Source organism: Geospiza fortis, unplaced genomic scaffold, assembly GCF_000277835.1.
Source record: "Geospiza fortis unplaced genomic scaffold, GeoFor_1.0 scaffold112, whole genome shotgun sequence".
Taxonomy (NCBI): Eukaryota; Metazoa; Chordata; class Aves; order Passeriformes; family Thraupidae; genus Geospiza; species Geospiza fortis.
Window position 1 is genome coordinate 17,030,831 of NW_005054298.1, and position 69,059 is coordinate 17,099,889.

The following is a 69,059-nucleotide window of genomic DNA, read 5'->3' on the forward strand; positions in this document are numbered from 1 at the left end:
GAAACCCCAGAACCCAGGATGCACTTCACTGCTTGAGACAGAAAGAAGGATTATTCTTCTGCCTTAATTTCCTCCATTCAGGAATGGAGGAAATACAAGAATTATACACTTAGCACAGACCTAAAACAATACTATAAACACAGCAATTAAAGCCATACTTTATTCACTGAAATGTTAATCATTGAGCCACATCAGCTTTAGCATCCTCAGCATCTCAATGCAAAATTTATCACATTTGGAAAAGGATGGGGAGGAGGGAGAGAGGAAAAGGAGGAAGATAAAAAAAATTAAACACCCATATAATAATTAATAATAATTCCATTTTTACTTAATGTTAGATCTCATATACAATATTCTATCAATTTCTTCTTATCCCTGGACAGTTCTTTCTACCATTGCAGTATACCTCCAACTGATACAGATAATTTTACTCCTTCAGATAAATTGTGCCCACGCAACTTTTTGACAAATTCTCTATAGTTGTTAATAATGGACACATTAGTTCATAAGGGATGGAAATAAGACAATTTGATGTCAACATTAAGATAAACAGGACTGTTCAAAGTAACTGCACAGCTTTTTTGGCTACAGTTTAGTGGTATTCATGGAGAAAATACACATTGTGTTAAACAAGACATCGCAGAAAATGACCATCATGGTCTCTCCTTAAAATCTCCAACATTAAGAATAGTTCACTGAAGATGAATAAAAACCAACTAGAATAAGTCAATCAGGGCTAACTGCTAACAGTGTATTCTGTTTACTTAAACATTTAAAGGCAGGGAAAGGGAGAGTTGATATCCCAATTACCTGATCCCATCAAAGCATAACATGCTTTAAATAGAACTATGTAAGTTTTTTTCATCCCAGTCTTCCTGTGGTGTGAATGATTTTTTACATCATCATCCAGAAGTCCTTCCTCTGAATCCTCATTCAGTTGCAGCTCTAGGAGGAGACTAAGTCTGGATAGTCTTTAATTGTACATATGCAATCTTTCCCATAATAAAGTAATGGATTCCTAGTTTTAGTGTTCTTGAAAAGTTATCACTCAGTGTAACCCCAAGAACACTGTAAGTATTGCAGAGCAGGTTAAGTTGCAAAGTGTGATTCTGCTTTATGACCTTCACAATTATTTAGTCATTCAACCTAAGGTAGCTCACAAAACCAGTACTAAGTTAGACTTAATACATATGAAAAGGAAATCAAGGTTATTACTGTCTACAGAAAGGAAGCAGTCCTCGCAAACAAAACACATGAAGTAAAGTATTAAATAATTCATGTAGTTGAGCACTTTGCAAAAAGTGCTCACTGTGAATTGCATATGGATATCTGGTTTTATGACTGGAAAACTGATCTTGAAACTCCAGGAAAAAACCTCATGTCATTAATTTTAAATTCAAAGCGATATTGAAAAGAATTGTATGAAGATCAACAAATAACTACAATTATTGTGGAAAATTATGAATAAAACATTAAATTGCAGGCTGTAAGCCCCTTGGCACTTTGCGCCATTAAATGCATTTCTATTTTTATATCTCAACTCTCTCTGAAAAAGAGAAGAAAATGAAAACCTTAAAAAGAAAATTATGGTTCTCTTACATTCAGCAAGAGAACCTTGAACACTTTCTTTGCTATGAATAAAAATTACATAGAAATGAAACTCAGCTTCTAATATAATATTGTTTAAGTACAAAAGAACAGGAACTTCTTCAACAAGAAAAAAATTGGAGGGCAGAAAATTTCCAATATAGCATGTACATCTTTGGGTACAATACAATACATATATTCTGATGCACCAATTTTTCTGAAATTGGCACTGTATATACAAAAGTACACCTCAAGAAGATATAAGTAATCTTTAGAGATTCAACAGAAGCAGCAATTACAACCATTACTTTCTTTTCTTGTCAGGATCTCATGGTCCCCTGAAAATTTAGTTTGAAGATCTCTCTGATTTCTAGATTAATTAGATGGGAAAACTGTATGATGCTTTGATGCATTCTATTTTATGTCTGCTGTTTAGACCAGATAAATTAAGTGTTTTTTTCCATAGGTGTACATGTTGTCTATGGTCTAAAACAGACTGTAACTCAATTTTATTCCTTTGGGGCATAAACATTTTTTTGGTGCCATTTTATGTAATTTCTTTCTGTAACAACTATTGTTTCAATGAGTACGATGTCAGTGGTCAGTGTTACAAAGGTCCTTGCTGTAAAATGCATTACTCACAGAACTATTTCTGCTTCATCATCTAAACAATGTTCCATTTCTTTATAATGGTTGAGTTTAAACATTTATACTTATCTCTATCACTACAGTGCAGTGTTTCTACTTTCTGATTCTTGTTAAAGCTGATAACATTTTCTTTGTTTTAAATCTCTGAACTCAATTGTTGTGGACTTACCAAGTGGCCATTTCCTTCTGTTCAGTATGCCTTTTTCAAACAATTGTTTTTCAAGCATTTAGTATGAATCATTGCAAATTTCTGTCAAGTGGCCTGATTGCTAACATCCAAGCCAACCTTGGCCAAAAACGTTGGTCTTCTAAAACCGGCTCAGCTGCACATGCTCTAGTATAAACAAGGTCCTGTGCAGCGCTCAGTTCTCTTCCCAGCAGGCAGAGACAAGATAAAATAATTGTGCACCTGTTTTTTAAATCTAAAAGTAGTTCTATAGATGAATTAACCACGAATTCAAAATCAAGTACAAGGCAGATAACTCAATCACATACACAGCACATTAGTAAATTTACTATTATTTATTGCAAGATCCATGTGTGGTTTGATTTTCAGCTTCTCTCCTAAACCAAATCTATTTCATTTTAGCAAGCTCTGTCCTGATGCAAGACATTGAAGTCTCTTCACCCTCTTAGCCTATTTCACAACATTCATAAACCCTCTTCTGATTTATTTCCCAAATTTATTACTGACCAATAAATACAAAAAAATAACACATCAAGGTCTAATTCCATATTGGTCAAAGTTAATGACACCCCTATACAGAATCCAGGAGGCTCCTAACTTACAAAGGAAATTACAGGTTTTGTTTAACAAATGAGAAACTCTTCTACATTTATTTACTGATAGAAAGTTGACTACATTGTTACTGAACCAAAAATACTGACTGGATCTTATAAATACAAAACCAACTATACCTTCAAAGGCCAATTACTTGCTGTTTACTTGTAACTTGTGAGGGTCTTCAGAACAAGCTGGAGCTGTTTTAAGATCAGCTCTTGAAATAGAAAATGGGTATTAAAATGTTGGGCAATACGATCATTGAACACCTCCTCACTTCATGCACAACATGCTTTACAGGCATTCCCAACATTCAATGAGTAAAGTAATGCTGAAAAAGCAGCAAAAAACCTACAATTTGTCAAAGACAGCAGAAAGATCCAGAGCACAGGCAAATCTTAGAGCTGTCCTGGATAAATGAAAAGTCTGTCAAGCCTACTTTTTTGCCCTGCATAGTGGCCAAAAGACAACTAAGGAAGATTGGAGAGAAAGAATAAAACAGTCTTTAAAGGTACCGAAAAAAATAATCTCAGCAATAATTGAATCCATTTAACATAAAAAATTTATTCAGCTGCTTAGCTATAGTTTGAAATAATTTTCTGAGTCATATGTGGGTCAAAATTTAAGACTGGAATCTGAAGAGCCAGTGTCAAAATTTAGCCTGAAGCTTTAGATAGAACATTTGCTTTGTGCAGTTACTAGCAACAGCTAAAAATATATGTGATAAAGATGGAAAAACAGTAAATTTTGCTAACCACTTTTTTAATTGCACCTTCATGTAGGGAACTAATATTCCATTGGTATGGCTAAATAACTCCAAATAACAAAACACCTGGTTGGACTGTGTTGTAATAGAGAAGTGCTTCTAAAGACACATAAGTGATAGGTTTATCACTGAGCCAATGCCAAACATTGGATAGTACTAAAAGAAAAGTGATGTCTACTTTAAGACACCATAAGGCTTTAAGAACTGATCTTAAAATGCAAGAGAAACAACATATATAATCCATGTTATGCTGAACATGCTTCTGTGTAACTGACATTAAAAAATTTCACAGTAATTTATTATTTTACTATTTTAATACCAAAAGTAATTATATTTTTACTACTATATATTTGATCAGAATAAAAAAGAACATATTTAAGAAATTTAATGAATCCTTGCAGAGAAAAGTTACTGTCACTAAGACAACACCATAGCAGAAACCAAACCAGTATTTTGAACAGTTACTAACTGAGGGTGACTGAAATCGTTTGAGTAAGGGTATCTATAATGCACTGTAGGCAAGAACATTGACACTAGAGAAATGATCACTATTTCAGAATGCATATGCTAACTACTGCAAGAAATGTCTAAAAAGTAAAAAAGCAGCACTTGGGCCTTATAAGTAGCACCATGAAGCAGGGCATTGGGAGCGAATTCTCCATAGACAAAATCACTGCAGTGTGCTGTGTGCTTATAAAAGTGTCCCAACCAGAAAGTGTCAAAATTTCTGATGAATTAGAGACAAGTGCCTCTTGATCTTGCTTTAAAAATGCACATTTATTTCCTGTTTCCTTTAAAATAATAATTGATTGAAGAACTACTTTGTGATGATTACTATTTAAGAGGGAGAAAATAAAGATGAAAAAGCAAAAAAGGAGATGACATGTAGGAGCTGATTCACAGACAGATCATGTTCAGTGTTTCTTGTTCACTATAGTTCCCCTGACAGCAGCAATACTTTGTATACCAACTTCTGATTAGCATGAGTAGAAAAACAGCTTTAATTCCCAGAGGGATGTAAGACATTCAAGGAGAGCAGATGACTGATCATATAAACAGCAGCAGACAATATATTAATAAATCAGCAGTATTTCCAAGAGTGCTAAGTGACACTTGGCAAGTGACATAGTATCTAACTTCACAATACACGTTACTGATGTTCTTGAATTGCCAAAAGGAAGCAATAGTTCACTCATATTAATAGTATTTTCTTCTTTAGTAGTTTCCAAGAGTACCTCTACTGTAACCAGCTCAAGTCACCTTCTATCTCAAATATGACTCAGCTGTCCAAGATCATTCCCATCTAATCTTGTAATAATACCTTTAATTTTCATTATCATCCTTTTGATATTCAAGTAGTACCTGCCTACAATAAATCAGCATTGGAGCTCAAAACATCCTTATACAGAATCCTAGGCTATGTGCACATTTTCTGAGATGACATGAAGGCACTAGGCACTGACTTTACAGAACATCATAACTGATGGAAAAGCTGTTGCTGCTCACAGAATCATAAAATTAAAGCCTTTCCCAGACAGCTGGAGAACAGGTTCACTCAGGCCATTCATATCAGATAGCACAAGGGTCTCAAATTATGCAAAAATGATTCTTGGTAGCTACCATACAGATGGTGTCCTCCTTCCTTTGGGGTCCAATAGGCTAGGGAAAAGTAATACAATTTGCAGTAGGCCTCAAGTGTTCACAAAACAGAGGGGAGAGAAGAGGGAGGATAAAAGTCAAGCCACAGAACAAGTGCAAGTTCTTAATCGCTCCCATTTTCACTTACAGTCTGAGTGTCAGAAAGGGTAGGGACCAAGAAGAAAAGCTATGGTGTAGAAGTCTTTGATCCTCTTTTCCTACTAGGAATCTCAATTGACAGTCAGAACACTAATGCTGCTAAGTTGGAGCAACTACAGAGGCATCACATCAGACAGTCAAAATAAATCCACTATGTTTTGACACACTGCATAAATTATGTCCTCTTATGTACTACCACAGAAATAGGATAAAGAAAAACAAGCCAAACCTGATGCCAAGTGTTATTTCTCTGGAGTATAACACAACATTGTCCCACTTGCCATATTCACTAGGGAGATGAGGGAAATCTCCACAGCGCCCTAGTACAGCTGTTCACTTGACACTTTCCAGGTAAATTGCTGAACTTTGGTTCAATTCAGGTGTTTGTCACTGCCAGCCTGGAGGCTCCACCAGAAAATAGTGTTTTCTGAGATAACTGACCTTGAAGTTCAGCTAACTGATACTACCTTAATCAATCAAAAAACTGACCCAGCAAATAAACTGGTAGGTTTGTCTATAGCCAACCATATGGTCAGCCCGACAAGCCTGCCCGTGAATTTGTCGGTAACTCATAAAATATTGCACAGTATTAAGAAAGCTGCTGGAGCTCTGGCAATAAAGTAATGTTGAACAGCTCCTTTCTGTACATGCCTGGATTTATTTCCAAATAAGACAGCACAAAATGTATCAAATATACATAAGAAACTGAAAATCTCAGTCCCTCAAGTGAGTCACAATCCCTTTGTGTTGCTCTAGCCACATAGAGATCAGAAACAAACTCAATTTCCCCAGCCAAAAAACTTCCCTGTGGTTGCAGAACTCATACACAGTCCCTCTGGCAGACACAATGCTGGCACTTCTATTCCAGCTTCCAGCCTCAGAACAGAAGCACAAGGGGCACTGCTGGACTTTCTGTCTTCTCTGTTGGCAGGCTGTTATTTAGAGGACAGTTGAAAGACTTTAGATTATCTCCAAGGCTGCTCTAAACTGCACTGAGTTGGCATAAATCTAGTCTGGAAATCAAATGGGACTGCAAAATTCAAATACTCCAATTTTTTTTTCTCAGTTTTCACCCATTAGTTACCAGGTATTCTACTTCTTGCTCACTCAACCTCTCTTCCTGTTGCAATTTCCAAGTTCTTCCCAGCCCTCTGAATATGAAAATTTAACAATGGCATTAATAAAGGAGGTCTTAATTACTGTGAATTCTCGAGTTATCTTAATTCAAAGCAAAAATATTAATAGGGAAAAGAGATTAGGTGCCCCCCGAAATCATCACATTCGAGATTTAATCTCAAACAAACCAGGCAGACTTAGAAAATACTTTCTTTAGCTAGTTTTAATAACCCCTATGTATTTTCCCAGATTCTGTCTCTACATACTGAACTGTTCCCTTTCTTTCTGCTGGAACACTGCTTGGCTCACAGAGTGGCAGTTATGTATAATGATTATGGGATGCACTACACCCCTCAAATAGATGCTTACCTTTACTTGTAATTCCTTAACAGCTAGGCTGGTTTCTAACTTGCAATTTTTGTTGTGTGTGGCAGGCAACATGATATGAGCCTTTTGCACCAGGCTTCTTTTTCCTCAATGCTCTCAATTTTCCTAAAAAGCTGTTTATAAAATGCCATGCAAATTAGAAGAGACTGAGAAACTTCTGTGGGTGGAGAACATGTTAAAATAATATATTAATCCCTAATGGCAATGTGGGAATAACAACTGTGCTTTGCCCTTAGTCATGGATTGGAATCACACCTATCAACCAGCAACATTATGCACAAATGTTTTTCCCCGCAATATCAGAGGATTGTAGAAATATTAACTGGTTAACTGAGGGGCAGCTGCTGTGCAAGGGGAGGTGAGCTGCCACAAGCCCAGCGGCCTGAAACCCTTACAAGAGGGTTACATTAAATAGGGCTAATATAAACCAAATCAGGTTTTCAGAATATTTTTTTGCTAACGTGAAAGACAAATAGAAAGGATAATGGGCATAAAAGAGACAGTGTTTGAAATACCTACTCATGCAGTATTCTTAGTATACAGATGATCTGATATCAAAGAACAGCAAGAAAGGAAAAAAGACCCTATAAGACATTATTAATGTTATCTAATCACACTGGTTCATATTAGACTGGAAAATCCATTAGAAATACTTAATAAGGAAAGATAAAATTAGTTTCTTCTATACTTAATTCCATACACACATTTATGCCTGCCCTAAGCCCTTCATGAAACTTAATGTCATCTTCAAGCCCTTTCCCACTTTTTATTAAAACTCAGAGATCTTACATGTGGAAATCTGTATTAATGATACATTAAGACCACAGAGTTATGAGAGATAGATCAGAAATACTTACTTCTCACATATACACTCCAACGACCTTGACATGACATTACTTTTTGCTGTGTGATCAACTCTACCTTTACATATGTAATAACATTACTATCCTAAGAATCACACACATTGAACTCTCTGGCTCTCAAGGGAAATCTGAGTCCTTACCAGTGCATTGATAGAGACTTCAGACTCCATTAATTTTTATCTTCTTTAGACCAGAATGAAGGAAATATTGTCAACTACATTTGAAGAGACAAAAACCATGTTTTCTGTTTTTTAAAGATAGTTAAAATACATTCAGAGTAGACTCAGAAGAGTCTTTCCTATAGAATCAAAGGCTAGAGAAGAACTACTCAGCTTGTTGTCCGCAAAAGCAAAATGCAACCAGAGCTGGAGAGGAGGATTTTAAGATGAGCATGGAGGTAGATAGGAACATCTGAAAGGTGAAGAGACTACACAAAAACCAAATCGACTGACACACAGTATTTTCCCTAGGCAATGAGTACCATAGGTAAAAGTCTGAATTGCAAGAGGAGCACAACCTGTCTGCAGAAGGCTTGACTCCTAGAATGCTGACAGGAAAATTCTGCTAGAGGCATTTCTGTAATTTATTGTTTGTTTTGCCTTGGGGGAAGTGGGGAGACAAAATAAATGGATATTTTATCACTGTATTGAAAATTTATTCAGTTTCCTAAATAGGCATATACTTTAGCTCTACCATTTTTTTCTGTTCACAAGAAAGCTAGTCTATGAGAGAAGTCATGGAATTCCATAGCAAGGACACCTGCCAGTCTCTTAACTCATTAATTGACTTCCTCTTCTTGGTTCCTGTTCTCCATATTTAAAATTCCTCCTGTCTTTTTCACTGTTATTTTTTAACCTGCTATTTTCTTTTTTTTTCCCTATTTGTTAAAGTGTATTCTCCTAACTTACTGATACTTCATTTTGCCAGACAAGATAATTTGGCATCACTTTCTCATAGAATCATAGAATCATTAAGGTTGGAAAAGACCCTCAAGGTCACAGAAGCAAAGACTGGTCCGAGCTGGAAGGGATTCACAAGGATCATCAAGCCCAACTCTTAAGTGAATGGCCCATACAGGGACTATACCCACAACCTTGGTGCTTCTACTGCCACATCAATATTAAGATCATCAAGTCCAAATTTATAATCACCAAGTTACTTTGCAATACTTTGCATTTGTATTATACTTTTTACTTTGTATTATTTTGGAGCAAACAATAATTTTTTGTATTTTTGTTGGCAACCCCAGAGCTAATTACTCTCTTGGTGAAGTGGGGAGAATTCACTCCAACCAGCACAGAGAAGGGCACAGAGAATGCTTTCTTCTCTCCCATCTGAAGATGCAACCAGTTCTATGTGTATAAACAGATAATTCATAGTTCCATAGGAAAACATCAACATAATTTCTAAATTCAGATGGCTTTTAAGTATTAACTACAAGCAAGGTGAACTTTGTCCTTTTTTTGAGTTCTTCATAAAGCAAGGACACAATCTAAAAACTTTCCTGAACGACAAGTTTTTCCATAATGTAATACTAGATACAGTGTAGGGTTCAAGTTTATTATCCACATGAGATCCATAACCTATGAATACAGTACCGTTAAAAAATGTCATTCCTCTCATAAAGTATATACTTTCCAGATGGGTGCAAGTTAAAATAGTTTGATATTTATGTTCTTGTGAAACTAAAGTGCAGATGGACGTAAGACTTGTCATGGAGCCCAGAAAAAAAGACATCTCCAGGGTATTTTTTTCTACTACAGCAGCCACATACAATTCAATATGTGCTCCAGAGCATTTAGTTCTTCTAAAAACAGTGTCAGCAAAATTTCTGGGTCTCTTTCATGAATATTTTAAAAATGTTAATCAGGCTGAAACGTGAATGTTCTTTAGCAAGAAGGCTGCACCTCATCACTGAAGGTTTAGCAAGAGGAAAGCAGTGAAGAGTTGCAGCTAAGTAGATTCCAGCAACACTTTTATTGCACACATAACTGGATCAACATTTTACTAATAGAGTTAAATTTCAGGCATTCAAGAAGCTCAAAGTCCTGACATCCTGGAGTCTCACACAGAATACATACATATTGCTGACACGGCATGCAATTTGCTCATGGTACAGCTCAAAGACACCCAGAAATCTGTACTGCAATATTGTTGCCTGAAGGGTGTCTCTCACTTTCAACAACTCCAGAAGCTGTATCAGAGAATTTGTCTGATTTAGAAAAAACAATTTTATAAATTTTACTTTAAAAAGCATCCATTACAGCTCACATCTTTAACATAAACCTGCAGCTAGGAACATCAACAAGTCCAGCAAAATAACACACCAATATTATTTTATATATTAATATATTTTATATAATAACACACCACAGAGAAAGCTACCTGACATGCAAAACTCTACAGACCATACCACTGTATTTCTATCACTGCACAGCAGTTACTAATTTCAGTAACAGCAGCATTACTGAAAAATGTTGCTTTGGCACACTGAATCCTACAACATCTACTTCTTGACTAAAAGCTGCACTCTTCATCAGTGTCTTTTCCCCTTAGGCATATTAAACTCAAATTTTGAATTTATGCTATGATGTCTCCCTCTCCCTATAAATTATCTAAATATAGGAGTTTAAATTGAGATTTTTTTTTTCCGAAAGACTGTGCACATAACCAGCTTTCAGTTTTTTCTTTTACATATCAATTTCCTAATGCAGCAAAAAAGAAGAAAAACATTACCTATCCATTGATAAAATGGAAAACAGACACCCTAGGCAGTTTTTTTTATGTTTCTGCATCTCTCTCATATGAAGCCAACCAGAATTTTTTCACAGTCTCATGCTAATGACATGTTTACTTTATGAATACTAAGTTAAATCACAATGCCTGTAAAAGACTGGTCCCCAGGTTACATGCCATCGGTCTCATTTTATGGCTTCATTTTTTTTACAAAAGCATCAGCAAATCAGAGGAGCTCCAAGGAGGCTCATGGCAGTTTTACACCAGGCTCTTTACAAACATTAGGGACACAGTCTCCAGGGCAGGGAGCTTACAAAAGGACACTCTGCTCCTAGAGGATCTGGGCACACACACTCTGAGTGGCCCGACTGCTGTCAAGCGTTGCAAAGTACTTATTCACATAGATATAAATGCTTCTGATTACAGTTCTACTGAACTAATTTTAAACCACTTAAACACTCTGCATTTAAAAGCACAGAACTTCTGGGCTGACAACAGTCCCAACTTCCCAATAGCTCTGCAGATGTGGCTATTTCGGGAGTCACTTGTGACAGAATGGCCTTAGCATGAGGTGCTGGGACCTGCACAGATTGGGGGGGGATGAGGGGCCTTCTTACAGTGCAGGATATGTCATTTATATCAAAGTCCTTAGCCAAACACCAAATCACCCTCCATCCTAGTCTGGATAATGTACACTAAAAACAAAAAATCCTTACAGAAAAAGGTTTCCGGTTTCCCATGAGGGAATGACGTAGTCAGAAGTGTCAGCCTCCCCGTTTGCTGGGATGGGGGCTCCCCTCCTGATGTGCTGCTGCCTTTGTGGGTGGGGGTGGCCAGTCGTGCCCCTCACGCTGGAATCTGCACACAACAGCAGCACTGCCACACAAAGACAGCCTCATATGTGTGAGGAGGGGAAGGGCCTTTCACATCCAGCAACCTCTGGGCAAGTTGGTAGGGGTTTTTTCACTTGAAAAAGCTGCACATCCTCGATTGTTGCTAGATACTATGTCCATGCCCTTGTGCTGGTTTCAGATGGGGCAGAGTTAATTTTTGTCGCAACAGCTGGTAGGGAGCTGTATTTTGGTTTGTGCTGAACGTGGGGTTGATAATTAGAGATGTTTTGTTATTGCTGAGCAGGGCTTGCACAGAGACAAGGCCTTCTCTGCTTTTCATAGGGCGTGCTGGAGAGGAAGTTGAGGGCTCATGGGAGGCTGGGAGGGGACACAGCCAGGACTGGGCTGACCACAGGGACATCCCACACCATAGGGTGTCATGCTCAGCATACAAACCTGGGGAAGAAGGGAGATGTTTGGACTGACAGTGTTTGTTTCCCAAGTCCTGTTATGTGTGGTGCAGCCCTGGCTGTCCTGGAGGTGGCCAAGCGCCAGCCTGCCCATGGGAGCTGCTGGATGGATGCCTTGTTTGGCTTTGTTTGTGTGCACAGCTTTTCTGGTACACATTAAACTGCCTGTACTTCAACCCCTGAGTTCTGTATCTTTTATCCTTCAGTTCTTTCCCTGATCCTGCTGGTGGGCAGTGAGCAAGTGACTGTCAGGGGCTTGGCTGCTGGCTGGGGTCAAAGCACAACAGCCCCTAATAGGACAAATGGGTGTCACACAAATACAGGACTAGATATATATGATAAAAATTACAAAATTCACTTGAAAATATTAAAAATTAATGCCTTAGGTATCTTTCACTTTTAAAAGCTTTATTGTATTATGCAAGCCAGACTATTATTTTTTAATTCTTAAGATAAATGCTCTGGTGTATTCTCCCTGCCACAATTCTCAGGTAGCTGCTTACCCCAGCCTGTGAACAACTTGAGCTGAAAGGAAAGCCATACTCACAGAATTATTACTTTTTCCTTATTTAGTATTCTCCCTATTACTCTCCTTGTTGAAAAACCACTCTCAACTTAAACCTTATTAGAGAAAACAAGGAAATCTGTAATAGGTTTTTGTGAATCCAAACATTTTGTTTTTCTAATTAAAGAAAGAGAGAGTGCAGCAATAAATAAATAAAATAGGCACTGTGGTGGGGACTGCCTGCCACAGCTGACAAGGATTAGGAGACACACTCAAAGCACAGCTGCCTCAGAACAGCATTGCTGCCAATCTGCATGGTTTGGGAAAGCAAGGAAGAGCAAGAAGGGAGGCCTTGATGCATGCTGAAAATCCCAATCCTGATATCAAACTCTTCTTGGATTACTTTTAAGGTTTCCTTTTAATACCAAAAGTAATGCTAATGTCTGAAATGACGTCCCCATGCACTCTAAATAACAGCCCTCACATTTTAAAAAAATCCTGAATCCCAGCAGGACCACTGGCTGCACTGGGGTTATTAACACAATGCAGAAAACTCATCACATTCTTGTAAAAATCCTATTCCTCCAATACAGAAGGGGAGTTGAAAGCAAAAATACCATGGACTGGCAGTAAAAATGACAAAGTAGAAAAATTGTGAGGCCTTACAAATGAGTTCACTCATCCAATCAATTTTAACTCAAGCCTATACAGTCACCACACTGACTCTATGAGGTGGGAGGTCTTACAGAAAATTAATGAGACTGTGGATATTATTTCATGACCTGCTTAAAAGAGTATAACTAAATGCTGCTAAAAAGTAAGGCTCAGTATTCCCTCTACCTCCAGCTCTAAAAGAAATATTCATTCTGTATAAGCAGAGACCAGAGAGCACTTTCATGTCTTCTGCAGCAGGCCCTAAACACATTTAATGCCCAAGGACTACCACCTCGAGTTAACACTGTCTTTGTCTAAGGAGGCTTTTCTTTAAGAGCTCACAGATCTCCTTCTCCCTTCCTAGCACCTTAATTGTCTTGTGGTTATACAGAATTAATATTTCATTGGTGAGCTAACCAAAATCAATTAGCCATAACTTTGATTAGTAATCACAAAATAATTTGCTTTCTTAAGAAGAAAGAACTAACTGTCCCTATAAATTAAATTACAAAAAATTATAAATTAGAAATATAAATTAAGATTATGAATTAGATTACAAAAATTATGACTGCCTTTCTTGACAATAAGGACATACCAGGCTTAATTGACAGGAGTAAAGCAGCCTCTGAAGTTGTAAATTAATCTTATTCAGAAAAAACGTTGTACATCATTGCATATACTGGAAAACAGGTCCTCTGTTAGAGCATCGCCAGCATACAAATATACTGTGACTTATGATGAAATTATTCAATGAGGAAGAAGGTGAAAGGAGGCAAATTACCTCAGAGGCAGGAAAGCGAATTCAGTGACATTTCAATCCAAATATCTTTACAAAAGTTTAATGGAAAGACCCCATGAGCAAATATGCTCCCCACCATGACCATCTAGAAGGTGCACAAACCCTGTCCCTTCCATTGAAAGATTTTCAGTAATGAAGCAAATTAAACTAGATGCCTTATGCCATTTTTTGACTTTGTTTTCTTTCTTGACTTTGTCTTTAAGGTCTGTCTTGATACTAATACCTCATTCAGATCACAATTTTATTGCACAGATGTTACCCAATGCGCTCGGACTAGCCTGTCTTAGTCTTTGTACTGAGCTTTGGTGAACTGCTTAGGCCAGCTCAAGGCTTGTCCACATTGATTTCTGCTTCCCTCAAAAAAGTGGGATCTTTTTAATCTTTTTCATACACAGTATCAATTTTAAATCATCCACCCATTTTCAAATTGTTTAATATTGTCAAAACTGACAACCAAGGCTACACTTGTGTTGACTGATCCCAGCATACCAGACTATAACACACTGAAGCTCCCATCTGCTGAACTACAGGAAGATTAAATACAAAATGCATTTACCTCCAGGAGATAGTCACATGCTCATCATAATAATTATTTGATGCAATAATAATAAATATTAATATATTCAAAAGAGTAATAACTGCTCCTTTGTTTTCCCTTTTGAAGGCACATGGCAATAACTATTAAAAGAACAGTAATAATGTAAACAATAAATACTAGTAATACTGTCTTTCATGTGGAAAACTTAACCAGAAATCCTTCTCATGACAGTCTCAGAAAGATGGTTGAGATAACTACAGTATACTTGTTTCAAGATCCCTCAGTATGGAACTCCCTTCTAACTTAGATGCAGCAGTATAATGGATAAAATCCCTCATGCTGAAAAAAATGTCATACATCATTTCACCAGCCATTCCTGAGAGATGTAAAAGGCAAAATTAAGGCATCCTAAATCTTTTTCTCTATAATGGAGGGTAAGTGAGCAAGAACAGTGAGCTCTGGCCTCTAGAGTTTGAGGGGTGGTCATCCACTGTCACCAGCTGTGCTTTTAATAACTGACCAATTAAAGAGTTATCCCATTTGAGTGAATCACACCATAATACTGGGAATCCCACCCAGATATGTAACACATGTTGCCAAGGCTTGCTCTGCTCACAAGTTCACAAAATGATACTGCTTTGTGTGCTGATTCATATATCCCTGCCAAGCTGAAGCTGTAACAGTTATATGTGGCTGCAAATCAGAGCTCCCAAAACACTGCCTACAGTAATGAGATTTTCATGTAACTCAAAACTTCTTATTTAAACTCAAGTTTAAGGGATTTTTTGTTAAAACTCAACATTAAAACTTTTTTTTGGCGCACCCTCCTCCTGCAATATATTCCCAAGGACATTTATGAACTGTCAGCCAAATACAAATGGAGAACATATGGTACCCTAAAGTAGACAGGTAATGTGCATCTCTGGGTCACCTTTTATCATAACCATGAGGAACAAGTTGCTGTAATCCAGGTTATGTCGTTATAGATTTCTGTTCCTTGTTCTCTATAAAAGCAAAGAGATCTGTGTAGGATTTCTTTCCACTTTCACTTTTGCTAAGAACAGGTTAACAAAGAAAGCCACTTTCAGAGGACTGAAATGCACATAAAATAGCCTCACAATGACTGTGCTAGAAGACTTATCAGGAATGACAGAAAGCTGATATCAATCAAGAAAATACTTATTTTAAAACATAATCCTATTGTTAAAAAATTTAAGATATTAAATAGATTTTCTTAAGCAAAAGCTAAATGCAATAAATTGCTTAAGTTCCTCAGTAGCTCCAGTTAGGCTGCTCAGTTACAGGAGCTTTAAAAGTATATAGAAGCATTCTACCAGCTCACAAGGACAGACCTGGTGGACTGTGTGGAAATTATGGAGGTGCAGCAATGAGATGGATGATCCTCAGAGCAGGGATTTCACGCTCAGCAATATTTGCCATGAGCTTTCTGAACTTTCTGTTTAAGACACATCATGAAACAACAATTCCCTGTTGCCTTGTAGTCATTTAGCCATGATCAAACTTGAGAGACGGAAAAAACCTGCACAGTGATTTGGCAAGTCTGTGTACTAACTACAAAGAAGTAAATATAACTGCAAGGGCAGGATAGAAGAGATTCTGTGCAGAGATTTTTACCCACTTCTCATTAAACACTAGACTGAAGCATAAGTCACATATAATCAACTTGTAGCATAGTAGGTTTTATCACTATTTCAAAGGTATGGGGGAAAACTGAGAGTTCTAAAATATTTTAGATAAATTTGTTACTTTGTACATTCTATGGTCTTCTGTTTTTAAAGTAAGATTTCTTATCATTTTTATGAATTACAAAAAATGTGGCACAAGAGTGGAATGAGAGGGTACCTTAGTGTACCCTTTACTTCACTGAAGAGTCCTTTAAACTTCTATTGGACAAGGAGCTTTAGCCTGAAAGTCAAAAAAGGTTCAACTACACTAAAGAAAGAAAAACTAGTGTAAATCAAAGAAAACCAAACATGGCACACCACAGCTGACTGAACTCTTATTCCTGCCCAGCTGGCTATGCAAGAAAATCTCAAGTTAGCCAAGTAATTGAGTGTAACAATGAAAAACAGGTGCTGCCTATGTGTGGGTATTTTTATTATCTACAGCATAGACCTCCCCCCCAAAAACATGTCCCTAATGACACCAAGTAATTTGGGGAGAGGTTGCAGAACATGTTCTATCCCTCCTGGCTGCAGTCCCTGGAAAAGGAGTTCTGAAGGCTAGGCTGGCTGTCCTGAGGAGCAAATGCCTGCCCAAGGGGTCTGCAGCTCAGAAAACCCAGAATTCAGCTGTGCTTTATCCACAGTGCTGAGGTGGGTAAATGTCAAAAGGCAGCATCTGCTGACCACAGTCTTCACTTGCTAACATGCAATTGTGACAGATGTGGACTGGGACAGGAGGGGAAAGAAAAGACAGAATAACAGCCTTGGAACATAGCAGATGAAAACAGAGTGAAAGGGAGTGGAAGATCTTAAAAAATCCTTCTAACGTTTTTCCTGTATGACTTACACTCTGTACTTTTGGTTCACAATGAAACTTTTTAAAAGCAATTTGTTTGTTATTAAGAAAGCCAGCTGCATTGGAACATGTCTCTTTATACAAATTGACAGTACTTTTTATCCATTTGACTTACCACTTGCCAATTGTACTTTTTCTCCAAACCCTTCCTAGGTACTTAAGAATCAACAATTTTTTACTGGAGGGTGCTTTGTTTCCTGCCAAAGAGGACTGAAACAAAAGCTGTTGGCTGCAGCCTTTGGCAGTGCTAAGCAGTGTAAGGTGAGCACACACAGCCCAGCCAGAGGCACGGCAGAAAGCATACCTTACCTCCATGCCTCACTAAATAATACATTGGCAACGCAAGCACGCAAGAGATTTGGTGTCTCGTAACTACTACCAGACGTGTGTCTATCAAGCCTCATGCCCGTTAGTCAAATGAGACCAATGAATTAGAGAATGTTCAAAATTGCCTTTCTTTAAATATGCTCAAAATGAGTGCAGCAGAGCCCCAACTGGAAAACTTGACTGAAAAGAACACAGTGGTAAGAACCTCACTGCAAATATGCAATTTGTGCTCTTTTTGTTTATTTTTTTTGTTTTGTTTTTGTAAATAGGCTGTCTAGTGGGGGGCCTGATACTGCTCATGTAATAGATGAGAATGATGGGATAAAAGGAAAAATAATAAGCATGTCTTTCCTCAATCCCATGAATATGAATTCTGCACTTTCTAGTTCTCTGTTATGATAAAATATGTTGATTTTGCTGGTGAGGTATGAGAAATTACTGTTTCAGTGTTATTTGCCTTAAAATACCGGAACCTTGTTACACTAGCTAGAACAGCATCTGCCATAATTCAAAGTTGAAACAACATTTAAAGTTTTATTATTTTCCTATGCATATTTGTATCAGGATAAAGGTTGGCACGTTAAATGATAGCCCCAGATAATGTACTTTCTCAAAATATGACTAGGAATTTATAGTAATGAGGAACTGTTTTAGCTCTTCATAAACTTGTCTGAGTTGCTTTTGTTAAGAAGTGTCTGAAATGTAAATGAAGAAATGTTACAGATACTGGAGGCTCTGCTTACCTGCAGAAGAAACTGCAAGCTTTTCAAGCAACAGCATCAGAAATGTGCCCAGCTATTGTGTGCACAAATAAAGAGTCCTAAGCAGAAGACAGATTATTTAGTAATGTGGTCAGTGAATATTGCAGTTGTAATCCAGGCCTGCTGTTAATCCCTTCTGACTGAACAATTTTATTCTGTTCTTGACTAGATTTAGTGGAGATCTTGGGCAGATACTGATCTGCTCCTCTTTCACCACTCTGTGCCTCTTCCCAGAATTGCCACAAAGTAAGGGGTCAGCTGCTTGTTGATTGTAGCTTCCTCTGGATCCTGGGGCTTGTTCTTCAGTGCTTTGGGAAAAACATTGGGTTGAATGATATACAGTCCTCATTTGCAATGCACTGTTTTTTCATAATTTATCCCAAGATCTCCTATGCAGCCTCATGCCAGGGATTCCTGAGAGTGCAGATTAATTAGAATCAGGGTGAAACCAAAAGGGAGGTCTCAGATGCAAGAGCTAGATGAAGTAGCATGGCAGATCATGAAAAGGACTTGTCACATCCTGTCCTCAAAAGATTTTTGGGGTTTTTGGTGTGAAGGTCTTCTTTGTGTTGTGGTTCGTTTTGTTAGGGTTTTTTGTTGTTTTGTTGGGGTTTTTTTTCAATTGAGAAGGAAATCCAGCTCAATATGCAGTGGCAATTGCCACTTATTTGACTACAGACTGTTTTCTCAAGTTAGCAGAGAACCTAACAGCACAATATGCATGATGGTATCATCCCATGGGGTACAAGCAACACCATTCACAAATAGTTCTACAAGTAAACTGTATCAGTTTCTCCTTCACTAGTGAACAAATGAAAGAGTTTACATGTAAGAAACATTTAAGATAGTAAGAATATGATGAAAATGCAGGTAAGGCATTTTGCCAAAGGAACACAGAGCAGAACCTATAATAGGTTTCCTCAACAGCTTTCCTTGAATGCATATGATTATCTACTAATGGAACACAGAGTCTGTGAACAGTAGAGGGGGGCATGTCTCATTGACAGTGCAAGAAAAACAACACTGTTTCAATACCATACTGTGAAGACAGATTTATCAACAACTTTTGATTTAAAAAAAATCCTGACATTTACCAGATCCCTGCAGTTCATGAGTCCACAAAATCCTTCCCATTGCTGTTTGTTCAATTTTTCAGATTTATAACATGAAATGAAGAATTACTGTAGGCCTCTTATTAAATTGATAGGAGAGAGATATAAAAGATCCCAGAGAAGAAACACGAAAAAAGAAAACCTACAATTTGACTGCAGTGTTTAAATTCTATATCATCACTGGTCTCATAAAACAAATGCAAAGGTTTATAGGTAGCCTTCACAAAGACCTACTTGTGAAGCTTATATAGCATTTTAGATACTCTCTTCACAAAAATTCCATCATCCATTTCTGCCAGAATGACTGCTCACTAACTAATTTTTTCATACTGTAATATTCACTTTTCTACTTTCTGCCATGGAAGCACACTTGAATCTCCAAACCAAGGAAAATGAGAGGACAATGCTCCCTGCAAACTTTTAACCTGACTGAAACCTTTATCCTATCGCACTAACAATAAATATGTTGCTCATTTTAATGGGCTCTTAGTTACCTGTTATAAGCCGGTGTGATAGGACTGAAAACATAACTGTAACAGACTGTAACTTCTGCCTTGCCACCAGTCCCATTCATGAGTGGGCTCCTATTATGCACCACGTGGGAAGAGGAAAGTCACGGACCCACAGATCCAAATTTGCCTTCTTTCCAGTGAATTGGATATATGAGATAGTAACTCAAGATATGTTTGGGGGAGAAATAAATAGGCCAGAGGACAAATATAGATACTGAGAGCCAAAAATAGCACACAAAAGAAAAAAGCTCTGATACCTGATAAAAGCAGCAGTATCTGTTCTCTGTGCCACTTAAATAAGAGAATTTTACAGGATGGGCAGTAAAAGTTTAAAACTACAACCAGCAGAACCAGTATGAAATTATAATAATGACTTAGGTCAAAGTAAAAATCTGTGCTTTTCTCATTTCCTATATTTTCTTCCTACATTTTCAGAAAGGCACCACATTTCAGAAAGACACTATAAAGCTCAGATAACAATGAAAAGAAATTAAAATACTAGATATCAAATATTCCTTAAATATTTTACTCAACATAAATTACTGTTGGTATTCTACAGTGGTTGAAACTACTATGAACAAGTAGAGAAAGAAATTAGAAAATCAGAGACACCAGTAATAAAAATTGTGAAAACCTCAAATGACCTCTAGAACACACCCAAACCTGGTTTGGGTTTTTTGTTTTGGTTCTCCCCTCCTTCCCAAAGTTTCAGAAGTACACTTACATTAAAATACATTTTTAGAAAGTGGCTGAAAGTAAAGGTTGGGCCTACATTCAAAATTATTCCAGACATAAATGCAGATATTACAGTGAAATCTCTTTTGGGGTGGGAATCCAATTATTACAAATTACTGGATTTCCACACAATTTCCCTTCATCCAACGCTTGCACATGAACAAGGCAGATACTTTATCCACTTATCAGCCATTGGCACCACAGTAAACAAGAGTAAAAGAAGCGACCACAATTGATAACAGTATTTGAGAGCTGTGAGGGACAGGCAGGTGCACTCCAGACTATTTTTGAAAGATGGCATAACACATACCCTGAAAATTACTGAAACCAATGAAAGGACCCAGCAGCAATGAAGCAAAATATAGGAGAATGTGGGTATTGCATAAGCACTTCCAAGCAAGTTAGGAAAACCCTTCTCCACAGCCTAAAATCAATCCTTAGATGCAGCAAAGATCAGGAGTATTTTAACCTACCGCTGTGAGTTAGGATGAACATTCCTGCAACTGGAGAATTTAACAGCTGTTCTTCATTTTGGGCCAGAAGCCAGACCCACTCAGGATCTTCCATGGAAGAAGCACACATGGGAGGGGAAGGAAGGATGTCACTCTTTTGCTTGAAGGAAGGGTTTGGGAGACAGCTGGTATCAAGTTAAGGAAACCTAGCAGGATGCTAACCATAATCCCAATGTAGTTCTGACAAAAAACTAAAGGAGAAACAAGTCTTGGGCCAACTTCTGGTTATACAGAAGATGAAAACTGTGAGTGAAGAAACTCCTTTCCATATTGTTCAAGAAACGTGGACCTTGATGTTTCCTTTTAAAATAATTCTTGGAATACATCAAATACCCAGCAACCCTCATGTATTTTTAAGTCCTAAGTAAAATATTACAGACCACATTAATTCTGGTTAAAAAATTACTTAAAACCCCCAAAGTCCAACTCCCAACAATGCAGATTAAATTAAACTCTATCAAACATAAGCATTTTAAAGGACAGCTACACACACACAAGAATACCTTTCCAAAAGAAAAGGACTCATGAATTGAGATTTTAGTTACTAGTTGGGCTGCAGTTCTTGTTAACATTTCTTTCTCATTTCTACTTTAAATTCACATTCTTTTTACTTAAATCTCCTTTAGAATGAGACATGAAAACTTACATTTGAGTATTTGCTACAGGGCAGAAACAAAATCAAACCTGTTGGGAGCTGATTTCAGGAAAATGGGAGCAGAATTCATCAACTGGTGCAAAATAACAGAATGGCAATTTTCCTTCCCAAGTGTACTGTAAGAAAGACAGAATAAGTCTTTGTGAGCACAGTCAACTGATCAGAAAGGCTGGATATCAACACTTAGCAATTTACCTGACAAGAGTTACAGTGCAATTAGGAGAACTACCCTGGGTTGTGTTTCCAGGCTACCCAAGCAGTCTCTTAACTAATGCAGTAGCCCTTCTCTCCCAGCTGATTTAAAATGCTATGACTCAACCCACAACACAGACAGCTGTATCAGGTCTTAAAGAAATCAGCAGTCACCTGTCACAACAGCTTTCATGCAGCACACATTGATTACCAGGCACTCATTCATTAACCCCACTTTGTTTGGAATTCTCACTAATTGCATGCTTGCTCCTTTTCCATTCATGATAGACAGCAATTCTGCTGTCAAGCTTAAGAATAAAATGTCTGAACAGCACCTTTAATTCACTTTATAATTCACATATTCCTCTTGTATGAACACACTGAACCCTTTCACTTACTCCTACTGGATCTGATCTTACTGGATCTCACATCTCCCATTGGGAAGTGGCTTCTTTCCCAGCCACCAGCCTGTGTCCCAACCTCTCCTGCGACCCACAAGGGCTCCTGAACCAATCTGTGGTGGCCTCTGCTGGCACCATGCACTGGCCCCTGACCCCAGGTACATGTTGTATTGGCAGGGCATGCTGGAGCTGGCAGATTTGCCCCTGCAGAAGGGCTCTGTGGAGCTCCTCAAGCAGAGATGGGAGTCTGCCAACGCGACAAGACCAAGCCTGATGTTCCAGCACTCGCCACGCCCACCATCCCTGGTGCCAGACAGGATGGCCCTGGAGAAGATGCCATCAGACAGCAGGAGGGCAGATGTGTTCAAGGAGGAGCCTCTAGGTGGATCTCAGCTGGAGCACGTCCCTGTCACAGTGGAGGAGCTGCGGAGCCACTTTGAGGCGCTGGGTGGCAGGAAGGTGAGTGCCTGGGCAGGGTGGCACCTCCAGGGAAAGAATGGAGGGGGGCCCAGAGCAGCTTCCCCAGCCTCACACTGCCCCTCTGCTGTGCCCTGCTGGGAATGGGAAGCACTGGCCACAGCTCCCGTGGATGTCCTGGGAAATGTTTGCATCAGTTTGTAAATAGTGGTTGTCATCATCTATTATTATCTATAGCTTTCCTTACTGGGTAATTTCATCGGTCTGTTTCACTGTAATGGTTTCTGACTGGTGCTAATCGCCAAGCTACCAGGTAAATTAGTGTGTAGTTGCGTTTTGCTTGTTTTGCTTGTGCTTGCTTGTTTTGCTTGTGCTTTTTAGAAGAGGAAATAACTAAGATATTTCACAGAATCACAGAATAATCTGAGTTGGAAGGGACCTACATGGATCACCAACTCTTAAGTTAAAGGCCTGAGCAGGGATCAGCCAACACAACCTTGGCATTCTTAGCACCATACTCTGACCAACGGAGTGAATCTCAGGATCTCATATTAATGCTGAGAGAAGAATTCCCAAATGAAACTATTTACAAACACTCCAAAGCTTTCTAAAGCATTTGCTTCTTATTTGTAGAGCAGTACTGATTCCCTTTTGATGAGAAACTTGCTGTCCTTTTACACATTGGCTTTCATAGGCACTAACATGACAGGCCTGGCCAAACTGCAACCTTTTTTTGGCATCACATTTTTGTCTGAGAAACATCTCTGATTTCTTTGAACTGAGGAGAAGCCAGACTTTTTTTGGAACTTTAAAAATGCTTCATAGAAGTAAAGGATACTGAAAAGGTTAGTAATTTTTAAGATAGGGTGACTTCATTCATTATTGTAGCTAGAAAGTCTTTCACCAAGTTTTATCTCTTCTGCATAAAACCTGAAATGCCCTTGCAAGGTTTGGTTGCTGATAGAGTATTTTATACCTCGCACATTTGAACTCCTCACTTTTTGTTCACTTCTCAGTTTAAAAACAAAAATTACATAACTTATATACCCCACCTCACAATTAAAGACATTAATACTTGATTTCATAATGTGTTCTGCTGCAGGATGACCCTGCCAGTCCATGCAGTCAAGTCATTTACCCATTCATTTTAATGCCCAGGGTGTTTTAAACATTGCTTTCTGGTCCAGAAAGTGCAGTTCAGAATAATACCTACTGACAATTATATAATTCATACACAAAATTGAGGTACTAAAAGGTATTATAAAGCTTTTTTATGTGAACAGTAAAATAAAAATTCATGTGATTCATGAAAAAATCTTTTCATTGGCTTTAAACATATAACACACAAAGTAACAGGAACCAATAAAATAAAGGTTAAAACTTTATGGGGTTATTGAGCACTTTAAAGACCATATAAAACAGCCATAGACTGCTTCTAAGTGGCATGTTCAAATGCTTTTAAGGTGGAGACCTTTTTGGTTGATCTTAGAAAATTTTTTTAAGGCAGCAAAAAATCCTTTTCTTCCTATGCAGCAAATCATTCAGTATGGCAAACATGATCAATCTTGTAGGAGGAAATTGGTTCTATTTTTAGTCTTATTGGAACAAAGAGTTCCTTATTGAGTGAGAAAGAATAATATTTTGCAATTAAACAGCATTGTTCCCTTGAGAGCATTGAAGACTTTTCTTTAAATAATAATGAAGATATTTAAAGATACCTATTAAGCATCGTGTATGTGCTATTAAGCATGTGTATCAAGCCAGTGAGATAGCGAAGACTTAAGAGGTTAGAGTTAACAGTGATGTTTATTAATATCAATGATGGCTAAGTATTTTAGTAGTTAAATATTATACCACCAGCTAAGAAAATTCCCATGAAAAACAACAGAATTTGTATTGGGATGCCTTCAGAAGGCACATCCTGACTATACTTCTATCTTCAAGTAGTGACTGACACAAGAAGATACTTATACCACAATATAATATAAGGCCATGGAAAGGTTTCAGTGCTCTAACTGCTTAAGATTCAATCTCTTTCAGCCATAGTACATTTCCATGGGAAGGAGAGAGGAAGAACGAAGAATGAAATTACACATTTTCCTTGGATTATTGTAGTGGTTTCACCCAGAAGCCATAAAGAAGGTTAGAACAAAATTAGAAACAGCAATATGCAAAACTAAGTCAAAGCCATAGAAACCACAGTGAAATCTGAAAAATTTAGACAAAATGTCTAAACAAAATGCCCGTGAACTACATCAGTTATCTTATGCACAAATGAATATCTTTCCTAACTTTATACTCAAGAAAAGACTGCCAAATGTTTGAACCCTGCTTGGATTATCTCTTGACTAACCAGACTTTCAACACAGGGCCCATTTTATTACATTATTCCATAGGAAAACCAGATTTTATTCTGAGGCAAAAAACCTGCTGATTAAATATTCTAAAATCTCTCTTTCAGGTTGCATTTTTGCTGCAGTGCTATTATTTGTATATGTACAAAATAAAGAGAGAAAATCATGTCAACTAAATCACGCTAAACCATAAACCCACTTTTAAAGAACAAGCTTAATCATATAAAGAACACTCTGCTGCTTCAGAAGTGAAAGACATCATTATAGACAGCTGCAAATGTATGAAGACTTTACCCAATCCCATTTATTTGCAATAGTTCATATTGCAATAAATAACACAAACCAAGGAAATAGTAAACACCAAGTTCAGTAATTTTGAAGCTAAATCACTTGGTCATTCCAGTGGAACTTGGTTGTATTTCTTTCTTAGGAGTATTAGTAAGTTAATAATCAAGTCTAGTTTTGGAGCCTTTTAATTTAGGCCTATTATATCAGGCCTGTCCATATCTTTTCATTATTTAGACATAAACCATTAAATAATTCCATTCTGTTAAAATGAAAAGTACTTTCCCCTTTTCTATAGAAAATAATGTTTCTTAGGAAGTAACAATATATTAAAACATCAATTTACTATACTGGTGTCTCACTAACTAGTTTGTTAGCACACAAAGGCAAGGAAATGCTAAAGAAACTAAGACTTATGTTTTCTGCAAAGTGATTATGTTTGTTTTTCTTAAAATATGTGAAAAAATCCCAACTGACGAAGTAATTTCATGCTTACTTCTTAGAGAAACCTATTCAAAGAACTCATTAAAACTATTATTTTAAATAATCTGGTATATGGTCATAAAATTGTGTCCTTTGCTGAAAACATATTAACTGCTGCCAGGAAATAATTGAAGGCAACTGATGTTTAATGTAAAAGGTCAGACCTTCATTAAAATCGTCTAAACAAGCAACATCTTTTTTTCCCTTAGCACTCTCAGAAACAGTTATATTAATTTAGCTAGCCACATAATGTGGAAAAGAATGGAAACCCCATGAAAACTCTAGGTTGGTTTTGTACCCTGTTAGCACTCGCATCATTTCTATTTTCGCTATGGATAGCGAAAGGGAGTGAGTGCACAGGATGGTCCCAAAATTCCCCTCGTTGAAATGCTTGCTATCAAGGGGAGTGCTGTATGGTCAGCCATCCAGCATAGATAGATTAGATAGAAGCATAAAGATGGATTTTGGCTTCATCTTTTCCTTAACTCATTCTTTTTGTGACACATGCATTCCCCCTTTTGTTTTCATCAACATTTTCTTATGTCAAAATATTGCACAAGGAAAGTCCAAATTAAAGAATCTTTAACTGCAGATCACGAAGAACAGCTTTTGGTAAAAATTCAGGATTTTTTTACTTTTCTTCCCATTAAGAGGAAAGCTTTTTCCTGTGCTTTCAGTTTCTAAGTAAATGTATCACCTCTTTACAGGTAACTTACAAAGCATCTAAAGAAACAATCCTCATCTCACTTTAGTTATTCCTATTTAACTCATCTCTAAACTAGCCTCACTTTTCACAGTTTGGAAGATCTATTACATTTTTGCCTATCTAGAAAGTGTATGTCAGACTTCTTACTGGAATTTACAATGTTTTACACTAGTAAAAGCAGCTGTTCTAATGGTAAAAATGAAGCTTCCCAAACCCTCCTTTGTTCACAAAGAGTTTCCCAAACTATTACAGTATGTTATTCATGTGTGTGTGAATATACACAGACACACAAAGGTCTTCTATAATGTATTGTACAAGTCTAGAAAATGAAAAGAGTGTATTACACAAAAGACTTTTTAGAAATAAAAGACTTCTGGCAGTTTTTGAGATTTCCAGGATTTGAACCTGGATCACTGCAGATATAACAGAGTTTTGCCTTGAGGTCTTTCAGTAAAGACCATTAATGTTAAAGAGCAAGATCATTTAATTTTATTATTATTAAGTAGAGTAAACACAGAAGAATCTCATTCACTTCAGGAAAACTGAAAAAAAGAAAAGCATCAGGTTGGGTTTTTCTTTCCATAGGCTAGTACTGTAATATAAATCTATTTGTAGAATAGAAGTATCTATGGTTTTTTTTCTACATTAAACATGAAAGAACAACAAAGATTTTCATTAAAAAAAAAAAAAGCTGCGGTGGTTACAAGAAGAAATTAGATTTTACAACTAACTAACTGCATTTTCAAAAAATGGCAGTTTCTTTCCAAACAGAGAGGAGATTTGATATTTTTTATATTTCTTTAGGGCCTGATTTATAAATTACCTTCTGCTAAGTTCAGGATTATAGCAGACTGACAATTCTTTGGCTCAAGTCTCCAGCAGGCAGAGAAAAGCAAAGAAGCTCTGCCTTCATGTGCAGATGCTATCTCTTATGTGACTCTGTGTTATTAAATAAGCACACCAAGAGGATGAGGAACTGAGGAATATGATACTTGGGATTTCTTAAGAAAGGTGCACACACACAGAGAGTCTTGAAAGCATTCTTTAAAGATATATCACTTATAAATTATCCAAAAACTGGGTGTTGTAGAAATAATTATTAACATTTTTAAATCTTCAGGGATCAGTAAAGCTAGCACCTTTTAACTTAGAAGCAAATCACCATGTGCATTGTGTTTCGTACAGTTTCATCTTGAGGGTGAAGGACTGAGTTTTCTAGGTCATCCAAAAAAATTACTTCTTCCTTTTCTGACACATAAGTCAGTAAATACCTCGCTTTAGCCAAGTCTATTTTTGTTGTACGGTTTCCAACCTATTAACCAGCAGCATCAGAGCTTGATAACCTCTGTGGGAAACTGACCACAGAGCACATGGGAAGGCACAGCTCCTTCCCACAGTCAGTGGCCAGAAAATGATGTTTGGAAAGGTATGTTTTATTTATTACAGGTTCTTTGACTTCATCTCCACATTTAGTTTTTATCTTTTATAGACAATACTTCTTATCCTAAACAACTTCTTGAGTATTTATCCTGTGTGTCAGAACAAATCTCAAAACATTTTCACTTTCATTCTGTCTGCTCTATTTGGAACATTTTACCAGCCTGCAGCAGCTCAATCAATTCTTGAAGCATGAAAGTGATGTGGAAAGATGAGAAGTAAATATGTCATTACTAGCATGTCTTTGGAATCAGCACTTGTAGGAAAACATAACACTGAGTTGATTAGGAAGGAAATAAGCTTGTGACCTAAAGCCTGAGAAATCAGCCATACAGATGCTGGTATGCAGGAGAGAGCATATCCATAAATTAAACAAGAGTGAAAGAGTACAACAGCTTGCAGAGTACAACATGTAATGTGTCAAATGAACACGATCAAGTTAATCAAATAAGCATCTGCACCATACTCATAATTAATATTTCAACAGGATATTATACATGTAAAATAAAATCTACATTATGTCTATTGCCTCCACCCTAAACAGCATTTGTGAGAAGAAACTGTTAACAATTCTGTTATTCTCTGACAGTGTCTAGTACAAAGAGAAACGGACTCACCGTGTTTAAGTTATGAGGTTGAAGTGAATGGGTCCAAACAAACCATACTCAGGAGTTGCATGTTATGCTGTGAATCTTCACAAGAGCAGAACAGTTTCTGTATTTTCAAGGTACAGCATAGAGGACTTCCCATCTTTACGTGTCCAAGGCACAGGTGGTACCATTTATGGGTAGACATCAATGTTGGCCATTATAGGGCAGAAGGTACAAATCACCAGCTAAATACACCTTACTACATTAGCCATCTTAACAGAAGAAATCCTTCAGGAATCCTTTTCACTATAAAGATCTCACCTGTGTGCTTCTGTTTCTGCTCCTTTAGCTCTGCCTTTTTCCTGTTGGCAGCAATTCTGCCTGCTCTGTTGCCTCTTTCAAAAACATGCTGTGAAGATGCTTCCCAGATGTTCAATGCCTAGATTTAAAGCAACATGGCATGTTATCCTAAAGCTTAGCAATTATGGGGCATTTAGCAAATGGGAAATGAAAATTTAAATGAAAATACCACTGCCATACTTGAACACTGTTTCTTTTTCCTGTCATGATGTGATGGGATGTTTGTTTCAACTGTAACATCTGATTAACAAGTCTGGAATAATAGATGTTACTGCAGATTAAGCAGTCTGTGAGCTCTGAATACCCAGGGGTGTCCAAGCTATGCACTGTATTTCTTTAAAGCTGTTTATAGAAATTCTGTCACAGATACGAAATATCACTGCTGGACTGTGGATATGAAAATGGTCCAGAGTAATACTAAATTTAAGATTCTCCCTAATTATACCCATTGACTCAGAAACTCCATCATTTATAGCTCATCTTGAATTCCCTGCAGCTGCATCTCTTACATAATAACCTCTTTATATGCTCATTGTTAATCATCCATTGTTGAGTATGTTTCATTTTTCCCTATTGCTCATTTTCAAACATCAGTCTACTATCTGACCAAATAAAATGCTATTTCCTAAAAAAGTGAATGCTGATAACCCACAATTTTACTATCCTTTATAGATAGTAATATTGTGGGGAAAAAAACTAATTTAAAAACATGCAATGAATATTAGACCAAAAAAGCCTTTGCTAAAGATAGTTGCTATCTAAAGCCCACACAACTATTCTATAAAAAATAATTTTAAAAAGTGTGGGTTAAAACTTAATTTAGCTCACTGAGAAAAAGTTTACAAGGAATTTTAAGTTCATGAGTGCTTTGACCACCAAAATTCCCAGCATGCAATTCTCTCTCTGGGGACATACTGAGCAAATGATGTTGAAGGTGCCCTGTATAATTCCTGAATAAATGACAAATGCTGGGCACTGGAACATATATTACTTTCTGTAATTTTGGAAGGAACATCAGAGAATGCACCACATATTTAATTTTTTAATTATCATATGTTTAATGGAAATAAATACATTTCAGCCTTGATAATGTGTCAACTCCTTGGACCTTGTACTAAGGGAAAGACTGCCACCAAACTTAAGCCTGTGCATTTTACTTTTGGCTCTTGACTACAACAGAGAAACCCGCCTCAGCTGCTTTAGCAACTAAAGGAAAACACTTCTATCCACTTTAAAAAGTGGTATTGGTGAAATCTGGGAACCAGCTTTACAGGAAATTGTCAAATCTTAGCACCCAGGCAACATTTTGGAAGGAAAGAAAGGGAGGGTTGAGGAAAGAGAGTATGTGCAGCTCAGAGTGCCTACCAAGAGCTAGAAGTACTGCCCATTCTGTAAGCCATTTGCTTCCCCACTCTGCTTTTGTTTCTGCTTTGTATTTTAGTTTCTGTTTCTCACCACAACATACTTCTAATAATTTGCCACTATTTAAAATAATTACAAAAATCATGAAATAGCAAATGACTGTGGAAAATGACAACAGGGAGAATGTAAATGTCAGCAGCAGTACTAGACACAAAACTATTACGTTAGAAAACACCACTTTCACAGTCATTAGTTTGTTTTGCTGAAAGGCAGAGAAACACATTGAGACATTTTAGGAACGTTGAAAGGTCTAAACCGATAGGCGTCTGTACCTAAGTAAATTTCAGCAAGAATGTGCAAAGAAAAGCAAATATTGTCTGTGAATTTATAAGAAACAAACAAAAAGCTGGAACCCCCATATGCTCTCATGAAACTCCCAAAAAATAATATTTGTTTCTACTTGCATAAATTCAAACAGTAGCACTGATAAAGATTACTGAATTTCCACTGTACAGGTCAAAATACAGAGATAAGAAATTACATCCCTAAATATGCTCTTTAAGAGAAATACAATAAAGAGAAAATGTTGACGTGTGAATTTAGTATACAGCAGAGTTCCTTTTACAACTGCAATGCAAAGAAGATAGTAAGTTTATTGTGGACACTTCAAATAAAACTTTATTGCACTAAAAAAGACCAGAAATCTATAAAAAAGTGTTGGTGTGGATCTTATTTAATATTGTGGTAGATGTTTTTCCAATTACTTTGGAATTACATCAACAGAATGTGCCAGTTATATTTGATTCAAATGTTTGGTATATATCTGTACATTTTAAAAGGCAGGAGGAGATAGAGGAAGAAAACTACTATGTTTAATTTTCACTGCATTTCAAACCTCAGTTTGTGCCTCCTATGTGGAGAGCCTTTTGTGCTGCCTCAGGCCAGGATTCTGGAAAAACCCTCATAAGATTCTTGGTTACTAGTAACCGGTTTAGTAAACAGTTTCCATGACTTGAACCAAGCCTGGAAATTGTAGTCTGTTAGTGTTGGTCAGAAAGCTATGTTCTCTCTACTCTCTATAGTCTTACATTGCTGTTCTTTCTAATATATTTCATATTAAACACAGCTGTCTCAGATCCAGACTTGGAATACTGCATCTTTTTCTGGTAATGTATTGCTAGTTAGTTATACAGACTTCTAGTGCACACTTAGTATAAGTTCTCTTTGATTTTTATGTGATTTAATTTACATTTGCTTTCAAAAGCTGCAGTAAGTTTTACTTCTACCAAGTTTTTTTTTTTTTTAGTTTTTAGTCTTTGTAAATTTTATCTTGATTTATTTTTTTAATGATATTTTACGTGCCCTGCTCTAAAAAATGTTACTCAAGCACTACAGTCTCATAATACTTTAAAAAGGCTTATTCAAACGTGTTTGACTATTGTTAAATTACTTGACTGTGGCTACAGTTTCTTTATGTGCTTATAAAAGACACAAGTATTTTGACTGCCAATAATACCAGTAGATATGGACCAGTGCACAGGATTAGTTTAGGCAGGGAAGTTTCTGTGCCAACTCTATGGCCTCCAGTTGCCTATGTAATCCATTGTCTAGCTGCTGATTTAGCACCAATCTTCATTATCATGCTGTGAGAAATGCTGTAACATTTCAAATCAATATAATACAATTGGCTGCATATAACTGTGTGTGACCCCAGCAAAAACTGAAACATCACGTTACTCAAGACTGTTTACAGTACAAATTCAAAATATACCAGCTACTGTGAAAAAAAATTAACTATATCCTCGCCAAAACCAGCAGAGATGGCAATTCTGCAAATAGATCTTCTGTTTCCTCAAGTGGACACAAGCTCTTCTCAGGGCCTCTGTTTCATGAACACAGCACAGCTATTTTACACCCTTCCTCCAAAGGAAAATGGTCTTATTTTAAAACTGTCTCCAGCTGAACAGGTTACGCATCTCTGGATCTGCTCTGGAGAGAAGACGAATGAGCAGGTTCCAGGCAGCTACAGGGATTCTTTTCAAAGCCTCCAGAGAAATTCTGTCTTAGTGAAATGGAGCATTGCAGAGCATCAGCTGAGAACCATGGCTTTGTCTCAACAGGGTCCTTACTGACTTCAGAGAGTTTATGCAGCAGGTGTTGTCAGCACTCCTCTCTAATAGTCACTTCAGGGGGTCTGTCATCAATCTTAATAATGCCATCAGCATTCCAGCAGATGGTAAACATGATTCCATGCACTCCCATTGCACCAGAATGGATTCTCACCACAATTTTAATTACAGATGAGAAATGTATCAGAAATAGGCTTGTCTCATGCTGGTATTTCCAACGTTTTTTTCCAGACAGGACAAGATTGTATTGTTTTATCTTTGTTGTGGTTTTTTTATTTCACTCTGATTGAGGGATTTACAGATACTATCAAATTGCTCAGCACAAGAATTAGCCTCAAATAATTTTCGTGCACTCTCCAGCAAAGCAGCCTCTTGTTTTGAATTAGAATTTGAGATGCCAACTTTTTGTAGGCCATGTAAATGTTAGAAAATGTTAGGAGTCAATTCTGCAAACGGCACCTGAATTGCCATTGAAACAATTATTTGAACAGAATCCTAACTTAAAATTAAAACCCAAATAAAATGCATTAACAGATCAAGATTTTATGTAACTTTAAAGCAACAGATTTGATTTGTAAACACTTATCCTACTGCTCCACTAATTTCCTACCTCCTCATACAATTACAGATTTATTATTTTCCTTTCGACTTATGCTTTTATCTTTTCTCTTTGGGCCTATTCCTTCTACGCCTCTTTGTCCATTCTTGCACATACATCCTTTTAGTAGACACCACATAAAAAATGAAAGTTAGAATTCACATGAAAGTAGACAGCTTTCCTCTAGGTAGCAAATGTCATGAATGAAGTTAACAAACACAGGATGAGGAAGAGTGCATCTTTTGAATACATTTAAAGATGTCCTTTAAAAATATTCAATACTTTGAACATGAACAGTAGATCTGAAAATTTACTTTATATGCTGAATGCAAATTCTTCTTGCAATCCAAGGTAGTTCTATGTATGCAGAGAAGGTAGTAGTAATTTGGTAAATAGCTTTCCTCTATTTAAAACTTCATGTGTTCTGGCTTACTGACTTTTAGATTAGTGCAGCACTGGATAGCAAGTGGAAAATTCACTATCTAAATGAAGCATAGCCACTCAGTAGGCCAGTGAAATTGGAATCTTTACTGTTGGCATTTCTAACTGTAATGATTGCATATTCCTTGGAATTTGGAACTCTAGTGCTTCATTCCTTTCATCATGTCTAGAGTATGAGATCAGAACAAAAATAGCTTCTTGTGTCACCTTTTTCTGAGAAGTACATGCAAAAATAGAACATAATATCAGAGGTAGTACATAAAAGTGAAGTAATTACATGACAGGAAGTTACTTGAGTATGGACAGACATCAACAAATTATATCCAACAAAAATGAAATTGCATAATGCTTTTAACAGGCTGCTCAACAGAACAGTTTAGATCCCAGTTAAATACCTGATCCCACCAATACCACACATGTAGTTACAAGGTGATGTGAACTGAATGCTGCATTAACCAGAAAGAAAAAAAAAATCTTTCACTTTTCATTTGGCAAGTTTTGCAGGAGTTCCATGTATTAGCCTCTAATTAAGTACCTCTTGGCACTACCTCCGTGCCTTTTCAAATGTTAATTCTATCCTTATTAAGAAGATGTCTTTGACATAACCACTGTCATTAGGTTATCTGTATGGATACCCCAATAGAAAAGAAAGTAAATTAAATTTATACTGATTAAATTGAGTTTATGGTAATCATAACTCTCTTCAATAACTTTTTCACAGTAGGAAATACTGTGTAATTTTGAAAATAAATCTGAGCTCTAGCACTGCAGCTGGAGCCATTGTGCAAGAAAATCACCCAGAAGCCCCCACTAAGACAGGGTTGCTCTTTGCAAAATGGGGTTAGAGCAGCTTGAGACTGAAAGGACCTTCTGCCATGGTAGCCCACATCTTAGAAGTCTCTTCATAAGAGAATTTACATGAAAACCTCTTCAGTAGGGCCAATATTCCTGTAATTCATATTAAAAATAGTCCAAAAAGATGCATTGTTTTTTCTAAATTCCTGGTATTTTGCAATGAATTTTAATAAGTTATTTAAATTTTATAGGTAATGGAATTGTTACCACAGAGATGTAAATTTGGAAAAACATCATAGATACATGCTACAAGTTCATATTATTGAGAGTTAAGAGAGATGCAAATCAAATTTATATTGGTCCCTGGTTTGCAAGAATAAGAGTAAGAAACACTAAATTCTGAAGTTTTTAGCTATTACTGGTATCTACAGAAAAAAAGAAATAGAAATCATAAACAAAAGCACAAAACAATAAAAACAAAAAAACCCAACCTAGATGAGTTTGTTTTCAACAATGCAAATGGTAACTGAAAACACAGTATATTTTAAGTTCTCTAGTTTGTTCTAATACTGTAGAAGTTAGAACACCATTAAAGTGATTCTCTGGTGTTCACTTGGGAAAGCACACACAATGCTGGGGCAAGATGATCTTGAGGCTGTTCACATTTATGCCAGGTACTTGCTGCCTGCAGTACCTGGAGGAGCCAAATGGGATCTAACAACATGCACAGATGCATTTCTTTTAATTTCTTCTCTCCCTCCCCATCCTTCATTTCTCCTCTGCAGAGCCATTTCTGCATCACGGATTGTCCATAAGACAATAATGGTCAGCTCTTGAGTGGTTTTAAACCAAAAAAACATAATTAATATTAGGCTGCAATTATAACTTATAACCATCTCTGAAAAAAGGTAGAAAATGAATAGCATTTTTAAGCCATAGCCCTTCCCACACAAATTCCTTTCAGCCACATGCTATCTCCTGCTACCCCTGGCACACAAGCATGTCCTTCCTCTCAGCACACCCTCATTCTGGCCAAGCTCTGTCTCCTACCTGTGCTGTGTATTGTAACCCAGCCTGGTCCCAGAGCTCGTCTCACTGCCACTGTGCCATTTCTGACTGGGGTGTACAACCTGAGAGTATCGACAGACTAGTGAGGAAAGAGCATGAAAGTGTCATGGAGCAGAAGAACAGCTACTTTCTTCACTCCAGAAATCTTTATCTTCCTATTAGCCTCCAAAAATACCTTCCATAATAGTCAAAGGAAATCTGCTTCTAACTGTAAAAGCAATAAGAGAATAATTAGAATTAGTTTTAAACCAATTGTTTTGTTTATATTATTAAATCTGTAAAACTGATAAATAAAAGGCAACAAACCCTACAGTATTGGCTAAGATCCCTTGTGCCATGTCTAGGTAAATTTGTTTAGGTTTTCCAGTGTATTGTTTGTACCTCCTGGCCGTTCTGCTAAAACTACCCACCATATCCAAGACCACTTCCCAAGTTTCATTCAGGAGCAGCTGTGGTTGTTGGGAGGAACAGAGGGGGAAGAGGGGACAGACTGATGCAACAAGATAATGGATGACTGGTGATACCTTAGGTATTTTTGCCAAAAAAGTGGGCTTTACAATACTCCTGGTAATAAAACACCTTTAGCCTCTATGGTCTAATGATTTTTTTCAATGCTGACATAATGCAAAAACTTCCTGTTGCTGTCAAGCAAGAGCTACTGTAAGTCACAGAAGTAGACAGACTGTTAAAAAATGATGGATTTCCACAAGACACAACCTATTGTACACGTGCTGGAAGGAACACTCTTGGAATGAATGACTACTGGTCAGGATGTGAAATACAACCTATATTTAAGATAAAAACTAGCAGCAGGTCTGAGAAAAGCATAAATTTATTAAAGATGGGTGAAGCACAATTGACCTTGATTGCCAAGGATGCACTCATTTTAAAAGTATGTTTCCAATGCTTGTTCACTTTTAGTTTCATAAAATTCAAGGTGAACACATATAAATTGCTTACATTTTACTGCAAAAATGGCTTTTACAAAGGAAATAATGAAAAATAAATTGTAAGAGTTCTATTTGAGAATTCACTAATTTGCAATACATTATATTTTTTTCTTTTTTTTCAGTAGTTACGGGAAAATACTCTCCAACCTTGGATAATCAACTCAGGGGTCAAATTATTCTGCTTCTTACACAAATCATGCATAATATCTAAGTCTAAAAGCAGTTAGAAGTTACTTCAGTGAGATCACATACAAGAATAGCACAAAATCTGTACACAATAATAAAGCTGCCTGCAAACAATAAAAAGGAAGTAGTCTAATGAAGCCTGTACATTTTGAAAACCTATACCATTTAAGTACTTAAGGGTTCTAGCAGATAAGTGCTGCAAAATCCTGCTGGAGAGATTTATGCTGTCACCAGACCAACCACCTAGTCACTTATTATTTTGATAATGTAATTTTTTTTCAGGAAATGGACACACAGTGAACTTTTCAAGTTACTCCCTTGAAAAAAAGAAAAAAAAATTTTTTTTGCTACTGCAGCACTTTCAGTTATTTACTTAACATAAGAGCTGTAGATGAGATTTTACAGCCGTTGTGTCCAACTCCATAGTGAGTAGCATATTGCATGGAAGGAAGGAGAAGCACCCCAAAACACAAACTGCAACACATTAAAGCCTTAGTTAGCAATGATTGCCTCGAAGGGCTGAGGCCACAGAATGATTATGAGATGTTAATGATATTGTGTAAACTATCAGTATGGAACCTTGGCCCACTGCTGCGGTAATCTAAATTCAGTTGATAAGTCACAGCAGAATTGAAAATCAAATTTCTGAAGTGCAAATGCTCATCTACATCTGATTTCCAAGACATTATTTGCTGTTTTTACGTATTCTTACATAATTATAAATGAAGTTAATAAAATTCCCTCTGTCACCTTTTCTATGCACAAAAAGTGTTTAAAAGAGCAACTGGTGTTTAATCCACTGGCTGTCTCTACACTCCATTTGCCCCAAAACCCACATTTCTTTCCTATTTATAACCTGTAACACATGTCCTGTTCTTGATGTCTTCTAACAGGAAACAGAAAGTGAGAGAAATTCACTTTCATCGCCATTGAAGAGTCACCCTGGGAACCATTCTGCCATTTCTCAGGAGGAGTCTAGTGTGAAAAGAGGGAGAGCAATCTTTGAAAAGATGTCATCAGAAAATGGCCACAGCAACAGCTCTGAAGGTTAGCATTACCCCATTGACCTGATACCTTGCTTTAAGGCAGTGGACTCCAAACCTTTTTGATGGTCACCTCTACCATTAAAATATTTACAAGTCTGCCCTCCCAATGTTTGTATATTTATTTACAAATCATGTACAAGAACTACCCTACTAGTTCAACCTTAGGCAACATACACCAAAATAAAAGTTAAAGTAGGATGGATGAAAAAAGAAATATTTAAAAAGTGTTTATTCACAAAGAAATATGAGATTCCTGCACCCCAAAGGACTGTCTTGCACAGCCCCTGGGGTGCACATATTCCACTTTGGAGACTAATGCTTGATGATATCAAAAAGTGGCTATAACTGTGCTTTGGTTTGCTTTAATAGAGAAAGAATATGCATGATCAAATTTTCCGATTAAAAACCACTTCTTGACTTCCAAGTGTCTAGGACATGACCTTATATAAAATAACAGATTACCCAAATAAACAGCATTAAAAGACTTGTCCAGTCTCCCAATAAAATTACTAAGCTTTCTACATAATATCAAACAATTATTGATTCCACTCTTTTTTTAATCAGAAAATGTTTAGACTGCATATTTATCTATGTCAGACTCTAGAATTTTAAAGGGAAAGGGAAATTTGAATTCATAAGACCTTTTTTAGCTAATGCTGCTAAGTTTATTAAGCTTATTGTTCAGACCTACTCTTTTATCAAGTTTAACTTTTCAGCCATTGGCTGTTTTCCTTTTTTTCCCTACCAAACTAGAGAGACCTTTAATACCTGCTCACTTCTTCTTAGAAGGATAATTATATACTATGACCATATCACTCAACAACCATCTAACATTACCTAGACTGAGCTACAGTTCTCTCTGGGGCAGTATTATTTGTGCCACTTCTCTGCATCTTCTTTCAGATATCTTTGGATTTAAGGACTACTTTGGGGTGCTTTTCCCTTCTCCTTTTAGAGATTTCTAGTACAAAGCCATTTTTTTTCCTCTCTGACAAGAAAACAGAACCCTCCATTCCTCATCCACTTTGCCTTTGAGTTTAAATATGGCACAGCATGTTTCAGAAGCATTTTTTGATCCACCAAGAATAACAAAGGATACAATTTATGCAAAAATGCACAGTCAACAATTCATACTTCTTATACATTAAGCTTTTTCCAAAAATGTGACAGCCCCACAGGGGATAATGTTTTTCTATGTTCCTGTGAGAGCCATAATATTCTATTTTGGATTCAGACAGTCTTATGAGAAGTAAATTCCCTACAGGCTCATTTTAGTTTGAAACCACATGTGAAAACTCTTAAACTTCTAATAGCTGAAGTCAGGCACTGAAATCTGAAACTCTGCACTTGAACAAATACTCAGGTCCTGAAAAAATAAGATCATGCTGATCCACAGATTATTTCTCACATCACCGTGAGATTTGAGTTTTTTATAACCAATAACAATATATGCCAACTTGCCTCAATTTTTCTGCAAGAACAATACCCTCAAACCACTAAAGTGCTATGGAAGTTTTTCCTAAATGTTCCAGTTGGACCAAAACCTTATTTTCTTAGAAGAGGTATTGAGCAAAATTTACTGCTCTATGACTGAGTACCGAAAACTTCTGTTGTTTCCACTGAAAAACAATGAAGGTAATGCTTATATTGCTGTTCAGCCTGCCATGAAAACCTAGAGAAGCCCACACTGGATAGCTATGCAGGAATACTGTTGGGGAAAAAACGGCAAAAAGCTAGAATTCTGAAGTTCTATTACACAGAAATGATTTGTCAAGCTTCATTTACTTTATAGAATTAATGTAACTCACAACTAATAAAAGAATTAAATTCTCTGAAATAGATACTATCATACAAGCCCCATATGACAAAGGCAAACAGATTTTGTTGGCATAGCTCAACTTGATAAGGCTCTTCTTACCGGCTAGTTCATTTTAAAACATACATTTATCTCTGGAAGAATCAGAAGATATTACACCTTCAAATTCACTTGAATGAGCAAAGCTTAGAGCAAAATGAATGAGCAAAGGTTTAGATCATTTACTCTCTCATACCACGACAAAGAGTTTCACATTATACTATAAACTAACTAGCTTCTTAAGACAAAAAAACTTCTGTTTAAAGCTTTTAAAGCTAACAAGAGAATAGTTTCTATTACCTTCACTCCCCAGGTGGTTAATAATATGTATCTATTAAAATGTTTTTTAAAACAGTCCATTAAATTCATCGGCCTCATATCAGCAAGGAATTAAACCACATCTAACTTCATGCACATAAGTATTCCCATTGCACTTAATGAATCCATTCACATGCTTATGACTATGCACAATCCAAAAATCCCTTGTTGAACCAAAATACCAAGAAAGATTTTTTTAACTCCTTAACATTCTTAACAATTACAGCAATGGCTAATAAATTTCATTCTGGTGTGTTACATAATTCAATCTGCCTTTAAATATTAACTGACACTTTTTGGCTTTGGTGGACTATCCCTCTGTGTTGCCAAAGTGTACTGTCAATTTTTTCATGGTTTTGGTTAGCTTTGGTTTAACACATAGACTTCTTATTTGAAAAACAGCAGCTTTCTCTCTTGTCATTTCTACTCTCCCTGAAAATCTCTCTCTTACTTTCAGCTGACTTTCACTGACTCTTTCACTGCTGCTATTATTATTTCTTAAACTGTACAATTCTTTTGTCTACCATGATAACATGAAATACGCAGAATTACTGCATGGGATAAGCCTAATAGAAAACTTTCCTTTTGTAAGTTATGAGTAGGGTCAGGTAAAAATATTAAGAAACTGAGTATATTTACACTGAGATCACTCTTCTATGCATGTCTGCATTTGATTTTTATTGAAGATTAGAATTACTTGTGATATTTGCTTGCTATATCCAAACCTTGAACACTTATGCCGGCTTTAGAGGGAACAGGCAGAAAGGCCACGTGTGCCTTGGAAACCTTATGTTTGGTGGCATACCCCTTCCCTGGCACTATTTTCTGTGCCAGAGGAACAGACAGTTGTTCAAAAGTCACCTTTTTGGTTGCATTTCTCCTATCATAGACAAGAGAGATGATCACAGCATACTTTTTCCCTTTGTCTAAAAGAAGGAAAAATATCTTTACACTAAGTTCAAGGCATTTTTTTGGGTATATGGAATTCTTTTGACACAGTCAAATGAGTGCAGAAAGCAGCAGAAGAACCCCCTACTGCTAATAACTCAGAGCTGCTTTTTCAGGCATCCTCTGAGCTCTGTTATTTCCACAAGCACTGCAGCTGAATTACCAATACTTCTAGATAAGTCTATAACCTCTTCACACCTTGAAACAAATTTAAAATGTAGTCAGCAATGGAGATAATGTTCTATAAAGTTTTAGTAATACTAACCAACTAAAACATACCCTACTATAAGATCAGTAAACAACTGAAATCTGCAATACACTCAGAACAGACTCTGGTAAGCAAATTAATACTATAAAGTCTAAGGCTATTTAGAACATAATATATCTAATTATAATAAACTACTTGTAGTACTTAAAATTACTTTTTACAGTATGAAATAATACAAATATAACACTATCAAAAAATACTATGCTTGTTGTTTAAATTTTATATTTCTTTAATTAAAAATGCTTATTGCTTTTACCCAAGAAATTTCCCCCACTCTGAAAAGTTTCATTGACTTAATTTTTTCTGTACTCTCTAAGCTCTAAGTTGAGAATAAGATAAACTTGTTTAAAAATTGATGATACTACTTCTTTCTGCTACTGCTTTTATTTCAAGATTTAGAATAATGTAGTTATTTTCCTCTTAGAAAATACCATGTCTGTTTGTATTTACAGTGGAGTCTCGCAAACTTGTAAGAGGACTATCTAAAGAGAGCACGCCCAGGGCTGATAACACACTGCTGGATTTCCAGGAGACTGTCTCCTTTAAAGAAAGAATGGCTATGTACAAGGCTGCTGTGTCCTTTGCCCATGTAAGATATCAATGGTTTCTTACCTTCCCCTACCTCTCCATTTGCTTTGCACAGTGACATATCCTCCATTCTTTATTTACCCAAGCTGACTGATGGACCATTACGGAGATCAAAATTTGACACCTACATTAACAGACCTCCTCAGCAAACTAATTGATCCATCAGTCTCTATCTCTGCTGAGAGAGACTTTTCATGCTATGGAGCTTAGGTCATCTGGACAATTCCCTTTAACTCATTAGAAGGACTGGGTTTTTCTTTCACTGTTGCATGAGCTGCATTTATTAGAGCTATAGACTTGTGATAGCCAGCAGCTTCTGCATCACAAAAATTATTACTAAATAATAAAATCATATTCAAAAGCACATTAAGTTTAGACCTCCTGCTGTTCAAACTAAAGAATTTGAAATTGCTGCATTTTAAAATACTAACTCTATGAGACAAAGTGTATGAATAAGTATTGTTTTGTAATAAAATTATTTAAAATTAGCATTATATAAAAGAGTAGTTACCAAAAAAAAAACTTTTTAATTTTGCTTTACAACTCTCTCTAAATGTCTATCAATAGGATTAAGTATTTTACTGCAAATTTTAAAGTATTGATACCACGTAGCACAGAATGTATTGGTTAACAGAATTTGTAAATTATTAAAATAGACTTCCTCACTACACAATGAATTATCAGTCAGGAATATCTGACAACTGTGTCTTCAGATCTCAGCCAGGAAAATTTTCCTCAGTTCTGCAGAAACACTAAGGGTTAAAAAGTGTGGTTTTACCATATCCTAAAATCCGAGCTAGAAGTTGCAGCTCAGATCCTTTGTATAAGGAATGAAGGCATTATGAGGGCTTGCTCTAATGTGAGAATGACAATGGTCTTTGTTTACACTGCACTTTCAGCACCTGGAAAGAACACCTGCTTCTCACTGTAAACTAGCCAGAGTAATTCTGTAAATCACAGACCATACCTGGCAAAAGAAGGACTACAATTCAGCTCTCACCAGACATTATCTTCATCCATATGCAAGTACAGTTGTAGAGGATTCCCAGTCTTACCTGCACTTTAGTCTAGGAAAAAGGGGCTGGCATTGCCTGAAGGGACCTTCTGGGTGCGTGGATAATCCAGAAACCACACAGTGAAAGCAGCTACCAGAGTCCAGGTGTTTCCCAGCCAACAAACTACTGCCTAATGACCCAACTGCCTGGTGTGCATTTGGAGCAGATTCCTGCATTTCACCTGTCTGAGAAGGTCCCAGTTCTCTACTCCAGCAACTAGAAACTTTGCTGAAGTTAGTACTCTCTCTCTCACAGTGAAAAGAACTGCATGAAGCCTGACCCAACCTGTGTTGAGCACATAGGAACTATTTCATTTACACTCAGAAACATCTCACAATTTCTTGCTGAAATGGATGGTTGCCTGAAAAAATGAACTTTATGTTTAATTCCCTTTCATGAAAGGGAATTAATACATTTCATTAGAGGACCCATAATTGCATTTCCCTGTTCAAAATATCTCCAAATGGTTGTTAAGGTGGGCCTGAAATGTTAATTCATTAAAACAATTACCTTCCACACTCATATATCCATGTACATATATAATCATGCAGTCCTCATCACAGGGAAAAAAAAACAAACCCTGTTTTTTTATGGTCTTACTTACTCATATATTAACAGTAAATCTAACTTTACTTAATAGCTTCACTACAAATGTATTCCTGATTTTTGGGTGGGCTTTTTTCTGCATAGAGATTAATAAATTAAAATGCTGAAATCTTCATCCAATACCATCTAAAAAGTACAACAAAAGAGACAGAACTAGAACAGCAAGCCTGAGGGTAAGTGCCCTCTTGTGATCTTCATTACTGCTGTTGGGGAAGACAGGTCATCTCACAAAGGCCTGCTTGAAGGTCTCTGCATGTTTTTCAACAATACCCACTGGAAACACAGGGGACCAACTCTGGTCCTCTGTGGCAACTCTGAACGCCACAGAATTCAGAAGAGACAAGTAGAAGAGGGAACAGCAGAAAGATTGTTCTGGAAAAGGGTTGTTACTGCCAGTGAAGCAGATGGGACTTGCTTCTTTTGGTGCTCAAGATCCAGGCCAAACATACCCTTAAGTTGTCTAAATCATCAAGTATGCCTCTTGTGCAGTGGTCTATGAACTTGGTAAAACCAGTATTTATGATTCTCTGAGTCATTTCTGCATACTGCTGTTTACTAGTCTAAAAAAAAAAAAGGTCATAGAAGTATGCTTTCTGTGCCAAGAGAAAACAACTGGTCTTACTTTATCACTCTAGAGTTCACAGAAGACCAAGTTCTGTACTGTGCCTGGTGGCCTGGCAGCAGTGAGGAAACAATTCGAGAAAGTACAAAGGATGTCTCCAAAAAAGAGCTTTGTTCAGTACCAGCATCAGCATAGATCTCCACAGGTAACAACAGCATTTTAATACTAACAAATCAGCTCTGCCCTGCTAGATAACTGAGGAAAAAAATATGAGTGCTTGCTTTACTGATGAGTTTTCATTATGACTAAGACAACATTTCTCTAATGCTCATACTCACAGGATTTTATATTGAGATGTATCACAGGATTCATATATTTTTTTATGCAGATGAACACTCACTATAGATTAGACTCAACTAGACTTTGAGTAAAGCAGATTATTACTACAGCATTGTTTTATACCAAAACCTGTCTATAAGACTATGATTTATACATTATCATGTGTCATGGTGATATTTTCCATTTATTGCACTTGATGTTAAGTCATTCTCTTTCAAAAGGAGTTTCCTGCTTCAACTGAATTAAATCTAATAAATTTCCCTAGACAGATCCAAAATTGCACAGAAAAGCCCAGACAGTACATGAAAGTAGAAGAAAGCAGTAACTAAGTGTTACTTCAGACAAAAGACCTTTACATTTCATTGCTTCATTAGACTATACCATGAAAAATTGTTGTCGGAGATAACGATTTTGTACTACGTGAAATCCCCTGCAATGAAATGCTGTACAATCCGTCCTGTGCACTCTGAAAAATGGTAAATTTCTTTACCATCCCGCACTTCTTGGAGAGATTTTTAAGCAATATTGTTCTCCCAGCTTTGTAGAAAAAGACACATTAACATTTTGCCATAGGCTTCTTTCAATGTTAAATATCATCATATCTATCACTAATCTCTCATTTCTTATACATTAATATCTATATCAACAAATTGCACAGACAACAAGCAAACCTCCGGTTTGTAGGGAAGAAGACTCAGTTTGCTGCAGGGGTATTAATGCATCTTTAATCAAGCTGAAAAATGCCATAGTGAGACATACCCACAATGGTGCATAATCTGTGCTAATAGGAAGTGCTGTGTACATACTTTTCAGATGATGCGGCCCACTCTACCTGCCAGTTTTCTGAGTGAAGGAATACAGAGCCCTGTACAGAAATTATGTGACTTTTCTCTTATGCAGAACCCAATAATTTCATTTCTCCGATGTCTAGATGCATTTTCCCAGGACATCCATCTCTTCACAAAGCCACTAGAATGATTCCATTTCTCCAGTCAAGATGTGACCTCAAAGCATATTTATCCACATATTTTTCCTCTGTGGCTAGTCAAGGAGGCTTTCTCAAATCATGAGCAGAAACAGCCACACACACCGAAAAATGAAATCACTCAGACCATAGAGAACCATCTTTAAATTTAGGTTAAATAACTTACTGCAAGTCCATAAAATCCCATTTCTATGTAACATAACTGCACTTTCATGGAAAATGGGATTATACACTTAAGTAGTTGAAAGATTATTCAAGGTCACTGAATTCATCCTGGGGCAAAACAGAGAAAACACATAGTTTGAAGACAGATCTCCAGATCTGAATAAATTCAAACTATTATTCAAAGATAAAATAAGGATGCAATTAAACTTTTAAAAAGTAATCTAAATAGATGAACATTCTACTACACATTCAATTACTGTATAAAGAGTTCATGACTTTTAATTCAAAATATTGTCATCAAATATGTAAATAATAACTATTCATCTTCCTGTTTTTCTCAGGCAGCAGCCATCACTCATAGCTCTCTACATTGTACTGGAAATTGGTTCTTTGTAATAGGTGCCATAATACCAGTAGAGCTCAATACACTCAGGTCCAAAATGGTGAGCAGCAATGAAAGCTGACCACAGACTTGCCCTGTGCTCATGAACTCAACCAGAGTCTGATCAGAGACCTGGTCTGTGTTCTGACCACTGGCACCATGAGCACCTGCTAGCTCAGCCACCAAGATGAGAAGAGGTCATGAGCTTTGGTGTCACACCTGGGCAGGTGCCAGCCTGGAGTGCTTTGCCACCCCAGCTCAGCCACGTGATGGCGCAGGCACAGCCTCAGTGCCCCGTGTCAGAAATGAGCCATTGCAGGCAAGTGAGCTGAACCTCCAACACAGCAAAGGAGTGGAATGCAGAGAAAACATCTGATATTCACTCACCCATTCAGTACAGAATGTCAGAACTGACACAGGCATAGCTACCCCTCCTTCACTGAGTCATTCCAGAGGAAATTTCTAAGATGGCTACTGTAGCAATTGCCAATTTTCTAGTAATTGCAGAGAGTAAGACTGAATAATGGGACAATGTCAGTGAATGGTGAAAACCTCATATTTTTATGAAAATCTTTCATATAGTGCCCAAGACACCCTAAGTATATACATACAAATAAGCAAGGCTGACAAATCATAGGGATGAAGTGCAGATATATGAAGTTCTTCTATGAAATTTCTGCAAGACGCTCACAGAGCTGATGTGCAGTGAGACTGTGCTAAAGAACATAAATAGATAAAAAAGTATTGCTTTGAGGAAGAAATGAAGATCCGTGCCAAATAGTGATTCTTCGTCACTAACTTTGTAACTGAAGATTCAGGATCACAATTTACTTCCACTGCTGCTTACAAGTTTGTACATACTGTTCATTCAGAACAGAAAGTTCTAAATTTGCCAATAGATATTAGCAATATATATTAGCCAACTACTAGCCAACAATACTATATTAGCCAACTTCTGACAGATTATATGTTGATATAATGTTATGTTGATATAATTATATGTTGTACCATAATGCACAGTTCAACTAAGCACATTACATATCAATTGTGAGATAGTAAAAGTCTTTCTTGTGCTTGGATGAACCTCTGAGCCATTTGATCCCCTTGAAATACATACTGACAGAGAACTGTATACATGTTATATGCAAATTTACATATAATGTAGTGTACGTATTCTGAGCTGAAAAACAATTCTATTTTTGAAAGAGAAAGTATGTTTCAATTGTTATTAGAACAGAAGAAAACTAAAAATATCAGCACAAAATAGCAAACCTTGGTCTAAATTACACAGAATTCTTATTGGAAAATGTGCCAAGATTTGAATTATCAGTAATTGTTCTATCTAAATTATTGCAGTACAGAAGCACTAAAGTTGTTGTATGGGCCACTAACATAAAACATGTGTAGCAATTACAGCTCCCTTCAGTAACAGAATCTGAATGCCTATATTAAAAAAACACTCCTCTAACAAAACTTATACAGACTTATTCTTGGACTTACATGTTTATTTTTAAATAGCATTGTTTTAGGTTAGAGTGCCTTATTACACAGAGACACATCAGTACTCTACAGTGCTCTGTGTTAAGCACCATGCAGATGTGCACAGGAAGGCCAGCAGCCCACACAAAGGGTGAAGGGAAACAAATGTAAGAGACTGGAAGATAAAGAAGTCTGAAAGAAAATTTAAAAATTTTAAGAAAGTGTCCATGAGCAAGCAGCATGCCAACAATCACCCAGCTGACAGGGTTTTCTGAAACTTATGATATGCCATAAATAAAATGTAATTGACCAATTTTATAGAATATACTACAAAGTCCATGGGATCTACAAAACATGCCACAAACCATAATGGGATAGACTAAATTAATCCTACCTACAGTAATACTATATCCAACAGTTGGCAGTTATAGAGGAGGGATGAAACCACAGGCAGTCTAATGCTGCACTTGTTCAGAGTAATAAACAAACAGCATTTAACATCCTGTTACAGGAATTTCAATTAGCCATTTTGACTGACACACAAAATAAGAAATCCTCCACGTCCCTCTCCCTCCCAGCATGCCCAGAAAAAGACTGCATAATTATATCATGAAAATCTGGCTCATAATGTTTGGGCTGCATTTTTGATGGCCATTCCTATAGCATTGAATTATTATGGTCTTTTGCAATATGGCAACTACTTCATAAGCAGTACCAAAGTTACAGCAATAAAGCAGTAGTGACATTCAGATTAGATTTGCTTCCTGACTACATTAAGTCTAATTATATTTCTTTTTAATGCCCCACACCATTCAAAGGACACATAATGACTACTCTGAACATATTTCATGTCTCATGAATGAGCTTTTCCAGTAATGAGAGCTTGAATTACATATCTAAAACATGCACATTAGAACAGAAAAGCATATCTTAAATGAAAAAGCATATATATGCATAAATATATTTAAAAGCATATCCACATAGAATGAAAAGGCATATTAGACATACACCTCCACAGTCATTAAACAGAGAATAAATGGAAAAATTTTCACTTCATTCTTTTCGAACTGCCTCTTTTCAACCTGATACATGGTTAGCTCGGCATCTCCTCATATGTTGTGCAGCTCCCTCACAAGTGTTATGTACACAGAACCTGCAAGTGAAAAACAGGACATCCTGTAAAAGCAGGACACGCTGTGACCTGTTCTCCTCAAGCCTCAATGCACTCCAACAGTTCAGACAGGATTGCTTTTGATACTGGTAGTGCACTAAATCATTTACTGGGACAGCAATAAGAAAATTTATTCTACCCTTTGTTTGTACAATTTTAATTCATCTTATAACTGAAACAGGATTTGGCAACACAGAAGCAGAAAAGAATTCCTAAAGCCCATGAAGGGAATGCTCATTGTTTCTCTGCCATAGATCTAAGAACCCTTGCTGCCCACTGCATGGCAGGAATCATAGGCCAGGCAGCAGATGACCCCTATATTGATTCACCAGAAGTATTAATGGAGATGCAAGCTATGTAAGCATTCCTTAGTTTGAAGGTGGAATAAATTCCATAAATATATGCTTTCTCATGGCATGACTAAGAGAAAGAAATAATTTCTTGCCCCACAATTAACTGAATTTCAAATAGTAATCAGGACTTGAGATGTAGGAAGCTTAGAGCTCTATGTTGCACTAGATGTACACCAGCAGTCTCAGAAACAGTACTGCCTCCATTCCAGTACAAGTTACATTGAACATTTGGGAAGTTTTGCTGGAGGGACCAGAAGCTCCTTTCATTTGAAAGCTTATTATCAGTAGAAACTAACAGACAAGCTTCCTTCTAACAAATGAAGAAGAAAATATAATTTGACATGAGTGAAATTATTTGTTAGATGGCTCTATGTGCATGGGAGAGGAAGCCCAGGACTGCTTAATAATACCAATATTTCAGATTTCTTTTAATCACTAAGTCTCAAAGTACCCCATAGTCACTGGTAATGATGTAACACAGGCTCGATGGCAGGCTTCAAATAAGAAAAGAAATCACTGTAGGAATCTGAAGCCAAACCAAACACAGCCTCAGAAATCAGTTTACACAGACATCTTGGACAGTGCTTTAAACTCCTAAGGATACACTCTGTTCATTACACTGCAGTTGTCAGACTTGTAGTTACAGTGCTACTCTGTGTATTTTACAGGATCTTTTGGTTACTTTATGGGTCATATTTTTCACAATTGCAATTCAGCATGATTTTTGCATTGGAAGAACTTTATACAGTATATGCAGGGAGTCATCACCTCATACAGACATATTACACTTCCTTTTAAAAAGTTGCATTAGCATTATGTCCACTGCCAGGCAACAAGTTGGTTACTCCTTGTAACCTCTGTCGCCTCCCAGTCCAATTATGCATTTTATCTATTCATGCACCTTGCCATATCTGCTGGCCAGCATCTTGCTGCAGTAACAAAGACGTGACCTCTTCTGTGTTATAAAAAAGCCACTTCAATGTTGATAGCAATAAATTTCAAAGATAATAACAATGGCACTCTGCTGTAAAATGGCTGCTCTAGTTACACCATTTCCATTAGAACTAATTTCTGACAGCCCTTCAGGAAAAAAAAAAATCTTATTTACTATTAGCTGTTAATGTGAATGTTTTTGGTTTGTCTTGAGGAAACATCAAGTAGCAGGCACCACACAGTATCAAGTAGCACCAGGGAAGCTGAGCGTAATGAAATGACCTCCAAAGAAAGTCAGACAGAAGTCTCTCAAACAAAAGAGGTAACTATATCATTTAGTAATCATATCATTGGACAATTACACTGATACACTTTGTTTCTTCCTCCTTTACCTCTTGGTACAGCAAGATCTGGATTTTCTGCTGAGAGCTTATCTCATTACTCAGTGCATAATAGTTTTTACCTGTGTTTCACTACATGTTTTTCATGTATTATTGTTTTATTGTGATAATTTTTATATTTACATTCATATTTTTCGTTGATTAAATATTTTAAATATGGTTTCAGAAGTATGTAAAATTCTTAGGCATTGCACTAAATCATGAGTAAAGCGAAGGTTTTGTGCACAGGTTTCTCCTCACGAGCAAGTTATTAATGAAATGAAAATGGCTTCTACATTCACTCAGCATGACACAGGTAAGAAGTGGCATGAGAATAAATGCTCACAAATGAGCAATGGCAAATGCCTTTACTCCCACAAATGTACTGTTCTTAGCATTTAAACATGAAAACACACACTGCTCCAATTCTCAGCACAGCTCATTCCTGAACTTCAGTGGGACTTCAGAAAGGAGTTAGAATTCAGTATGAAGAGATTATGTTTGCATAAGGATGTGGTTTTAAGTATGGTCTGAGTTGCTTGAACGAACAGGGGACTTGACAACTTTTCTGAAAAATATAAGCAAACACCAGCCCTTGTACATACAAAGCTGTGGATGGGCAAGGTTCAGTTTGTAGCTGACCTGAATAATCTGCAGAATATCACAGTGAAGAAGATCACAGTGTTAAGACAGTGCTGTTGCAGTTTAGCGCTTGAACAAGAATTCATGCATTTCATTGTCCCACACACCTCAGTCACCCCTTGGCCCTGCCACACCACTCAGGTATGGTAAAACAGTAGTTTACATCATGTCCCTTAACAATTATTCTGACATTTCTCTACAGATTTCTGTACTGATCAAGTGACTCTCTAGTCTTCCACAAGGCTAAACACAATTTTCCCAAGATATTAATGTTTTATAATTCACTGATAAAATCAATTTCATAAAACGCAGATTGAAGAAAAACCAATCTTTTTTATTCTTCTTCCCATTGCAGTAATCAATTCAGCTCAGAATGAAGAGCTCCCAAAGACTGTAACACAGATTTTAAAAGAGCAGATTGAGAAGGCAGCTCAGGAAAAGGCTGTTCACTCTGACAGAGAGATCACAACATCTGCTAAAGAAGTAAAGGTCTGTATTTTTAATAAGAGCGATCTTTCCTTATGCAAATTAGAAGTTAAGACTCTGGTCTGTCATGCTGTCTGATTTTCTATTTTGAATAATTATGATTAAAAATGTAACTTATGGAAGTGGTGTTTAAAATTAACACAACATCCTCTAAACTGAAGTAAAATGTCTGTATAAAACAGCTGTAGAGACAAAATAATGCTCATGTTTTTTGCACATCCATTTTTAGTTCAGTAAAATACAAGATGTGACTTTAGACAAAGTGAACTATGTTTCAGTGGGTTTTCTGTTTCAGTAAAATTACTGAAATGGTTTAAAAATTACTATGCAATTTAAAAAAACCAAAACAAAATAAACTGCTGTTTCCTGCTAGGTGATTTAACCAGTTCATAAAGCTCTAGTCTGAATTTAGGCAATGAAACATGTCAGGGTCCTGGTTTCACATCACTAAGGAGTGAAGCCACTCTGTGTCTGTTAAAGAGCTGAAGCCCATTATTTGTTTCATACTGAGCAAAATTTTTAACTCTTTGATGTTAATATATATATATTTGTAATTGAATATGAAGTAAACATGGAAAATTAAGCATGACTTCTTTCTTTGGTGCATGTGTTACTTAAAAATTTATATTAAGATAGCATTTAGATTGCAAAGTTATGCATTTGAAACATAGAAAATATTACATATGCTACTGAAAGATGAACATCAGTGTCCTCCTTTTTTGCATCTATTTTGGGCACTGAAAATGGATGGGATCCTGCAGGAAGACCAGATGTTGCCATAACTTTAGCCATTTGATAGATGAACTGAATGCTTATGCTTGAACAGCAGAGGAAACAGCAGAACAAAAGCTGAACACTCCTGCACCAGCAAAACTCCTGAAGAGAGAGCTTTGCTTTGGGATTCCCAGCACTGTGCACCATGAGAGGTGTGCTACCTCTAATCACAGTAGGAGCAGAATTAAACATGAGTAGGTTGTGAGTCTGTAAAATGAGGCACAGCCTAGTGGTTATCCGATAAAATACTTCACATGGTGGGCTGGCTCTCGCTGCCAGCTAAGTCCACACCCACTTACCCATACCCCACAGTGGGCTGGGAGAAAGAATCAGAAGAGCAAGAGCAGGAGAGCCTGTTGGCAGAGGCAGGTTAACAGAGAAAGCAAAGCTGGGCCATGAGCAAAGCAAAAGAAGGAATTGATGTCTATCACTTCGGCCTCAACATGCACAACTGTGACTTGGAAAGACAAACACTCTGAATGTCCCTCTTCCTTCTCCTTTCCCTCCAAAGTTTCTATTGCTAAGTATGATGCCATATGCTATGGAATATCCCTCCAGCCAGCTGGGGTCAGCTCTCTTGTTTGTGTGCTCTCTCACGTTCTTGCACATCCCCAGTCTACCTGTTTGGGACAGGGCGGGAGGGCAGAGTGGGAGGAAGAAGGGACTTTGACACTGGGCAAGTACTGTTCAGCAACAGATAAAACATTGCGTGTTAGTAGCACTTGAGCCCAAATTCAAAACAGCATTCATTGCATGGGCTGCTATGAAGAAAACCGCATCCCAAATAGTCTCAGTAAAAGCAAGTATGTTAGAAGTGAGTAGAATTACCCAGTTCCAGCAGAATAGAGAGTTTTCTAAAAGTTAACCCTCTGGATTTTCTTTTTAATCTCTTTCTGGTAAATTCTGATGACCCCAAATAGCAGACCAGCCTTTTCCTCACTGATTTTGTAGGACCATTCACATATGGTGGGTTGACCTGCTTCCTCCAGGCACCATCCCACTGGATGAAGAAGCTCATGGAACAATGTAAAGACAAGGAACAACATAAGGACACTTACCAATTACTTTTGTAGCCATGAGAAAAAATAATCGCCAATTAAGATAGATTCAGATTGTGAGAAACAAACACTACAGCACCTCCCCTCCTGCCCCCTTTTTCATGGTCTCAGCTTTACTTCTGCCTTTTCCTTGTCCCTCTCCCACCCTCAGAGCACAGAGGGGATAGGGAATGGGGGGCTGGGGTTAGTCCATACCAGTTCCTCTCTGCAGCTCCTTCCTTCTCATGCCTTTCCCTTGCTTCAGTGTGGCCACAGCTCCTTCTGGGAATACCCACCTGCTCCATGGTGGCGTTCCCCAGAGGCTGCAGTGTGCATGACTGGATGACTGCTCCTGCATGGTCCTCTCCCCAGGCTGCAGGGAAGTACCTGCCCCTCCGGTCTCCTCCACAGGCTGCAGGGGCATCTCTGTTGTAGTCCCTCCTCCCCTTGTTCTTCTCTGACCTTGATGTTCACAGGGCTGTTTCTGACCCTTTTTCCCCTCAGTACTGGCTGCATGTGCAGCTTTTTGCCTTCTTGGAACACGTTTTCCCAGAGACAGGAAAAGCATGGCTGAGCGGCTCCGTCACGCACTGCATCCAGACCTGGTTGTGCCCAGCACAGGGCAGGCCTTGCTGCTCCCAAAACCGTGCCACTGCCTCACAACTCAATTTCCATTTCAAGGAGATGAATACTGCCTCACTATTCAGTCCTGCAGTTGTTTTGGGATAAATTTCCCTTAAATTCCCTTTTTGCTTTCCTCTTCTCTTGCCTTGCCTTCTGAAGCACAACTCTCACTATCAACTATCCAACTAAGCTAAGTAACCATTCAATGAGACCATTTTCCAGGATACATGTCACCATTTTCCCCCTCCTAATTACCTTATCTCCTTCCTCTCATCCCTCTCTACATTCAGAATATTTGTATACCTAAGAATATTCAGCTGAGTCCTGGTGCTTGGCTCACAAGCAGTCCGTGAATACAGACTGCCCCTTTCTGGTATGCATGCCCCTCACTGGTAGGAAACTTTCTATTCATGTTTTGTACTTTACAGAGAAATAGTTTTCTTTATAATTAAATATGCTTCAAAGAAGACTTTATAAAGCTGTTAATATAAATGTAGCTACCTTAGTATTAAAATTGAACTGAAAAAAGTATCAGGTCTGACAACTACAACTGTAAAAATCACAAATAATTATGTCCATAGTATATTTGGACCATGTGAGTGAGCAGTCTGGAGGCTACCACAAAAGGACTAACCCCTTTTGTGCATTTGGCATGGCTAAGCAAAAAATCCTCATCAGAATTTCAAACATCCATCCCTACTAATTGATCTTTCATTGTACGTTCAAAGATTGTACATACATTATACTCAACTCCACTTATACTAGAAAACCTTCTATTATTCTACTACTTTTCACACAATAATTAGTTATTACAAATAAAAGGAAGATATTGTACCTGGTAAAGTCCTTTCAAATGCATGGATTCATGCAAAGGGAAAGGTAAGTAGTTTTTGACTTTCCAAGTATTACTGTTAGTTGAACAAAAAGGAAGCCCTACATTAAACAGCTGAGATACCAGTTAACAGAAAATGGAAAATGTTCTAACAAAATATATGGACTGATACTGTTCAAATCAAATCATAACATGTGGCTTAGACTAATCTGTAACCTTTTAATATATGGTTGTAGAAACTGCAGATTCTGGAATATGAAACATGCAAACTCTGCCAACAGAGAGTTTACCCCATGGAATGTCTTGTTGCTGATAAGCAGAATTTTCACAAATCGTGTTTCCGATGTCACCACTGTGGCAGTCAGTTAAGGTAAGAAGTAACTGCATGTTCACTCACACAACCCTGCTTTTGAATATAAGTACAGCTGGTAAAATTATTTTCAACTGTAGGATTATTCAGCCTGTAAGATGCTGGGTTGACAGGGTGGTATCCTGAGTTCTCCTCTTCTTCTCTGCTCCTAACATCTGCACTGTGACATGGAATGAGTACTTTAAATTTCTTATAGAAATTTCTTACAGAATTTCTTATAGAACTGTTCCATCCTAGAACCTTCCAAATTCTTCCCCATATTACTTCCTATGGACTGTTGCTGACCTTCAGGACAGCATGAAACAGAAGCAGTACACACAGGAATTCAGGTGTAATTTAAGATATCTTCAAAACACCAAATTTTCTCTTTAATTTTCCTAATTCATAAAATGAATTATGATGGTTCTCTGCATTAGCAAATCAGTCTGTAGCCTTCATATAAAATGTAGAATTTATGGCCCTATCTGACTGCAAAGACCAACAATTTTGATATTAACACACTCTGGGTTAGTTACACATATTTCCTTTACTTCATTTGGGAGAAGAATCCAAATATAAATCAAACACAAATTTCTATAATTTGCACAAAGACTAAATTCTGCTGCTACTTTGTAGAAAAACTGAGGATTTGGACTTTAACAAGATGAAGAAAAATGGTCCAAAAAGCCCAGAAGTGCTGTGGAACATTTCTGTTTGAAGCTTATTCTGTGCAACAACCAAATGAGTTTATTAAATCACCAAGAATGACTCTTCTCCTTCATTTTGACTTTGAAATTGTATGGAAATTCAGAAGTAAAGATTTTAGGATGGAAGGGAGATGTGTATGGTAATTTATTATATGTAAAAGCATAAAACAAATTTTCTTCCATTTGGCAGCTTGGGAAATTATGCATCTCTCCATGGAAAAATATATTGTAAACCCCATTTTAAGCAACTTTTCAAATCAAAAGGAAATTATGATGAAGGTTTTGGACACAAGCAGCATAAGGAATTATGGAATTCTAAGGATCACCTTAGTTCAATTAACAAAACTCAAGCTGAAGAAACAAATCCCATTAATAGCATACCTGTTGATCCTAAACCAATTACAGAAGTTGATAAAGGCTTGTACTCAGGTACTGATGGTGCTCATCCTGACATTTTGAATAATAATTTGAAAACCACAGAAAGAGGTAAATTAAAAATGACATGGCCTCCTTCAACAGATGATGCAACATCTAAGAAAACATTCTCTATTGAAGAATCAGCTAAAGTAAATAAGTCAAAGTGGCCCCCAGAAGGTTTTGCTCAAGAAGATTCTAGTTTATATACAAATAAATCTCTGGGCAACAAAAAGGAATCTCAGACAAATCCCACTGTAATGGAGCAAAATAAAAAAACCAACACAAATTCACAACAAAATCAACACTCATCCACTCTGTCTGAAAAAGAGTGTACAAATACCAGTAAAGTAAAGAAAAATGGAAAGGATGAGGAAGCTGGGAATGTGCAAGATAAGGTGAATAGACTAGAAGCATCAGAGAATAGGGAGCAAAGTGGAAAGGATATTAATAAGGGTGATAATGTAATTGTGCATAGTACTGGGAGGAAGCAAGAAAAACAAATTAATGAAACTGATAATTCAGAAGTTGTACAGGTTACTAACATTGATGATGTAACAGTACAAAAGAATCACAAAGAATGCAACTTGAATAACAATAATAATTATGCCACTTTTTCACATGGAAATATTTGTACACAGAAAACAACACTTTCAGCTGTGTCCACCCCAAAGACAGCATTAAGCCATGCTATTTGCTCTGAATCACAGCATGCCTTTGCAAAGCTGGACACAGTCTGGAAATGAAGAAATATATGAGATATATGGACCTCATGAGAGCTATACTAGTGATACTGTACTTGCAGAGGATGAACAGAACTCAAAAGATGAAGATGCTGTTACTTCTGAGAGTCTTGCTCAATTTAATAACAATGCCACATGCCACAAGTCTCGTACTAGCAGCACGTTCAGTTTGAAGAAGGCAACTAACACAACATTGTTGATACTGAGTTGTTATGCACTGGAGAAGAACCAGAATATGACAAAAAAGACAAAAAGCTAAATACTATTTTATCTGACAATCTGAAGGCATCTTTTCTTAAAAAAAACAACCTGGTTTTAAACTGTGGTCTAATAGACTCTGCAGATGTAAGTAGAAAATCCTGCAGTCCACATTCAAAAGAACATGGAAATTATGATACAGAACTGAATTATACTAACGCTTGTCAAGAAAGTTAAATAATCCAATTGGCAAAGACTGACACAAATACAAGCTTAGATTTACTGAGCTCAAGACAAATGGCTGTTTCATCATTCCAAGGCAAGAAAGTCAAGTTCAAATGGCTTACTGCAAATGAACAAATTTTAAAAAATAGATTTTATGATGAAAATTAATAAAACATCCAAGTGGTCAGCTACGTTTGTCACTCATTACAAAGTATGACATAAATAAGTATTTCGTCAGTCTATTTATTTTAGTCTTTCATGAAGAATTTAATATCCAGAGATTGTAATAGCCAGACTTTATTCAGTTAGTTTATATTTAAGACAATGAAGATGTAGATTTTTTTTTCCATCTGTAATTATAAAACACCCCTTGTTTTTCTATGTTTCTGAACATTGCAAGGAATATTTTATTACACTGTCCTGGAGAAACATAATCCATTTCAATATTTATTACTTGTAACAACTTCAGATGTGAAGCACCCGGAGTGCACAAAGGAAGAAAAATACTTTTATTGTTTTTTCTAATGTGTTATTACTTTAACTGAGCTGTTGCTCCATGACATATTATGTACACTGGTTGTGTTAGCTCATGCTAGAAAATCTGGGGGTTTGGTTGAGATTTTGGGGGGTTTAATCTTTTTTGTTTCTGTTTTTGCAGTATAATGTAATACTTAGTTTGAAATGGATCACTATTGAATAGTAACCACAGCTGGTTGGTGAATAGCACTGTTTTGTCATATTCCTAGAGCTGCTACTAAGTTATACTGAGTAACGGGGGAGAAAAAAGTGTGTAAATTTTAACATTGGATAAAACCAAATATCCTAAATAGAACTGAAATAGGGTTTGGGGACACTGGGCAATGAAGGCTAGAGGTTGTTTCAGTAATTAGTTCAAAGTCATTTTAGCTGAAGCACCTCTCCAGTGTCACACTTAAACCTGTACAAACTTATGCAGATCTAGCAGTTTTTTCCATAAAACCTAGACTTAGGGATTAACATTTGCTCACTTAACACTATTCCATCCTGTATGAAACAGCAACATATCATTTAACTGTTGACAATGCATAATAAAAAAGCACTTTACAAAAATATTCTGTGATTTTTTTAAAGATTAATTTATACATACTATTTTCCTTAAATAGTTTGTGAAATTCTTCATGCAATGGCTAGTTTAAACCGAAGTGTCAGAGAGAAAAGGAATCATAATCAAAATACATTTTTCAAAATAATTCCTGAAGGACTCAACAGAGACAGGCATTTGAAATAATTTACAGCTGACAAGCTGATGTTAAAATATTTAAGAAAGTGTGCCTCAGACTTCTAGAACAAAACATTATCTGTACTACAACTCATTGCCCAAAGCAACAGGGTTGTGGGTAAGTGGGAAATCCACATGTGATTCCTCTACACCTACACAGAAACAACCATAAACTACAGACACACATCAGCAAACTATTAATAGCATTTTTTCCACAAGCATACTTCAACAGTATATTGCTCCAAAGTATTCTCAGTAAATGCAGAAATAGAAGATCTCTTTAAATTAATGTTACAAGAACAGCCTTTTGCACAAGACACTCCAATACCACCATATTTGAGAACTTTATTTAAAAGCATTAGCCTATAGCTGCTTTTGAACACCTTAGAATCATTTCAGCAAGATTTCTCTCTCTCTGTTATTGCTCCCCCATTTGAGTGTAACCATCATAATTTGTTTTTAAAAAGCCAAGAGATTACTACATAGCACTAAATGACTTTGCTCTCTTTTATAAGTAGATAACACAACTAAAAATAACATCAACAAAATTCCTGCTAAGACGACAACAACAACAACAACAACAACAACAACAACAACAAAATGCCTGAAGAAAATAAAGGGAATTTGACTGGCATAGTTAGACTTCTACATGAATTCAAATGTTAAATCTCCCCCATTTCTCAAAACTTCTGATTAGATAGAAGATTGGTTTTGGCTGTATTAGTTAGGAAAGAGGAATTATCTTGAAGGTGAAATGGTGGTGTTTATGTGCACATGTGTAGGTGTGATCATATGCAAGTTAATGAATCAGGAAAAAGCTAACATGGCTGCAGTATTCGTACCTGAAGTACAGTCCTATGCCATTTGTCATCCTCCTGCATATTTTGATGAATTTTACCTTGTATATACTACAATCTAGAGAAGTGACAGATGTCAATTATGATAATAAAATTCATACCAAGAAATCAGCACCTCTGGATATATCCTTGGAAAATATAGACCTTTTAGCTTCCCCCAAACAAAATCAAAAATGAGTCAAAGAAAAAGTGTGTTCCTTATGGCCAGGTAGATATGACTAAAACAAAGGTTTCGTTGAAATAGTATGAAAGAGCAAGACTAAAGAAAAATTTTTACTCCCAGAGAGAATATTATGTAAAGTCAACTTACATAAATGACATACCATATGGGCTAAATCTCCTTGGATATTCCAGGACTGAGATTCTGTTTAGTATGGACAGACACAGAAGTGCAGAGCCTTCCTCTAGTGGATTCACCAGCTTTGCATTCTCTTCTCTTACTGAGTGGCTTTTTTACTTCTGCCAGTAGTGAGGACAAATGTTTATTGCAGAATTATTTATTTGAAGCACAAGCCCTATTATATTGTTTGGGGATTCTTATACAAATCATAAAGATGACATGCTCTGAACTTGTTCTAGAAAACTAACAGCCATAGGTAATAAAATATTGTAGAAAAAATGTAAATAACCTGGAAAAAATTAAGAAGAGCTCTTCAGAACTTCAGCCAAAAGCTCAGTGCAGAAATAATCAGAAATGAGATAGGGTTTGAACTCACTGAGTCTTAAACTCCTTTCCTTCCCAGGCAAAAGGATCGGAGATGTCACCCTGATGTATACATACATTGCCACTGCAGAAGTCAGACTGTGGAGAGAATGCATATAGCAGCTGAAAGTGAGATTGAGATAAAGTGTGTAGAAAGTAGCAACCTTATATGTTTTCATAAATTAAATACTAAGTGAATAGATACTCCTTAGCTGCTAAAAAACCTCATACATTTTAGTGAACCCATACAGATTTACTGCAGCCAAGGAGCTGGTCTATATTGGTTTAGGAAGAACTAGTGTCCATTAGAGTTGTATGTCTGTGAGGGGAAGTTGCTATTCCAAGTATCTTCAAGTTATCCTCTAGGCTTTCTAAGTTTTGCTACCTGAGTTTAAATAACCAGGCATCAGTCTGTAAAATACTCATTCTGTGAGAAGCTTGCTGGCTCCTGGGAAGAATTCTGGTACTAAACCTCCTATTCTCTCAGCAGGATAGCTTCCTCTGGCTACTCCTAAGTTTCATCCCATGGACAGGACATTTACCCTAAGAAAGGACCTTCCAGTCATGGAAGGCAGAGCTGATCCATTTCCAGCACAGCTGCAGCCAAGCACTGTTCACAGCAAAGCTGCACTGATGAGTAGCAGTAAAATGAAACTTTCCCACATCATTATTTAGTACAGGAGACTTGCAGTCTGAGCAGTATATTTTCACTGCCTGTTATTGGCTAGTGAAGATGTTCTACAGCTTTTAGAACACAGCAGGGTTTGTGTATTCTTCAATACTGAAAAGCACCAATCAGAGAGATTAAAGAGTCTGATTTAATGGCTGGGCCAGCACTGAATTTTAGAGAGCTTCTAAATTTGCAGTCCATTTGCAACTTCATTCACATAATTGGCACAAAAACTTACTTAGATTTACTTAAATTGTTTAAATAGGTGCGGCATATAAACTAATTCTTTTGAAGCCTTTGTAGAGTCAGGCATCCTCAAAACTCTTGAAAGAGACCTAAGTAGCACTTTGGCTGTACAGCTGAAGTGGACTCCCCCTAAGTGAAGAATTTGCTGAAGCAAAGGCTGGATTAGTTGGAAAAGTGTAAATGCCTAGTCTGTCTTCTGCTGAGCACTCATCTCCTTCACACATATCAACAGGCAGACCTACATTAGTTATCTTAAATGACACAGTGCTCAGGGTAGACAATTGATCTATGCTATGGATCTGCCTCGTTCTAACACAGTATGTCTTGAAATATCCCTCCCATAAATAATTATAGTTCAGGCCTTATTTTCAAAGCGCAGGATAATCACCAGAATTACTTATAAAAGATTTGGGTTGCTTCAGTCAAGTATACCTCCAACTGGTAGGTATAATTGCAAAAGCATTAACTACCCTGGGTACACTCACAGAAACAGGAAAACATGAAGACAAAAACACAGATTAAAGCCTTTGGCTCTTTGCATGTTTTTTTCCATTAAGAGGAACCTAAGTTAAATCCTTTGGGTAAATTTTATTGCCTTTCACAAACATTTCACCTTGTATGTGGGTTACATTTGAAGATTTTGACATGAAAAGTGTTTTTAAATGTTTTAAAGAGAGGATCTGCATTAAATTTGGCTTAGAAACATAATTAGACTGACCTTACTTTTGGGCTTTCCAAAACAGTAAATTACAATTCAGCCATGAAAGATCTGAATTTTTCAGTATGGTCCTTAAACAAAAAATTAAGGCAGCTCTGTAATGTACTACTTTGGGGAAAGAGGAAAAAAATTGCTGTTTCCCATTGCTCCCTCACCTCCCTTCTCCTAAGGCAGGGTATGAGAGAGAAAGAGTACAGTCTTCTTAAATTCTTAAAAAGAATAAGGTCTATTAAAAATAAAATTTATTTTTAATCTGACTGTACATTGTAATTTTACTAGAAAGAGACATGAAAAAATCTACTACACATTTCAGCAGGTGACTTGCAAAATCCCATAATCTGTTTAAATAACAAAAACCCTAGGAAAACCTCAGAGTTGCAACCCATTTTACCTTTTGGTTCTTGACACTGCAGCCATCACTATCAGAATCCATATAAAATTACTCTTAGACTGATGAAATGGTACCTGTTACAGATGCTGACAAGGAATAATGTCCTGTCATAACAAATACCTATGAAGGAGCCATTCCTTCCCCACAGAAACTGAATATTCCAAATGGAAAAGCAGGCTGGTTTTCCCCTAAACCTTATTAGGGAAAAAAAAAATGACCAAACACAAAATTTCTTGATCAAGAAGTCATCTCTCAACAAAAACAGAGATGAATTTTCAATAAATGAGATGAAATAGTTAAAATAAGGGGGAATGAAGGTGCAGCTGTACCATGAGGGGATGGAACACTAAACAAAGTACTTCAAATACTGCTTGGTAAACTAGATTGTCACCCTAATTGTAATACTGGTGCACATATCATAATAAAAATAAAAACCAATCTATATGAAATATCCTCTTACCACTTATAATATGCTTCCAGTTTCTCTCTGCAATCACAGTTAAGATCTCTACAGGACATTAGATAAAAAGGAAGAAATAGATAGCTATAAAGTCAGCTTGTGCAGATGGACACCGAAAAAAATTCTGCGGTTCCAATCTTAAGAGCTTTTGTACAGCTTCTCATAAAACAATATTAGAGTGGAAATAGCACATAAACAGTGTCATATACTGTTCTAAACAGTGTTTAGAATCTCTTTATTGTCTCCTATAAACTCCTTTTTTGCTTTTGGTAGGACAGTACTGCTATACAGATTGGGTCTTGGTGGCCTTGATTGAGAAAGCCATTTTGCCAGCAGCGGTTCTTCCATGCCCAGAGAGAAGGAAAGGAAAAGTTGCATTACCAGGCACTGGCAGCTATCCATGCCAACAGCATGCCATAAAACAGCAACAGCATGCACTCAGCTTCTTGGGCCAGAATAGGAAGCCTAAACATTTTCTTTTTTTCAAAATAAAACATTAAGACAACAACCAAGAATACCTTTCTATGTTTCTGAAGGCACCATGATATAAACATTTGGCTAATAATGTATGGAAAACTATATCTGAAAATACTAATGTTATAAACTGACATACTACAGAGTGCACCATTATCTTAATTTTTTATTTTTAGAGAAAGCATATGTGCACTATAGGACGGAAAAGAAAATGAGGAAAAAAAATAGGGCTAATTTACCTTATTTTTAAGTACCTGTAAAAACTCAGCTTTATAAACTTCCTCCAAATAACTTCCAACCAGTTAGGTGGGGTTTGGATTAAGTGTCCGGACATTTATGCTCTGTGACACTTCAAGGCTACTGCAGCACTCCAGAAAACAATCCATTTTCTTTAACCAGCTACAAATTTCATCATCACCTGCAAGAGACAGAAGTGACAGCATTGCTTTTGTGACATGAAGACCCAGCTACAGAGAGAAGATGGTAAACAAACGAAATTCTGCACTTCCGGTACCTTTACTGAGTTTGCTCAAACATACTGTATTTACTAATACCCCCTTTATTACTGATTCATTCATTACTGACCTTAATTTCTAACATTAATCATAATTCACAGGGTCAGGAAATAAGGTCAGACAACTTTAATTTTACCATTGCCCAACATCTGAATGCTTGAATTTGAAACGTTAATGTTCCTTTAATATATCAGCTGAAGACATACTTACATATGTGCTACATACAGTTCAAGTGATTGAGTTCTGGAAATTCAAAATCTGGATCAACTTGAAAGTTATGAAAACTGTTAAAGACCAGCATCAAGGTATCATGCTTTATGGATTTCTGGACTTTTAAAATGTTAGGGGTAATTCCTCCCCATTTTCAAGTCTTTGAATGATAAAAAATAAATAATAGGATTTTCAAGAACTTTCTAGAATGATTCTTCTTTAACACACATTGAATGCTTTGGTGAAGCAGGAAAAAACCCCCACCTACACCTGTCTGGGGTGGTTTCTGTAAATTACACACTCTTACTCAAGGTAAGCTGTAATGTCAAAGTCCGTTTTATTTTATCCTACACAGACAGGTATGTGTTTTAATTGTGGGAAAATGTAATGCCATTCTAGTAATGGTTTTGCATACTTGCCATTTAAAAATGCAGCTTTTGATTGCTGATAATTTTGTCTCATTATCCATTTGGGGGGAAGCTCTCTGCACATAGGAAAGGACAGACAGACTGATTTACTTTCAAAGCTTTATCAAAAGGCATTTTTCATTTCCAGGAAAAATACCTGGTAAGCGCATAGATTTGTTCCCATTCTAAAAAAAAATCTTCCAGCTGAAAATTTAAATCAATCTATTGCCTCAACTTTGATCTGGTTCTCTTCTGGCCATATTTGCAATATAGCTTTCCATTTGATCACGTCACATTAATTTTTTATGGTACAAATCATGTCCTCTTGATATACAGCCAGGAGAATATTTTTGTTAGGACTTCTTTCTGAATTGGTGCAGCAGCTAGAAGATAAATTGGAGATTGTAATCAATAAAGCCTGAGGTAATATTTTAAATAATTCAATAAATCAAAATATTAAATAATTGTGCAAGTAGCAGGATTCATCCCTTCTATGCTCTGAACAAGGTAAGAGTCCCAAGAAAAACACTGTGCAACCAAAAAATTAAAGACTATAAAGATAGCTTTTGAGTTCAGGCATTCACATTTTCAAACTTAATCATCTTTTAATGTAATACATGAGTATCACTTCTGTAAGCACATAAATATATAGATACTCATGTATACATAAGTAGAAGCACAAGCAATCAGCAAATTACTGTAACACCAGCTGTGTATATATAGAACTAGGGAGCTCAGAACCACTAAACTGCTTCATAATGAGGTGGCTTAGCTGCTCTCCCCCTCTCTCTTTTTCTATAATAAATTCTGCGCTTCCTTTGGTTCTCTTCTACTATCATTATAAGCTCTTTGGGACTGAGACTTTAGACAACTTTTTTCTTCCTGATGATAAGAAAAAGCACACAGCCAAATATTCCTGATGTAGTTCTTTTATCTCTGAATAAATTTTGGTACCAATATCCTCAGTCCCTTAGTGGGCAGACATCTTTATCTATGAGGATGCCACTCCAGCAACAGAAACGTGTGAGTAATTTTTCTTAAAGTGCTCTTCAATGAAAATAAGAGTAATAGGAACTTTTCTGTGTGTCAATCATAAAATAGTCCCAGTGATGACAATTCCAATCTTTGCAGTGTTAGTATCAGGGAACATAACTCCTGTATTCTGGTAGCTGTGTACTTCAAGAAAAAGGAAATTACGGACCAGTCACATTCCACTACTGGTTGCATCCTCTTGCTGATAAGCAATCAGGTGACAGAACCAAGCTCTCTGGTTTACAAGTAGCAATTGCCAAATCATCCTCCAAGAGGATGAAAAATTAAAAAAAAAAAGGAAATTGCATGCAAAATTATAAAATAAGTGAAAACATTAATCATAATTAAACAGAACCACATTGATTTTTGCCAGCTGGATTCAGCCACTGACTGTGATGGGAAGACTCTTCTCTCTTGGTTAACCCTGCTGAGAGCTGGATTAATTCTTTGTAATTAATTTCTTAGGTAATAGTGCAAATATTTGTCAAAACAGTTGATCCACCACAAAATGAAATATGGGGTGGGGAACAATAAAAACTCTTAATATATTTAAAACAACGATAAAAAATACTCAAACTAACTGAATCAATGAAGGGGGGAAAAAATGTTCTTTATATGAACCGGTCACTCATGCAAAGCAGAATTACTTGGATCTGAAAAATGGTTCACCACCCATCCATTCCTCTACACAAAAGGTCTATCTTACATCACTGTTCGAGGCAGTTGCAATTAAATATATATTTATAGACTCTTAAAATACTTTAAAGTATATTCATTATGTTCACAGTGACATTGCTCTGAAGGACGCTATATAAATGGAAGCTGCGCTTACAAGTGATCACTGCAGATAAACAAATATCTTGAAGGACTCACTCTGCACACAAAGGAAGTTGCCTTGCTTTGTTTACGGGGAGATTAGCTCCCTCCAGCTGACATAATTCACGGGAGATAACCAAAGGAAACATTTGTCATGCAGTGTGAATCAAATCCCAATGCACCTTCGAGGGAGTGCATGAGGGGGCAAGTTTGTGGGGGCAAGAAGCCTTTGTCTCCTTATTTGTCTGTACAGTGCCTAGCACATAACTGTGATTTGCATCTCACAGCATACATCTACATGATATTAACAAAAAGGTTACCAAATGAGGCTGAACAATGCTAGCAAATTGTAACACAGTTAAAAATAAATAATCAAATATTCCTCCCCCGGATCTACAAAAGCAGGGCTGCATCCATGCACCAGTTAAGTATTCAAACCCTATGAGAAGAGAGGAGTGAAATGATGTTTAGCTTTAAGAGGTCATTTTACAGTTTAATGTAAAAGATCTGCCAATTATAGTACGCTTACAGTACACTCCAGTACTACAGTACTGTTCTCCTAAAACCTGAAGGTAAAGTCTAAAGGATATACAGCAACTGTGTTTCTTTTCTTCATAAAGGAATTTCAGGATAGTTCCCACCTTCTGCCAGAATCCCCAACACCAGCACTTAGCCCAAAGTTCACATCTTGTTGGCTGTCTTAACAGCTAAAACAATGATTTAGTAGGTGTGATTCTTAACTTCTATCACACCTGTTGATCCTGGACTGAAAGGACTCCTGCTCACAGAGCTGTACAGAAATTACATTTTTATACTGTTTCAGCTATGAAGAGGAGCAGCTCAGCTCATGCATGTCCTTTAGTGCTTTCCAGGAGTACAATATTGTTTTTCAGAAAGAACTGTTGAACTGTCTAATGGAACTGAAGGCTAAATTACAGTTTTGTGGGCTGAGATACAAAAAAATCCCCCTAGTTTATCAGGGGGACTGTTAAATTTTAGAATATGTGTACTGTAAAGCACTTTAATGAACAGACCCCTATTTCAGGTGTGCTGCTTTTTTTTCTCATCTCTTTTCTGCTTTTAATTATTCGGTGCTTCTACACCATAACAACATCTTCCTCTGAGTTGTTTCATCTCATAAACAGGATATTTAGTTGAAACATGGTGTTTTGTCTTTCTTTTTAAGGATTTAGCTCACTTACACACTGAGGTGTGCATATAATTGCAAAAAACTGCAGTAGAACCTAAAAGTCCACTCTTTAACGTGAACATAAAATTCAGACACGATTATCTGAATTTCTGTTTACATTTTTGGATAAGTTTAAAGTATTAAAACTAGTCACATGTATGTTCTGCTTACTAGAAAGAGATTCCTTTACAAGGATTATTTTTAATACTTCCTCCTTCTCAGCAGGAGTTATAAAGCTATAACTATGCAATGCTCTAGTCAGTTCTGTAATATTTGTAAAACTGTCCACAGTAAATAAAGTGTGTTGGGTTTTGGGTTTCTTTCCAGATAACAATATGACTGATATCAAAAGTTTAAAAAACCCTGCTTTAACAAAGAGTAAAAAATCTGACGCCTTTTCTTAAGTACATGGTGCTACTATTAAAAATGTACTTTCTCAAGGCTTGAATCAGTTCCTGAAGTAATAAAACCCATTTGCTAGAAGAAAACATCGCTGAGCTGTTGCAAAGTGTCTAAGCACATGAGCATTTAAAACACTTCTCCTTATTTCATTCCAAACAAAAGTGGGTGCATTGAGTCCTCACACTGGACACAACAAACTCAATTGCCACCAAAAGGAAAAATAAGAAAAGTAGACTGTTGAAGAGTGTGAGGTAAAGGGCATGACTTTCACATTGTTTAACAGTGCTAGCAGTTCTGAACTCAGCATAGATGAGGGTACCTGCATCTGGTACAAGGAAACAAGGAATTCTGTCTATAAATTGGATCTAATATTGGCATTAACAATGACCAGATTAACTTGACAGATTATTTGATTTCAGAAACTTTTCTCATTGGGCATGAAATACAATGGCAAGCCACTAGGAATCAATAAATCTCCACACCCTTTTGAATCAGCAGAGAAAGCATGGAACTAGGCAAGGGGTTCTACTGGACAAGCAAAATCCAAAACAGTGGGTAAAGACCATCAACACTGAAAGGAACCCAGCAATCAAATACATTTCTGAAACATTTCCAAGCATCCCACCTTGTTTTTTAGACAGACTGGAAAAGAGGGAAGAGACATTTCTTCTTTGTATAACCGAAATCTTAAGAGTCTAATAATTATTAGTTCTAGAAGAAGAGTAGTAATAATGGAGTTGAAGATGATGTATTCCTCTCTTGCTCTTACATTCCCCCTTCCCCTGCTCCCCTGATCTCTTGATCAGTTTCATTCCACCCTAATGTGAAGGGGTGACTTTGTGAGCATTTGGAGTCCTTGGCCAGGAGAAGTCCGATATTCAGATTTGTGACTTCTTCCCCCTCCTCTAGTTTCCCCTTAAGATCATTTTTATCTTTGCAAGCACACTTTTCTACCTTTTCTTTCTTCACTGGTTTGCAGCTCTAATTCTTCACCTGAATTTAGTATGCTACTTTTAGATCTGTCAGGTACTGTTTCTTTGCAACCTCCAAACCCACTTTCATCCAGCTCCAGACTTGCATTTCTCTAAGTGACCTCAGGTAAGCCGTTTATCACCACGGACCTCCAGTACCAAGCCCATGCCCCCCGTCCCTTAGTGCCTTACACCAATAATCCTCCACGGTCCATCCTCGATCTTCACTTCTCCAGGGCCTGTGTTACCCCAGCAGACCTGTACACCTCTACAGTACATCACTGTGGTTAGCACACAGAACACCTCGTTCTACAGAGTAACAACAATGCAAACCTATGGATGCACCACAGAAACAAAAGTTAGAAACAGGCACCTGGTCCACTGGCTACAACCGCTGCTACAGCGGAACCAATTTAAACACAGGTGCGGGCAGGTGGGGCACTGCCAGTGGGACAAGTTGTGAGGCCTTGCAAGCCCCGCAGCGCAGTGACAGCCGGAGCGATGGAGGGTCCCGCAGCGCAGCGAGGCGGCCGCCGAGGACGCGCTCCTGTGCCCGCCGGGCCGCGCCAAGGTCGGCGGCACCGGCAGCAGCTGCGGGATGATGCCTGCGGACACGGTTCCAGCTGAGTGGGATTTCCTTGGAAAAAATACATCTTCTTCTACTAAATTTTTCTGATTTTAAACAAAGCGCCCTGGTGTGAAGCTCCATGCTCCTGTGCACGCGGGGAGCGAGCAGGCACACGCTTCCCACCGGTACGGCCGGCCCTCAGCCCGCTCCCGTTCCCCAGAGCGGCCGGGGATGCGCAAGGTTGGTCCAGCCCCGCGCGTTACCACCACCAGCCCCCTCTGCCGGGGCTGCAGCGCGTCCTGGAGAGCCCGCGGCGCTG

At 37.1% G+C, this 69,059-nt stretch overlaps 1 protein-coding gene across 1 annotated transcript; it reads left to right on the top strand.

Moving 5' to 3' along the window:
- Positions 1-17,426: 17,426 nt before the first annotated feature.
- On the top strand, positions 17,427-56,829 carry XIRP2 (xin actin binding repeat containing 2). Its single transcript, XM_005416083.2, has 9 exons — positions 17,427-17,545; positions 22,406-22,687; positions 37,283-37,436; positions 41,277-41,413; positions 43,709-43,840; positions 50,072-50,138; positions 50,820-50,953; positions 54,454-54,587; positions 55,464-56,829. Exons 1-9 carry the CDS (start codon positions 17,486-17,488, stop codon positions 56,431-56,433), a joined length of 2,070 nt encoding a protein of 689 aa, XP_005416140.2. The 5' UTR covers positions 17,427-17,485; the 3' UTR covers positions 56,434-56,829.
- The last annotated feature ends 12,230 nt before the right edge of the window (positions 56,830-69,059 follow it).

Bases quoted from the DNA above. Each gene is read 5' to 3' on its own strand.
- XIRP2 (XM_005416083.2), top strand. From the start codon at position 17,486: ATGCTCAAAATGAGTGCAGCAGAGCCCCAACTGGAAAACTTGACTGAA. The intron at 41,414-43,708 runs GTAAGATATCAA...TTATCACTCTAG, and splicing joins CTGCTGTGTCCTTTGCCCAT to AGTTCACAGAAGACCAAGTT. The intron at 50,139-50,819 runs GTAAGAAGTGGC...TTCCCATTGCAG, and splicing joins ATTCACTCAGCATGACACAG to TAATCAATTCAGCTCAGAAT.